This window comes from Lactuca saligna, chromosome 9, assembly GCF_052625555.1.
Source record: "Lactuca saligna cultivar CGN05327 chromosome 9, ASM5262555v1, whole genome shotgun sequence".
NCBI classification, from domain to species: domain Eukaryota; kingdom Viridiplantae; phylum Streptophyta; class Magnoliopsida; order Asterales; family Asteraceae; genus Lactuca; species Lactuca saligna.
Genome location: NC_136425.1, coordinates 192646732 through 192718820, shown reverse-complemented (window position 1 = coordinate 192718820; position 72089 = coordinate 192646732). Strand labels below are relative to the sequence as shown.

Below are 72089 nucleotides of genomic sequence, written 5' to 3'. Positions count from 1 at the left end.
AGGACGAGATGAGGGAGCACTACCCCGAGCTTTTTTCGGATTCAGCAGCAGACTTCGAGGACGAAGTCTAAAATAAGTGGGGGAGATTTGTAACACCCGGTTCCTGGGACGTATTTAAATTCAAGTACTGTTATAATTTACTTTGAGACTCGGCGAGTTGGAGGCCCAAATCGTCGAGTAGACTCGACATTATGCGGGGGTTTTAGTGATGAACTCGACAAATCGGGAGACCGACTCGGTGAGTAGGAGCTATCTGGATAAAACCCTAATGTTTAGGGTTTGCACCCTATTTAAACACTTTATCTGGTCCCATACTAGCCTCCATCACCATTCCAACTCAGAGAAGCCCTAGATTGAAACCCTAAACCCTTATTGAGTGTTCTTGAGCCTTTTGATGCCTTTTTGTGTGTGTTTGAAGTTGGAGAAGAAGAAGGAATCTTGGAAGTTCAAGTAGAAGCAATGAGATCCAGAAGTTTTACTCCATTCTCAGCTTGACCTGTCTCTCAGGAGGTATTCCCGGTAAATCCTCCGGGAATACATCCGGAAATTCTCGCACTACCGGAACATCGTCAACTGTCGTCTTGCCCTTCTCCCGGACATCCAAGACATAAGCTACATAACCGACGTAACCCTGCTAAAAATAGTGCCTCGCCCTCGCGGCCTAACAAAAAACTGGTCCACGATGTGCCCTCTCGCCCTGAATCACTAACTCTTCCCCACTGGGAGTGCAAACCCTCACTAGCTGTAACTCACAATCAATCACTGCCCCGTTGGGACTCAACCAATCCATGCCTACTATAACCTTATTCCCTCGTAGGGGAATAGGGACCAAATCCACCGAAAACTGCTCGTCGAACAACTGAAGAGAACATCTTCTATGCACCCTAGCGACCCTCACGGTCCTGTCATCTGCTATCTCGACCTCTAGTGGACAATCCAGCTCCCCTGGAGCTCTACTAAATGTCTTGCAAAACGCTAGCGATACAAACGATCGGGTAGCCCCCGAATCAAATAATATTGTAGCAGAAATGCCGTTCACAGAGAACGACCCTATACAAAACATATAACCATAAGCAATAATCAATAATAATACAGAGATGAAGGGAAGATACATACCCATCACCACATCAGGAGTCGCTCGCGCCTCCTCTGCTGTCATCTGAAAAGCTCTACTCTTTGTCACTGGTGCCTCTGCTCGGCCCTGCCGGCCATCTGTAATCCTCAAAGTAGCAGGGGCAGGTGCAACCACCTTCCCTGCTGCAGCTAAACTCGGACACTGGGACTTTTTATGTCCCCTCTGATTGCACTGAAAGCAAATCAGATATGATGCTGCAATAGCGGTAGCAGGAGCCATACAATCCCTGCTCAAATCCCCAGTCCGACCGCACTTGTAGCAGCCGGAACTCCCTGCCTTGCACACCCCATCGTGAAATCTCCCACACTTGCCACATCGACTGTGGCCCTGCTGACTCCTGGATCTGTGATCTGAAACCTTGGGCTTTTTGCCCGAACTGCCTGTACCCAAAACCGCCTCCGGCTTCATCTTCTTCTCCATCTCAAGGTCAATCTCCCTCTCCCGAGCCCTAGCAATCATGTCATCCAGCGTTTTACAGCTGGACCGGCTCACAAACTAGCAGATATCGCTCCGCAACATCTCATGATAACGGGCCTTCTTCATTTCCTCATCGGCTGCATACTGAGGGACGAGAAGAGCCCTCTCCCTGGATTTGGCGATGATCTCCGCCACGGTCTCTGTAGTCTGGGTGAGGTCCTGAAACTCCCTGGCTAACTGCAGCACCTCGATAACCGGTGCAAACTCCGCCCTGAACCTGGTGGAGAAATCAGCCCAGGTCATGGCATCTAACGCTGCATCATCTCCAATGGTATGTCCGACCTCCTCCCACCACTCCTGTACCCTGTCCTTCAGAAGACAGGACGCCAATCTAACCTTGTCCCCCTCGGGACACCTGCTCGTGCGGAAAGCGTTGGCCACATCCGCCAACCATCTAGTACTCGTTATGGGGTCCCGCGCCCCATGGTAATCTGGAGCTCCACATGCCCTGAACTCCCTGAACGTAAGTGTGCGCGACCCCATCATGGCCGCCACCTCGGCATGGAATGTGCCCAATCTCTCATCCACCAGCTCCAGAATACCCTCCTTGATCGAATCGAATATCACAGGAGTCTGCTCCAATATGATACAAGTAACCTCAGAAGAAAGAAACTCTCTGGTCTGCTCATCCAACTGCCCGGCCTCCGGGCCTGATCCTGATCCCCTTCCGGCACCTGAACTGCCGACTGCTGGCCTCGAACGCAAAACTACCATTCTCAAACAAATCATAGCAACATCAGAAAAATTGGAATATCTCAAGGGATCATTGATACCAATACTAGTTTCCTGGTCTTGTCTCAGCCTTCCTTGATTCGAGTACGGATCCTCTGATTTCAGTAGTACGGGCCCATACTACCTTCCACATCTATCCGTACTTTCCTCAAGAACTGCCTTGACTCCACCAAGTCACTTCTACTACTACTGATCTCTGCTACTCTCATCCTAGGCTTGCCCTAGGGGAAATCTCTAACTCCATTCAAAACAGTCCTCAGCTGCTGAAGGCCTCCTTGTAATGCTAATTAGTCATTACCTGAATACCATCACATGTAATGAGGCTCAGATAATCCTTCGAGTAAAAGACTCGTCCCTACAATGGTTAAACTCAAACAAGAGTTGCGCAATAGGGCTAAATCCAACACTTTGAGATTATTCAACCCTGATCACATGTGATGTGACGTATTCACCTAATGGCTAACTCCCATCACTCAGAGTCCCACAAAGCACAAAGCAAGCAGCATTCGGATACAGGAAACTATTAAAGCAAATCTATTCTCATAATGAGATATTGTACTAGCATACAATGCTAAGCTCATATTATCAGGCATAACCCTAACAAGCTATCCTACTATTGTCTACTCAATACTAGCATGCAAATTTCGAAAAGCTGAAACACATATAGCAGGCACATACGGCATCCTCCTAGATCCTTAGTCCTATTCTAGCATGATGTTCTAATGAAATTAAAACTGGCAATCATAACATAACTTGTACGGGTAATTTGGGAGTACTTACTTGAGCTCGGTTGATCGCATACGCCACACCATTTTCCTTTTATAAAAACTCTTCTTCTTTCTAAGTTCTTTTTCCAAAATCATTTTCAAAACGTTTTTCTTTTGAAAATCTTTATCGTTTCCTTAGTTTGAGTTTAGACACACCCGAAAGTGTATCCGAATCCCTCAAACCAAGGCTCTGATACCAACTTGAAACATCCAAAAATAAGACCCAAAAATTTTTGTTTAACAATTACTAAAAAATACTAAGATAATATCATAAAATAAAACTCATACGTCAATATCTCAAACCAATAGCAAAGTGTTATGTAGACTGTGTCAAAACTGTATCAAATCATATTTATGAGAAACTAAAACATCTCCCAGGACAACTAAAATTGTAGTGTATGCGATGCCATCAACCCGAGCTCTTCCCTTTGTTTGCGGAAGTAACTGAAACTATAAGCATGAAGCTTAGTGAGCTCCCCCAAACTACCACATGCCATACAATACATATAAACACATACTGGGCCTTGCCCACTGCATCGGACCGAAGTCCGGAAACTGCATCGGACCGAAGTCCGCCAGTGCCTTGCCCTCTGCATTGGACCGAAGTTCGGAACTACTGAGGCCCTGCCTCCTGCATCGGACCGAAATCCGGAACTAACTGCATCGGACCAAAGTCCGGAACTAACTGCATCGGACCGAAGTCCGGAACTGAATGCATCGGACAGAAGTCTTGAACTACTGAACATAGCATAGCATAATCATATCAACTGGCATGAACACATAAACAGCATACTGCATCGGGCTGTAACCCAAAACACAAAGCACATAAATCCTATCTAAGCCATGAAGGCATCAAACATACTAAAATCTGCATCGGACCGAAGTCCGGAAACTACTACTAGCTATACGGGCCGGCATTGTGGCCTTAGACCCGTTCCTACTGAAAGGAAACTCACCTCGTGATCTAGCTGCTGAGTGTATGGATCTGGAAGCTATCTGCTGCTGCTCCGGTATCTCCCCGGCTACAATTCCACAATACACTCAATAAAATACTAATAACTGCATTGGGGTAAAATGACTCTTTTACCCCTGGCTAAAGTCAACTCTCCTGGTCAAAGTCAACTCTTATGGTCAAAGTCAACTTACAGTTGACCTGACTCGTCGAGTTGGGCCGCCAACTCACCGAGTCCCTACTATCATTTCTCAACCCTGCTCGCTGCCACTCATCGAGTATGGCATAAACTCGACGAGTTCCCATTCGATTCTAAAACTCAGGCTATCTGCATCCGACTCATCGAGTTGTATGAACAACTCGACGAGTTGTTCTTGAATCTAAGAAGATTGACTTAGACTCGCCGAGTTGTATAAACAACTCGTCGAGTCCCTCCATTACTGAGTCTAACCTCCGACTCACTGAGTCCATGCTACTACTCACTGGTCCCCACTCGGAATCACTCAAAGGGGAAAGATCGGGGACTCGCCGAGTCCGAAGAACGACTCGCCGAGTCACAGGCATGCAGTTACTAAAAACTCGATTCTGCTCAAAACCACTGCATACAATTTATAGATATGAGTTCCTAAGGCTGGTTTACCACGTAAAGTTTCCAACTTTACGTGTACAAATGCATGAAAAAGGATATAAAGGCTAAAAAGGCACTTGGAAGAATAGATCTAGGGCTATCATGCAAAATGCCTCCATAAAGGTGATAAATCTACGTTTTTGGAACTGAAACATGGCTAGATCTGATGGCTAAGCAATCTAATATGATTTATCTACTATGAACAAGCTAAGGAATGGATAAAATGGGCTAAATATGCTTGTAAAGGAGAATCAATCATAGAAACAGAAGGAATCCGATTATTACCTCAATAAACTCTGAAATGGGTGCAAGACCTTGGATCTTCTTCTTCTCCTTTGGATCTAGCCTCCTTCTTCTCTTCAAAACTTCAAGATTTACACAAGAAATGCTCAAATACTCAATGGAATGGTTAGGGTTTGCTAAATGATGCTTTGAGGGTGAAGGAGACGAGTTTGAGGGCTCATAATTAAGATGGTTTAAATAGGGTGCAAACCCGGGGATTTAGGGTTTCTACCTGGCAGGCCGACTCACCGAGTCCCGAATATGGACTCGTCGAGTCGCCGATCTATATGCTACTCAAGATCACGACTCTACTCCACGAGTCGGGCCATAGACTCGCCGAGTCCCTCTGCAAACTTCTAAAATAAATAATATAAAAACAACATACCATAGACGGGTCGTTACAGTTTTGAGAAGATTTGGGATTGGATCAATTTTTTTATGAAACATGAATGCAATGCAAAATGCAAAAAATATATTAAAAAATAGAATAAAAAGAAAATCTTTTTGGTTTTTTGAAAAAATTCCTATGCAAAAAAATGAAAAAAATAATAATGCAATATGTACAAAACTAAATACAACCTACATGCAATGATATCTATGCATGGATGGATGCCCCTCCCCAAGCTTAAAATAAGCATCGCCCTCGATGCTTGAAGAGAGATAAACCATCTAATTATTAGGGGTTGGTGGAGGATGGTATTCGGGTTGGGAATGGGTTCAAAACAGTCACAAATGCACATTAGTTGAATTTTTAAGCAAAATATGAACGATTAAAGATATGAAAAGAATTTACCAAATCCTTCTTAGAGCCTTACAATTGTGGTGTGAACCTCCTCTTTATCCTCCCCAAGCTATCCGTGAAGTATTTTTGGAGCTGGAGATTCATTTTCTATGAATAAAAAATAAGTTAAAACCATTTGGCACATAAAAAAACTAAAATTTACCAAAGACTAAAAAGTTTTAACAGAAATGACAAAAATACCCTTGGGTTGCCTCCCGGTTAGCCGCCCTTGTTTTAAGTCGTTGGGTTGACTTGGCCCTTGAATGTGCTTTGTTCTAAGTAGGTGGCCATTTCCAACACATCAACCTTCTCGCTACCTCCTTCAATGGAACACTTATCTTGTACTTGATTTTCTTTGTGTGTGGGAACCATGCTGGACTTAGACCCTTAATGATAATAATCATCCAACCGACCCCTTTCTTGTACTTGTCCAATAAGGTGATCAAACCTTCCTTCTTTGACAGGGTGGTCGAGTTGATGATCGGTTGGGTGCCTTCCTACTCGACATACATATCCTTTGAAGGGTTTGGTAGATTTTTCATTTCCAGCTCTTGTGGTTGCTCTACCAGTGAAATGAGTTTATTATTGGTAGTGGGTGGCTCAACCTTATTTTTGTCAACCTCCAACACCTCTTGTATATCTTCTTTGACATCCTTCTCCACTTCTACTTCTTCCTCTTCTTCCTCGTCTTCAAATTGCAATCTTGGATCATCAAAAAATTTCCTATCGTTCAAGGTAACGATAGAAACGATATGCCTTGGGTCCTCTTCAATTTGCAATGGTAATTTGCCTTGAGCTTCCATTATACTCATAGATTGAGTAAGTTGTGCAATTTGTTTCTCTAAGCTTTTGAGGCTAGCTTTGGTTGTTTCCTGCAAGATTTGGGTAGTAGTGGCAATGCTTTTGACAATGTTTTCCAAGGACATGCTAGAAGTTTCAGTTTGTTGGGGAGGTGGAGGATATATTTGTTGGAACTGTGGAGTTGGTTGGTGTTGGTTATTTCCCCAAGCTTGGTATGGGTTTTGACATTGGCTGTTTTCCCACCATTGATCATGTTGAGGTTGATCATAACTCCATTGGTTTGGCCAGTAGTAGCTTCCGTTTTCCTGCACTTCCTCCCATTCCCCTTGTGAATATGGACATATGTGGGTATGATATCCATTTTGAGCAACATGACTCATGGTGATGCTAGACTGATGATGGAGCAACATGTTTGTCTTTTCTCATCTTATATTTAGAGCAACATGACTCATGGTGAAGCTAGACTAATGATGAAGCTAGACTAAAGATGCGCCATGCTAAAAACACATGGTCAAGACAAATGGTCAGGCCAAAAACACATGAGCAAAAGGCATGGCCATGCTAAAAACACATAGCCCTCTGGAAAGCATGTGGACATTAATAAAACAAGTAAGATGTCGCCATTTCATAGAGAACGATTTTTGGAGCAGTTTAGGATGATCTTGGGCGATTCTAGGAAAATTTTTGGAGCTTTTGAGAAGACTTAATCATTGCAAACACTTTTGATTTCATTTTTGTAAGGATTAAACATTCCAATTCCATCTTTATACTTGTTTGATTTGTTCTTAGCCATGTGTGGCTAGGAAACCCTAGTTTCTAGTTCTTGGTTGAATGCTTGACTTGAAACATGTGATTTGATGTTTCATTTGTGATTTTATTCTAGTGATTATGTTTTTATTTAAACCTGAATCCTTAAATTTGATTTGTGTTTGATTGGCCACTTTCATGAATTGAATTTTTGTGTAGTTAATTAACTTTTAGGGCACACAACATATAGAACTTCCTAGTATAACTCCGGAACTATATCGCACACAACATATATATAGAATCCTAAGTATAACTCAAGATCTACGTTAGTATACCACTATAACAATAACATGCTACCAACTTTACGATAGTTGTATACTTTTAGATACGAGATAACTATATCCCGTTTATTATAACTATCTACGTTGATACTAATATACTATCATATAGACATAATAATAACGTATATAGAATATTTAGCATGCGTTTTCCCCATAAATATTAGAAAGTGGGGCCATGAAACTCACCTTAGTAGCGTGATTTTATGTAATCTAAGAAGAAATGGTCAACGGTACGAGGTCGTTGGGGCTCGGGAAGCGAAACGGCTTCAGCAAGCGAGAGAGAGAGAGAGAATAAATGGTGTAAGGAGAGAGGAGCCTGAACTTTCTATTTATAGGCTGATTTTTGGCCTCTCACAACGTGAGAATGATATATTCACGTCGTGAGCTATGGCAAGAGTCATCCCGTAGCTTTAACGCGTGCTTTCTAGCCTCGAATAGTGTCCTGCAACATCCTCACGTCGTGAGAAAACCTTGCTCACGTCGTGAGCTTTTGGGTTATCATTCTGTAGACTTCTAGCTTCGAAATTTGGTGTTTTGACTCCTCACGTCGTGAATTTTGGTGCTCACGTCGTGAGTCCAGTCAGATCAGGGTTTCTGACACGTGTCGTGCTCTCAGACAGCTGTAACTTCGGAAGGTCGTAACTTTTGCATACGAACTCCGTTTTTGACGTTCTTTATATCCACGCATAGGTATTTACGAGTACCACAACTATCTTTTAGACTCCAATATCTAACTCTAAGTCTATTTTAAATTCCTCTTGTTATAGATATTTATAGTGTTCGGTTTATCATAACTTCTTCATGCAAAGTCAAATTTAGACGTTCTCTATATTTTAGGAATCGTATGGACGTATACTTTGAGTTGTATCATAAAATATGTATGAAAATTCATATTTTAACATGAATTACATAGTAAGTTCATAACATTACTATTTTAACAAAAATCACATTACATGATTGGCATAATCACATGTGATTGTTATTAACTTATTTTGACTGGTGTTACAGCATGGGTGGAAGTGCAGGAAAGGGGAAGCTACTACTGGCCAAACCAATGGAGTCATGATCAACCTCAACATGATCAATGGTAGGAAAACAACCAAGCTTGGAGCAACAACCAATGCCAAAACCCATACCAAGCTTGGGGACTATTGGATTAGTGTCTAAGTCCATAACTATTTTGGTATGTACTTGACTCGATTGTTAGCATGGTCCTTTTGGGTTGCCTTCACACTGGTGACTAGATAGGATGATTGTTGAGGAGAGAGGCTGGTTTATTATTAAGAATAATAAATTAGGGTATAAATATGATTTGTTAATATATTATATGAATAATATATTAATTTGGAATCATATTATTAATTAGTATTTAATAAAAAATTAATTATGAATTAATTCCGGGATTAAATGAATTAATTAAAAGTATAGGGGCTATTTTGTAATTATTTGATAGTTGAGACTTTGGGCTATTGGATCACCTTTATTAAGGCTTGAACAAAAATCCTAGAAGGATCTAGGAGTTTTCATCCAAGGGCTTAAGGAAAGGAGTCCATGGACTTGCTTAGGCCCTAAGCTAAGGGATTAGGGTTTCCACCTTGAAACCCTAGCTAGCCTCAAGTATAAATAGCACCCTAAGGCACTAGAATTTGACCACTCCTTGGAGAAACCCTACTAGGGTCGAATTTTAGAGCCTCTTGCCTCCCTTCCTCTCTCTCATATTCATCCTTTCACCCAAAGTGTGTTTGTGAGCCATTAGAGGTACTACACTTGTGGTACTTGCTTTCAAGAGCTAAGGAAATTCTAGGAACTAGTTGTTATTGCTATATAACAAAAAAGGTATGTATTATATTTTCCTTTATGAATTTCGAAAAACATAGGAGTATCACAGGTTTCTTTTTGTGTTCATAAAGTTGTATGTCTAATAGTGAAAACATAGATCCAATTAGGATTGCATGCACACATAGGATTGTATGTATAAAACCTATCAAAATGACCAATACCAACCAATTCCACAGTTCCTACAACCATATTCTGCACCTCCCCAACAAGCTGAAACTTCGAGCATGTCCTTAGAAGACATTGTGAAAAGCATTGCCACTACTACCGAAATCTTTCAGGAAACAACCAAAGCTAGCCTCAAAAGATTAGAGCAACAAATTGCACAACTTACTCAATTTGTGAGTGTATTGGAAACTCAAGGCAAATTACCGTCATAGACAGAAGAGGATCCAAGGCATACCGTTTCTACAATCACCTTGAACGATGATAAATTTTTTGATGATCCAAGATTGCAGTTTGAAGATAGGGAAGAGGAGGAGGAAGTAGAAGTGGAAAAGGTTATCGAGGAAGAAGTGGAAATTGAGAAGGATGACATGGAAGTTGAAGACGATGTGTTGGAGATTAACAAAAGAGAGTCTGAGCCACCCACTACCAATGAGAAAATCCTTTAATTGGTAGACCAAACACTAGAGTCGAAAACGATAAATTTATCGAACCCTTCAAAGGATATATATCCCAAGTAGGAAGACACCCATTCAGCCATCAACTCAACCACCCTATCAAAGAAAGAAGAGTTGATTACCTTATTAGACAAGTACATGAAAAGGGTCAGTTGGATGATTGTTATCATCAAGGGTCTAAGTCCAGTCTGGTTCCCAAGCAAAAAGAAAGTTAGGTACAAGATAAGTGTCCAATTTGAGGAAGTAATAAGAAGTTCACTGAGTTGGAAAGCCCCAATATTCAAATAATAACATATTTTAAGGGCCAAGTCGAGCCAAAGACTTGAAACAAGGGCGGATAACCGAGTGGCAACTCGGGGAGTATTTTTCTTCCAATTATTCTTTTATTTACTTTATTGTGTTGCAATGTTTTTGAGTCTATTTTGAGTTTCATGTAAAAATATATATCTAAAAGATTGAGAGAGAGTCATGTTAAAAAAATGTTTTTGTGAGATTAAAAGTAATAAATTTAAAAAAAAAACATGATTTTTATGGCTAACAGAAAAGAAAATCATGGGCATGTGAAATTAGCATGGGCAAGACTAAAAACGCATGGCCTGATTTTAGACCATGCATGGCTATCGCAAGTTTCAAAGGAAAAAATAAACTAGCACGGGCTATCTCTTAAAAAGCATGGCCTAACATTATACCATGCTAAAAATGCACGGGGCAAGGACAAAAGCTCATGGGCTGAAATCACCCATGCTTTTTGATCGCAACTTTTCAAACCAAAAAAAAAACAGAGCACGGCCTTAAAAAAAAATTGCATGGGCACATCTCAAAACTCACGTCCCATGCTAAAAAAAGAATGGGCTATCATAAAAAAGCACGACCTGGCTTGGACCATGTGTTTTGTGTCATTCTTCCTCCTCACAACTCATAACCGTGCACTCTCTCCTCCTAAACACTTATAAACTTTTGACTTTCATCAATCAATCCAACATTAAAGCTCAAAGGTTTGTTGTTTTAAGTTCCTAACTCCATCTTCTTCTTCATCAATGTAGAATTCCCTCCATGAAAGTGTACAAAATCGAATCTTGCATAAAACCCTAGTTTTTTTTTCTTTGTAAATTTTGACTTGATTCTTGCATTAGGTTTCAAAATTCTTTTGTAGGGTTTTAAGAGCAAGCTTGGGGGTGTTTTGTAAAGAAGAGGGGAAGCTTTTACATCCGTTTGTGTATTCCACCATTGAAGAGCTCAACTTTTCTTGAGGTTGAAGATGACGTGAAATAGTCAAGTACACATCACAAATTCAAGCATTTGAATGGTACATTCCTTCCATATCTCAAGTTTAATGCATGAATCCTAAGATTGTTTGACTAGAACTGTTGAGAATCCATTTATATGATCTAAATAGTTATACATTCGTGGTCAGTAGGTTGCCCTACCCTCTCCGAGCATCGAGGACGATGCTAAATCTTAAGCTTGGGGAGGGGTCTTTGTAAATTAGGTTCTAGTTTCCACATGCATTTTATCAAAAAAATATTGAATAAGTTGAAGTGGTAAATTAGTCGTGGATTGAGATGAGAACTTGTTCATTTTTCATTAAAAATCTTGAAGCAATAAAATCACACGAACATGTCTCCCGAAGCTACTTGTGCAAAACAAAAAAATGATAAGGTCATCAACACCGAAGCATAACAACAAATATAGTTTAGCCCGTGGAACACACGACCGGTCTTATGAGTAGTTAGTGCTCATTCATATCCGAACTCCAAATTCAAAAGAGCCATAAAACGAATATTAAATTTCAGTGACTCGAATTCTCCAGCGCTCTAAAAAGCCTTTTCTACCTATTCCCTTCTAAATACCCTACTTGGAGACATTGTTTCCAACTATACTTACGGGTCTTTACGTGTTTACATTAGTCCCCCGAAAATGTCTTAGAAGTCTTTCACGGTAATAGACTGTGAGATGTCCCAACAATAGAAAGAGTCAAGGACGAAGATATACACCCTGTTCCCGAGTTTCATTTAAAGGAAAGAAAAGAAGAGAAGATAAATGTGGAGAGAAAAGAAAAGAATGGAAATGAAAGGAAAGTGTATTTTGTTGTTCCCGAGTTCGAGAGAAAGGAAAGGAAAATTATTGTTTTTTGTGTTCCCGAGTTGGAAGGAAAAGAAATCAAAACTAAAAATGGACAATTATACCCTTATCACATTTTTTCCATAATTTCAAATATATACCATACGATTCTCTTGAAAACAAAATTATGCCCAAACTATTTTTTTTTTGCCAACTTTTGCCTACATCACGACTTCTTTAATTATTTTTTTCACATGATTATTTATACAAAAATCATTAATGCATAATTCATTATTAATCACAATTCTAGTATGTTCTTCATTTGCATAACGTTTTCAAACAAAACCAATATGAAGGGAAAATATACCCAAACCAAAAATAACATAAATGTATGAATAATCAAAAAAAAATTATAAGAAACCAATTTAAAGTCAATACAAGAATAATCAAACAAATTTCAATGTATGAACTCAAACCAAAAACCAAAAAGCATGAACTCAAACTGATAAAAAAAATCAAAAAACTATCATCCTAAGTAAGTCATTTACTTGCCCCCATCATTTTTTTCAACAAACTTTTTCGTATTTTAAATGGAACTCTAAATAATGTCCCCGCATCAGATTGATTTCTCGACAAAAACGTGAGATCTTCTGATAATTCATCGGGTTCCAAATCCATTGGATCTAACTCTTTATAAATTTCATCACCAGTATAAACCCGATGATGAGAGTTTTCGAATATTTTGTTACCCTCCCTCATAGCAGAAGCCACATCTTTAACTGCACTCATAATAACCTTTTCAAACGATTCAGGTTCAGCTTCAAGTTCATCTTCATCTTCAATTTCATGTTTCCTTTTTTTACTTTTGTACTTCTTAGAACTTGAATTTTGCACCGGTGAAAAGCATGTAGGAGATAACACTTGAATATCATCAAGACCTTCATCATCATCATCTTCATTATTTTTTTGTTGTTTCTCAAGTGTTATGTCATTTCTTGCTAGTAACTTATCCACTTCTTCGAGTGTTTCTACTTTTATATCCCTAGTTCTGTTCAATCGGGCATTTTTCTCTTTCGGGGTTTCAGCATGCACCCCCGAAGCCCTATCCTTTGCAACCAAAGCTATCATTTCATTGTAGTTTGGTATTTTTTTGGACTTCAATGAAATTGCATCTGGCTTTGACTGTAACACACAATCCCAAATACAATTATTGTTAAGAAAAATAACATAAATGTATAAAAACTAAGTAACATGCAATAAAAGAAACTTACATTAATTAGGTTGGCCCACACTTCCTCGTCCGCTTCAATTAGTTGTGTTTCAGAATTCCTACCGAACCCACTCAATGAAGTTCCGCGAAACATGTCATACCATTGCGAGAAACCTAATTTTAAAGTTTTCAAACGATTCTTTAAATGATTTTTTGTTAAACTCTTCCCAAACTCTTGATTAAGCTCCTCCACCATGTTGTTGTACGCTTGTGGGATGAAGCTCCCACTAATCCTTAATCATTTCTCATCTTGTGTCATCATAGATTGAATAAAACAATAATCCATCGAATCTGTCCACTTTATTTGTTCTTTCTTAGTAACTTGTTCTTCCTTCATCATTTTGACCTACATAACATCATAAATAATCAAACCATGCATTGATAACATAAAAAATACATACTTAGAGGATGTACAAATAATGAGTAAATAACATCTCCAAAAGATAAATAACACAAATAAAGTCAAAACACTAACGATTCATACAAAATCAAGTCAAACACAAAAGATCCATACAAAATCAAATTGAAATGCTATAATAAAAACTAGTTGCTACATTGACATATCTATCTCATTGTTTCGATTTGGCAAGTAATTAGTCCACATTTGATTTGCAATTAAGTTCCTTATTCGCTCTGCCACAACATTACTCTCACTTGTCTCTTTTATATTATGGCGCATTTCCTCTCTTGGTTCATTTAACATCTCATGTAGGACCTCATCTTCAAGATTTTTGTCTCGATCTTCTTCTAACAAAAATTTATGTAAAATATAACATGCCAAGAAAATGTCTAACTCTGTTTCACAAGAATAAAAAGGTTCTTGTGTACTTCTAATGATAGGAAACCTTCTCTTTAGAACACCAAATGTCCGCTCTATAGCGTTGCGTAATGAAGCATGCCGGAGATTAAACAACTCTTTTGCATTCTCAGGGGCCCGAGCAGAATACTCCTTCAAATGATATCTGACACCACGATATGGTGCCATTAGTGTAGTTGTATGAGGCAAACCAGCATCTACCAAATAGTATCGGCCTACAAATAAGTTATAATTAGTTATGTATTAAAATAAGATTACACATAAGACTAATTTTGGTATTAAAAAATTACCATTTGGAATTACTAGTTTATCTTCTCTAGTGAGTGCATTCTTTAGTATCCTTAAGTCTGATGTTGTACCCTCCCAGCCACTTAAAATGTACATAAACTTTAAATCAAACGTACAAGCAGCTAAGACATTTATCGTAGGGTATCCCTTGCGACCACGATATCTAGGGGCATCTTTGGTAGGTACTTTGACACGAACATGTGTCCCGTCAATTGCACCTATACAATTCTTGAAGTAAGGATAAAATCATTTTTTTTCCTGAATTTCTTTTTGTACAACGTCACCTTTTGGTTGTTGAGTACAATGACTTTCCAGTGATATAATTGCTCGGAGAACTCTATGGAAGCACCTACTTGTAGTGGATTTAGAGCAACGGTATAGCCAAGACACAAATCGATTTCTAAAATCATTGTCGACAATGTGCAAAAATCTTGCAACATGCTCTTCAATGGACATGCGTTGAGTAGCTCGAAGACCACCAACTTGTTGTAAGACAGTGCACAATTTCTGAAAAGCCTGCTCACTCATACGGATAAGTTCACGGCATTGTCCCCCATTTGAAAGGTCGTGTAGCAACTGTTCACGTATACGTCGTCGCTTTAAAATAAGCTTTCTAGAAGGTAATTTGGGACAGTTTGTGTTGGCAAGGGCACGATGTGTCAAAATGGCCATCAACAAGCAAATCAGATGAATTACTTGTCTTTGCCTGACTCTGAGAAATTGAGCAGGTGTTTGTAGCTCACTATACATCGAAAAATGTTACCTATTGTATGTAAGTGTTATATAAATTAATCTAATTGTCTTATTTTATTATATATTAATCTAAATTGTTTTATTTTATTATATACTATTATAATAATAAATTACCTTTATAGTTGTTGAATGATTTTGAATCAATACATATTAAAATCAATTTAATATGTTTTACTTTTATATAATGTAGGTAAACCAGCATTAATAAAAACACAAATCATGCAAATTGTTCATTTACAACCAAGGGTAAAATAGACCAAGAAAAAAAGATACAACCAAGGGCAAAAAAATCCAACAACTTATGCAAATTGTTGTAATTACATAAAAAAGGAGGTCAAATAAGCAAAATTATACTAAACAATTTCATCCAAAACAAATCAACACTCACTATCAAAAAAACATGAATTTATGAATTCGGCCTTTTTCTATAACAGGTTGATTGTTCAAATTTATGATTGGTGTTAGTGTTGCTTTGGAACAAAAGACAACATAGCTTTAGTTGTTTATCTATTCCAAACAAAACATGCAGTTTCATGAAGTTTAATATTAAGATATGTATTTTAAATCTTCAAGATAACTTTGAACAGGTTCATCAAAGAAGGCAGGGAATGATTTCTGGAGGACTAACCATTAAAGAGTTAAATGAGTTGCTTGATCAGTTAGAATCAAGTGAAAATAGGTATGCCCATGTCATCTATTTACCAAAATACCCCGATCTAATAATTATTTATCTGTTAACACAGAATAGAGAAGATTTCCATTCTCTTTGATCTGAACGTATGTAATTGTTTCCCATATCTTGAAGCAGTAAAAAAATGAAGCAGGAAAATTGTTTAAAGCAGAAAAAAAAAAAAAAAAAAAACAGGAACACAGTGTACAATGGAAGCAATGAAGTAGAAAAAATGGAGAAAATTGGAGTGAAGAAGATGAAACATTATAGCAGCAGATTGCAAGAGTCGCTCGTGGTATGCAGATGTGGGAAGAGACGTCTCTTGTGTGTTGTATGTGTGAAGAAGTCGCTATATAGGGGGTATATTGGGAATACGTTGAAATGTATCTCCCCACGGATTCTCTTCTCTCCGAATCACTCCAATTTGGGAGGAACATTAGGAGAGAAGTTAATCCTCCCAAATCCTTTCCTTTCTTTCTGAATCATTCCAACCAATTAACTCGGGAACATGATCGACACATACTTTCTCTCTAATTCCCTCCCTTTCTCTCCAAATCGCTCCTTAAATTCCTCTCGGGAACAGGGTCATAAGGAAATAAGCCTAGCAAATAAAAAAATAATAAATAATAAATAATAAATAATAAAATAAATAAAAATAAAAATATTATTAAGTTAATCTGTGACCTTTGGGACTCGAATCAGTAAACCCCAAGGGGTGTTCTACACCTAATTGCCTAAAGTTGTATTGTTTAGGACTGATTGGGTTGAAAGTTCGCTACACGGGTTCCATAAAAAGTCACAAACTTAACAATAACATATATATATATATATATATATATATATATATATATATATATATATATATATATATATATATATATATGTTTAGATATTCAAATAAAGCTAATCTGTGGCCTTTGAGGTTCGGGCAAGTAAACCCTAGGGATCTCTTTAAATTTAGCACACCAAGGTCATTTGTTCTGGATGTGTTGGTTGGAAGCCCGCTACATGGATTTCAAAGAAAGTCATGAGCTTTATTTGTAGAAAAATATAATTAGATAGTTTGTATATATTTATGTTTATAGTTTAATTGAATAATATGTTTAGGAAAAATGCTTGACTTCCAAAAGATTCCTTTGGACTTGGACTTGAACTTATAACATTGGGACTGACTATAAACTACTTTGATTGGTGTAAATGGTTTGAAACATGTAACCAATTTGGGTAAATATTACGGAATTTTTAGAAAATATTTTTTTAGAAAAAGAGTGTTGTTAGTCAACAAATAACTGGAGTCGGTCATTGTCATGTTTTGTAAAATGAAAATGATTGACCATATTTTGCATCACATGTTTTCACGAGAGAGGACCATAATTTGTTTCATGTACTAACCCTATACCTATAAAAGTGAACAAGTGTTGTAACTTTTGATTTTGTTGAGTTGTGTTAGGGAGTGGCTAAAAATCTTGTTTTAAATGTTATATATCTTTGTGGGGTTAATGCCAAGTTATCTCAAGGCACGACAGGTACATCTTCGACTGTATGACATAATGAAGTTAACTAGATTGAATCTGTTCGTTTGGTTTTGTTTATTGCATTAATGTTTGAAAAAAAAATCTTTTTATACATATTTTATTTTCATTAGTGTTTCTTTTATTTCATGCATTCATTCTTAATTCCATTTAGACCTTTTCATTCCTTCCATTCTTTTCATCTTAGTTTCTTTTTAGTCGCCTATCGTCTTCTCTAAGGTGATTCTTAATTTTGTTCTTTCTTGAGGACAAGAAAGGTCTAAGCTTGGGGAGGTTTGATAGGTGAATTTTATGCACCTATTTTGCATGTTTATTTCCGTCCTTTCATAGCATTCTACTTCATAATTCTTGAATTTAGTTAATTATTAGGGCAATTGCATATTTCTTTAAGAATGTATGGTACTTCACTATTTTTGATTTATTTTGCAGGCATTATGGAGCATGGAGCTTGGATGCATGGAGCATGGAGCTTTGGAGCATGAAGAGAAGATGAACCGGTCATGCAATGGAAGATAACAAGAAGACGGAACCTGAGTCATTGTGCATTATCATTATAACAAAGGACTACATTTGAAGCATGGTTCATCTCACACCGACACAGGCCGTGTTTATCTTTTCTCATCTTATATTTAGAGCAACATGACTCATGGTGAAGCTAGACTGAAGATGGAGCCAATAGTGGAGACTTATTGGACTTTTAGTAAAAAGCATGGGTCATGCTAAAAACACATGGTCAAGACAAATGACCATGCCAAAAACACATGGGAAAAAGGCATGGTCATGCTAAAAACGCATGGCCTTATGGAAAGCACGTGGACATTAATAAAACAAGTAAGATGTCGCCATTTCATAGAGAACGGTTTTTGGAGCAGTTTAGGGAAATCTTGGGCGATTCTAGGAAATTTTTTGGAGCTTTTGAGAAGACTTAATCATTACAAACACTTTTGATTTCATTTTTGTAAGGATTAAACATTCCAATCCATCTTTATACTTGTTTGAATTGTTCTTAGCCATGTATGGCTAAGAAACCCTAGTTTCTAGTTCTTTTTCAAAACATGTTGATTGCTTGACTTGAAACATGTGATTGATGTTTGATTTGTGATTTTATTCTAGTGATTATGTTTTTGTTTAAACTAGAATCCTTAAATTTGATTTGTGTTTGATTGGCCACTTTCATGAATTGAATTTTTGTGTAGTTAATTAACTTTTAGGGCACCTAATCATTTTACAAAGTTAATGACTGGTAACAAGCAATAGGTTTTCTTATTGTAGAACATTTATCATATGTTTTCACACTTCCGAGCATATGAGAAGAAATGGACATTGTTGGGAAGCTTGTACAAAACTTAATGTAGTTTTTCAATACAATCTAAGAGCGTGTTTAGGTTGAATTAGTAAAGCTAGGTCTAGTCAAAGAGCGTGTTTTGGATAGATAATTTGGCAAGCGAGATGTATTAGAGCATGTTAATATCTTTCAGTACCAACTTAGAATAACAATCACAAATTACATCAAGTCATAATCAGGTTAAATGACAACATTGAGAACTTGAACTGGAAGCACTTTTACAACTTGTTTACAAATCTATTTCATTTTCTGCATGTTTCAAAGTTTATTTTTATTTTCATTATTTGACTTTTGCAAACAAATCACCCTTTGTGACCAAAGTACCTTGCGCAAAAAGGTATAGACTTTTATCCTGTGTCTCTGTGGTTCGACCCTGCTTGCCTTGTACTACTTTTTAGTGCATTAAAGCAGTGTATTTGGAGTCAGTCGTACCCCTATCATTTGTTGGATTTGACACTCCTAACAATCGTGTCCCCGACAATGGCGCCAATTTGTTAGGCGTATAAAACCCAACAAATAAAGGGGTACAAAATGACTACAAAACACTTTACTTTGCACTAAAAATGTAATACAAGGTAAGAAGGGTCGATCCACAGAGACACGGGACAAGTGCTTATACCTTTTTGCGTAAGGTACAAAATGGGGGAAATTTATAAGCAATGATTTAAACAATAGAATAAAGCAATACATAAATGATTGATTAAATGAAGTAGATGCACGGTTTGTAAGGACTCCAACTCCATGCAAGACAAATTAGCAATGTGATTCCAAGGATGAAATGATATTTGTTCAATTCTATCTAAATTGGTACTTGGAAATGCTAACAAGCTATAACACCTCTCATTCACCACATTGATTAACCAAAATAAGCTCTTTTATTATTCCTAACCTTACCAATCTAGTCTAAACAAGCTCTTAGAATTAGGTTGAAAGATTGCATTAAAATTTATGTGAATGCTCCCAACAACACTCAATACTCCTCATAAGCTTGGGAGCATAAGAATGTGTGAATAAGATTTACACTAAATTCATTCAATAGAAATCAGTTTAGTGCTTGTTACATAGTCGAATTTACAAAACAATTACGAATTTTGCAATTAGATAACTTGAATGATCTAACCCTAATTCAAATGGCCAATAAGAATCACAATTAGAATCAAACATTAGATTGAAACAAAATCAAATTCACAAAATAGAAAACTGAAAGAAAACATCAAGTCATATGATTGAAATCACAACTAGAAGTCAAGACATAAAGTTGGAGAATCTAGAGTTCTAGCCACTCATAACTAGAACAAGATCACAAATCTAGAAAATGAAATTAAAGTTATTACAAAATGAAATCAAATGTTCCCAAGTGTTAATCAACTCCAAAATCCTCCAGAAAATCGTCTTCTCTCCTTCCAAAATCGACTCCATCTTAAAAAAAATCGGTCCCCCCCCCCCCTTTAAGAATGGTGAAAAACTACTTTAAAAGCCGAATTTACATTTACACGACCCACGTAAATTAACATTGTCGTTTATACGCCCGCATAAACGCAAAAATACATTGCGCAGAAATCTACGTTTACACGGGCGTGTAAACGCAAGACTTCCATTTACACGGCCGTGTAAATCTATGTAAAGTTAAAATCTTATTTTCTTTGATATCTTGCTCCTTGGTGCTCCGCAAGTCCCGAAATTTTGTCCGCAACTCTTATTTACCTCCTCCAACAATATCTAACCTCCAAAAGTCCTTGAAATATCACAAAAATGTGTGAACGAAATTGCCTCATGAAAAATCCCGAAAAAACATGCAAAATGCATGAGTTTAAGCCTATATGCAATGCACTTTTATGGAGTAAAACTACAAAATGGATGCACGAAATACATCTAACAACGGGCCCATACTATCTTCCACACCTACCTATATTTGTCTCAAGTATCACCACAACACCCTAACAATATACATATACATGGTGGTCGCTCAATCCTCACCCCTAGAGGAAGGCTAACTATCTTATAACTGACCTACCAACCTCACACAACCCACCCATCCATGAAACTTACACCAACCCTGCAACACTAGTGTATACTAGTCATATATAATGTTGGACCCTGTAGACTTCGAATACATGATCTTACCCTAAGCCCTTCATCAGTTAAGAACTGGAAATAAGGTCAAACCAAACATTCTCATGCTATAAGGTCTTAATTATGTATGGTCGTGATGCATACACTAAGAAACTACAATAATGATGTCAATTTCATATAAGGAAAATCCTAGGCTATAATCTAACAATTCTATCATGCAATTCCTGAAGATCCGTAGCCTAGTACTAGCATGTTGTTCTAACATATCACATAATCAAATAGCTGCATGGTATTTTGGGGTCTACTTACTAGCTCCGGCTAATCGTATACTCTGCATCCTCATTTACTTATTTTGAAAACCATTTAAAATCATTTTGAAAATCTTTCCTTGATTTGAGGCTGGATTCACACAGTGTTCCTCCAATTTACTCAAACCAAGACTCTGATACCAACTTGTAACACCCTCAAAATCATGCCAAATTTAAACTTTTTCAAAACATTTCAAAACCATTAATTATTACAAAACTTGTTTTCAAAATAGTATAATATAAGAGTATCCCAGAAACAAAGTAGTAAATGTGAGGAGTTGTACGATCACGCCTTTTCCTTCCCACGATCATATGAAGTACCTGAAACCAAATCTAAAACTGTAAGCCCGAAGCTTGAGACAAATATAGGTAGGTGTTTCTGGGATGCCAACATACTATGGGTCCAATAATCCTCGGGATGGAATACCCCAGACCCACAACCAACAGGTTGGAATGCCCACATACTACAAGTCCAATCATCCTTGGGATGGAATACTCATGACCCACAACAATCGGGTTGGAATGCCCAAGTCTATTGGCTTTCACACAAAGCAGATAAGCCTCAACCACTAATCAAACATGTGCACATATATCAACTAATCACATAACAATCTATGGACAGACAAACTGATCTAACATATCATAACAACATAGTAACATCCTATCTACCAGGATACTAATCTAACGGATCATAGCAACATATAACATCTTATCTACCAGGATACTGATATAATGGATCATAACAACATATACCATCCTATCTACCAGGATACCGATCTAACAAATCATACAATACTCAAGCATATAACATATCAGGATAACAATCCAAAAGGGTCGGCCTTGGTGCCTTAGACCCTTGGTATAGTGAGGAAAACTCACCTCACAACTGTCGAACTGAAGCGATAAGCTCAAACTCTTAAATCACTTCCACATACTCTACTACCTTCAAACTGATGCCAATAAGCAGAAGGGTCAGATCCACTAGCTTCTCTTGCACCACTCCTCTTATACTTCAAGTCTTCTTCTTGAAAATCACCTTCCAAGCTGGGAGTCGGGGTGTTACATCGTATAATCTTCATCACCCTCAGGAAGGGTCAAAACCGATGCCTCACATAACTTTTGCCTCATATCCTCAAATGCCAACTGGTGCTTAGGCCCCCAATGAAAAGCAAATGCCTTATTCATCAATTGAGTCAAAGGTACCACTATCTTTGAGAAATCCTGGATAAACCTCTGATAATACCCAAACAACACAAAGAAACGTTGAATCTTAGATGGAGACCTTGGAACCTCCCATCGCATCACAACCTCAGTTTTATCTGTATCAACTAAGATATCATCCTGATTGACGAGGTACCCTAAAAATTGAACCTCGTGCAACCTAAAGTCGCACTTAGAGAATTTGACATAAAGCCTCTCCTTATTAAAGTCTCAAGAACCTCCTTCAAGTGCACCCCATGCTGCTTCTCGATCTTAGAATAGACCAAAATATCATCAATAAACACAATCAGTGACTGATCCAACATCGACATGCACACATGGTTCGTGAGGTCCATGAACGCTGCCAGTGCATTGGTGAGCCCAAATGCATCACCATGAATTCATAATGGACATAACGAGCCCTAAAGGTCATCTTCTGGATATCCTTATCCCTGTCTCTCATCTGGTGGTGACCCGACTTGAAAGTTTGGGACGTTATAATGAAACGAGACCCTAATAATAAGGTTTGCTTAAATAAGGCTCAATGCCAGAGGTATAGGGTTTTGATCCCAGCCGCCACCACACCACAACCAACACCTGATTGCATCGCGACTTAAATGATGTGGTCGTACCGTGTCGGGTCTCTACCACTACACCACAATCAGTCATAAATCCCCAAACATCAAACTTGAAATAATTAAATGCTAAAATATTGATACCTGAAAACGGATGTCACAAGTTTAACCACGAATCGAAAGCAACAACATGAAGCATGTACTCTCTTTATTAATTTGAAAATCCATTTCGATCATCTACACTTTGAATTGAAACGAAACGAATGTCTTGAAGCATCTCAAGATCAAAGCACCATCTCAATCGAAATCTCTCCATCATTTAACCCATTAAAATTAAATCACATAATTGTACCACCGAAATTTGATTCGAGATCGAAACCATCAAGAACTTCTTTCGATAATACTTCACATCGAAATTTGTGTGCACATCGAAATCTCAAGGCATCTTCTTCAACGAAACAACATCGGACCATCATTTTCTATAATTCGCTAACCTATAAAACTCAGAATAAGATCGAAATTAGAACTAGATGAAATTAACAATTTATCAAAAATCAGTGTTGATCAAAACAAAACAATATCATTGTCTTACAACCAATCCATAAAAAAAAAACGGGTTCTACATACCTTTTGATAATCATATCTCAAGCATCAACACATTACTTTTAGATCAAACATTATGTTTATACCTTTCTCGATTAAAAAGATGCAGAAAAGAGTTGAATCGATTTTGAGAAAAAAAGGGCACACATACGCAAAAGAAAGTGAGGGAGAGGGGGGAGGGAAGGACACAACTATTGGGTTGGGTGAACCTATTTTTTAATTAAAAAAATATTAAAATAAAAATAAAAAAATACAAAAAATAAATTAAAATAATAAAACGGTTCTTACAACTTTTTAGGGAACAAAACCATTAAAGTTTTTTGATTTCGTACAAATTGAAATATTTTTAGATATAAAGTATAAATAAATCCCATTATCTATTTTTTTTCAACGGTGTAAGCCCTAATAAGAGCCGATAGCCCAATACCTACAGTTTGATGGGCTTAAATAAATATTATAATCCAACCTAGTTTCCACATAAATTATAATCTAAATAATAGGCTATCAATCAATAGAAACGTTAACACAAAGCAAAAAAGTATTATATTTTTGTTAAGTTTTAACATAAGGTGTCATGAATTATTTAAGAATGGAGTATTCTTTTGTCCTTGGATCCTTGAGGACAAAATGGGACCCACATGGATATATAGGTTAAGAAAATGACAGAAAATATGCCATGTGTCGTCAGAGATTCCCTCTTCCCTTCCTGCCTTCTGCCTTCTGCCTTCATCTTCACGAGTCAAAACTCAAAACCATTCGAGCTTCCTTCCATCCCTCAGACACTGCTACGTATCAATCGATCCCTCGCATTCCAACGCTCTTTCACATAGATCCGAAAATTTCTCTCTCCATTCCTTCTCACACCTCACTCGTCGTCATTCTCAAGCACCCCATTTCATTCGTCTCATCATAAAACTATAAAATAATCGAGTTGTTAAGTTTTGACCCATTCAATTGACTTAAGCAAGATAATAACTTTTCACATTCATCTGAATTTCAACAATTCTTCAACACTCCGATCTGGGTCTCTCTCTTTATTGAGTTTCTGTTTTTCATTCACCGGGGTAGGTTTGTATATTCTAATTAGGGATCTTGAATCGTTTTGGATCCATAATTATTAGTGCGATTTGGCGAATTTAGGGTTTTGATTACATGGGTAAAAATTCCAGTTTATTTTATATCGAAGTTTTATAATGCAATTAGGAAGTTGGGGTTTCAAGCTATCAATAACGTTTATATTGAGGATCAAATTGATTGGATCGCTGGATTAGATGATATATATTGGATTGTAAAGCTTCATATCTGGAAACAGTTATGGGGTGTATGTGCTCGAAAGGAATATCAGCAAATGAGTATTCAGAGAAGGAATCAAAGAGATCATCAAAACGTTTCCTCGGTTCTTCAAGAAGGGATGAAGTTGTAGTGGAGGTTGATAATGGCAGCAATGAAGCTACTGCTAGGCTAATTTCAGAGGGTAACAGAGAAAACACAGCAAGTTCAGGGCAAACACCATGGGATGAAGGGGAGAGAAAGAGTGTGGTTTATGAGCAGCAACCTGTGGTGCAAGTGCAACCGCTTGTGCAACTATCTCAAAAACCTGCAAAAACTGAAACCAAGGGAAACGGAGAGATACACCACCAGCCTGAAATCTGTAGAACATTTAGCGTTGCCAATGGATTTGATGGTGCTCAAGAAGCTGCTGGTTGGCCTTCTTGGCTCACTGCTGTTGCAGGGGAAGCCATTAAAGGATGGTTGCCTAGAAGAGCAGACTCATTTGAGAAATTAGACAAGGTCTGCCCTTCTTTTTGCTTATATTTTAAACTGAAGCTGTTAGATTTTATATAAATTGTGTACATTTGGATGCAGATTGGACAGGGGACTTACAGCAGTGTGTACAGAGCTCGAGACCTTGAAACCGGAAAGATTGTTGCTTTAAAGAAGGTAAGGTTCACTAAGATGGATCCAGAAAGTGTTAGGTTTATGGCAAGAGAGATTATTGTTCTTCGTAGGTTAGACCATCCAAATGTGATGAAGCTTGAAGGTTTACTGACATCTAGGGTTTCGGGGAATTTGTATCTTGTATTTGATTACATGGAGCATGATCTTGCTGGACTTGCAGCATCTCCTATGATTAAATTTACCGAATCACAGGTATATCTCTTTCTTTTAGGCAATCATCTTGTTTATTGAATAGAAGAATTTGTTTCTAATAACACATAACTTCTATCTTCTAATATGGATTTATTGTATTTAACTTGCAGATAAAATGTTATATGAAGCAATTACTCTGTGGGCTAGAACATTGCCACAATCGTGGAATCCTACATCGTGACATCAAGGGCTCAAATCTTTTGATTGACAACAATGGGAATTTAAAAATTGGGGATTTTGGTCTAGCAACTATTTTTAGCAGCAATCAAAGGCAACCTTTAACAAGTAGAGTTGTTACTTTGTGGTATCGGCCTCCTGAGCTTTTATTAGGTGCTACTGATTATGGAGTAGCTGTTGATTTGTGGAGTGCTGGTTGTATCCTTGCTGAACTTTTTGCTGGCAAGCCTATAATGCCTGGAAGAACAGAGGTATTTTATAGAAACTATTAAGTCATTTATCGATAAAGTGGCTGAATTGGTTATGGTATAATGTTGTATACATAAAGACTGTTTTTTTTTTTTTTTTTTTCTAGACTGAATAGACTGTCTGAATCTGAATACATGATCGTTTTACCCTTCTATTGGGAAATGACAATTTGTCAAACAAATCAAACCCATTTCATAGTTTATATCTTATTACACAAACCAATTTCATAGTTTATACTATATACTCTATACCAATTATCAAACTAATCCGAATCTCATCAAATCAAATATGTAAACCTAAAGCTAAAATATGTAACAGAAAACCTTAACCAATTTCACAAATCTGTACCTAATCAACTTGAAAATGTAAATGTACACCTAAAGCCCTAAACAAAAATGTAATAAAAATCTGAACCAATTTCACAAATTTGAACCTAATCAAAACTGTAAATCTCATACGTAGTATTCTTACATGTGAAAGTAAAGATTTAAAATTAGTTTTTTATTTTATGAGTATTCTTTTTTAAATAAATCAAAGCTCCAAATGTCTAACCATATGCTTCAAGTCTGAATCCATAAGGAATGGTTAGTGGATAGAAAGGCAAAATGTAACAAATAATGTTTGTATATATTAAGCTGGGTTTTTTTTTTTGGCTTAAACATATACTTCAAGTGAAATCCCTGCTGTATGATTTTTCTTCACCTTTTTAGTCACTGAAACCGTCACCGTGATTAAATGCATGTAGAATGACTATTTTGCCCTGTGTTTCATATTTTTATTATTACTCATCTGTATTAATAATTATTCACAGGTGGAGCAACTACACAAAATTTTTAAACTTTGTGGTTCGCCATCTGAAGAGTACTGGAGAAAATCAAAGTTGCCTCATGCCACTATTTTCAAACCACAACAGCCTTACAAACGTTGTGTGGGTGAGACATTCAAGGATTTCCCTCCATCTGCTTTAATGCTTTTGGATTCTCTCCTTGCAGTTGAACCTCATAACCGAGGATCTTCTTCTTCTGCACTTCATAGTGAGGTACACTTAAGCTCTATTCTGTATGAATGGGTAATGATGTCTTTCTTAAAGTGTTGTATACATAAAATTGACATGAGAGTATTGTATAGTTCTGTCTAGATTAAGTGATCAACCCATTAAGCTCATTAAGTCAAAAAAAAAAAAAACCACCATGGTGTATGTACTTACTTACCATTTGAGTATTTAATACAGTTTTTCACAACAAAGCCTTTACCTTGTCACCCTTCAAGTTTGCCCAAGTACCCACCAAGTAAGGAGTTTGATGCCAAAATGCGGGATGATGAAATGAGAAGGTAAATTTTCTTGCTTTTGTTTGCAGGATATATGATATGAGGAGGAGGGCATTTACGTCTTTTGCACACACATGATGTGTTATACTCATTTTTCTTTATTGTGATGGCAGGAGTAAAGCAAGTGGTGGAAAAACGCGTGGAGTGGAACCGTTAAGAAATGGTACAAGAGAATCAAGAGCTCAGCCAGCACCCGATGCTAATGCAGAATTGCATGCATCCATAAGGGTATTCTGTTTTCTCTCTTAAAATTTCAAAAAAATATATACATGGCTAATTTTTTTATTAGGATAATATACTTCTTAAAGTCTACCCAATTATAGTAATGAAAATTTCTTTGTATTTTGAGGACATTGTTATTTGGGTAAAAAATTTAAAATTACAATCCTGTAGTAAGAAATGAAAGTAGAATGCTATTATAATCAAATAAATGAAAGTAAGTAGCTATTTCTTGCATTTAACCCAAAAATAAAATGAGCTAATCACTAAAATGACCAAAAAGGGAAAAGGTCATATCACAAAACGACCAACTTTTAAAAATTGTATCACAAATTAATCACCTATTTTGCAAAATGGCTTTTGTGAAATAACTTTATTGTGTAAAATTGCTTTATCAGTGGTCCCCACAACAAAAAACTTCAAAAAGATCCGCAAATCTTTTTTTATTTTGTGAAAATGACATCATTTTCGTGAAAAATGTAGTGGGGACCACTGAAAAAACGATTTGGCAAAAACAGGTATTTAAGGAAATCCATTTGTGAAATAAGTGGTCATTTTGTGATGAGTTTGAAAAGTTGGTCATATGGTGATAAGCCCACCCCATTTTTGGTGGTGATTAGCAAAAATAAAAAGTAAAAATTGTGCTAAACCCTAATAGTAGAGTGATGATGATGATTATTATGTTTGATGCTTTTCAGAAGCGACTAGAACAACAAAACCCTAAAAGTAGCAGTGAGAAATTCAACCATGAAGAAGATAACGAGTCTGCAGGCTCATTACAATATGGCATCTACAACAATCGATCAAATTCAAAGCAACCCGAAGGCCTAGAAAAGCCCGACGAACCTCTTCAAGTTGGGCTTGATTCAGCCCAACACTACAAACGTGGGGCCCAATTGTCCAAGTTTTCAAATTCGTTAGCTTGGCATGGTAGTTCACGGTTGGACCATAGTAAAGGTAATAGTTCACATTGGCCCGAAGATCGTCCAAATGGAAAGTATCACCAATTAAATGATGCTGACGTGGAATCATCTCACCAAATGGATGCCCCTAATTGTTCTTACAAGAAGCATGAACATCCACCCGGAAAGGTATGTAAAACCTTTTTTCAATATAGATTGTGACTCTCTCAGAGTCAGATTCAAATTGTTTGATATCACAGTTAGAAGCCTCTAGCATGCCTCATGCCTCTTACTGGTTTGGTAAGAGGTGGGGTCATCAACTATGAAACAATCCCTAAAGCATTTTGATATTCTTCCATGTAATGTAAAATCATAAACAGAAAAGAAAAGTTATAAGCTTGTTATAGATTATCAAGTGGGCTTCATACTAATAAATTGATATATTATCATTGACAGGGTTATGCCCCAAAGAAAAACCGGATCCATTATTCTGGCCCATTAGTTCCTCCTAGTGGAAATATGGATGAAATGCTTAAAGAACACGAAAGACAAATTCAACATGCTGTTCGGAAAGCGCGCTTTGACAAAACTAAGACCAAAAAGGGCCACACTGATAATGGTCAAAGGGAGTCGTTATTGCAGTATGGAGGAAATTTTAGATGAAATTTATTTAAATAGAAAAAGAAATAGATAAAACAAACGAAATCATTACGTTTCATCAAGAAATGGTACTTCCGGATGGGGTTTTTGTCATGTATAGCTTTAGCCTGGTTTTAAAGATTTAATGTAAAAGGTCGAAAAAAGTATTTAGAAAAAACTTTAAAACAAAGACACATGTAATCTTTTTATTGGATAGTTGGCGAAACGCCCAAATGAGAACAAGTACAGGCAAGTGGTTATCTTTCTTGATGTGGTTACTCAAATGGTTGCAAATCCAAGAAACTTGATACATTTTTGACCAAATTTCTTGCAGAAAAGCTTTCTACTTTCAAGTACTTATAGAGCCATTTAATTTAATCAACTTTTCTCTAGTGATAATGTCTACAGATGGCAAGCAACATTAATTGGATGTACTCATAGCAGGACTTGTAAGTTGGCCCAATCTTTGCTTTCCCATACATCTTCAAGATACAACTAAAAAGGTATACACCAACCTTGGGCGTTTCAACCCGCTCCCCACTATAAAAGTACATCTTTACAAAATTTCTCATATTAAACCATATGTACTTCCATGATGAGGATCTGTTATCTGGCTTCCTATGCCACCCCCCCCCCCCCCCCCCATAGTCTTCGCCATGCTAGTTTAAGCTTAGGTATAAATTTGACACTTGATTCCAACATCTAACACACCCATTTGGCAAAAATTTCTTTAAAATATCATATTTTACACTAGTTGCACTTCCATATTGATCGAAGGACACAAGTTTATGTCATTACATTCCTTGATACAAAGACAAAAATCTACTAGGCACGAGTTGAGTGTTCTAGCACCCAAAATATAACAAAAGATCTACATAAGATGTCATCTCCTTCCAAGCTAACCATCTAAGCTTCAATGAGTCTATCTAGACTTTAAATGTAACCTACATGCTAACCGTAAACCAAAACATAACACACTTCATGGCTCATGCATATACAATTCGACATAAATAACACCAACAAGAAATATGCTCCCATCAGCTACAACATAATAAGATGCACAATCTAAAATAAAACAAGTAATAGGTATTGGTATTGTTGCCCATTCAAATGTCCCTTTAAACAATCCTATGGACAATCCAATTATAGGTTATCATTATCCATTCACAAGTCATATTTAACACCTAAATACTCATGCCACATATAAATGAAAGATCTAAGTGGATATATTACTCTAAAATCCCATACCGATATCTTACTGAAATACCTAGAACATCAGCTCATAATCACCTCTAAAATCTCATACCAATATCAACTCATAATCACTTGTTATGCGTGTGTGACACATCCCTAAATGTATATGCATAAAAACTTCTTAGAGCTCACCCATCCTAAAATTGCTTTTGGTTTAGCCTCCTTAATTGTTAAGTTCTTATACAATATGTTGTCCTTACAATATTAGAACACATTCTGATAGAGAAGTATCAACACCCTTAAAAGAAATGCTTATCTCTCTCTTTCCCAACCAATGTGGGATCAGGTTCAAGTAACCACCTACGTTCACCCCTTTATAGTGTTCGACTTCCTGATCAAACACATCGACCCATGTTCTAGCATTTATAACATCTCCCAAAGACACAAACCATAATATTATCCTATTTAGGCATCTCGGTACGAAAACTTCCCATGATATTACCCATCTAAAATTACTCTTGTCGGGCCTCATTACCTGTAGAGTTCTTATGGGATATATTGCCCTTATGACTTTAAATCACATCATGATAGAGAAGGTATCAACACCCTTTATAAGAAAATGTTTAGTTCCCCTTCCTAGTCGATCGATGATCTTGTGTAAGTAGACTCATACCTTCACCTCGTACCCTTTGAACACATCAACCAATACCCTAGCTTTTATACCATTTGTAATCTCCCTAGAAGGCACGTGCCACAATATTGTTCACTTTGGGCAATTTAGTGTGAAAACTTCCTAGGGCGTTACATGTCTTGAAATTGCTCTCGTTTGAGTCTCCATAACTACAAAATTCTTATAGGATTTGTTGCCCTCATGACTTTAAAACACGTTGTAAGAGACACCCTTATAAACTTACAACTTAAATAAAAAATAAACCACATATATTATCACATAAACATGATTAGATAATTGGTAAGTGCTTTGTACACGATACAAAACCATAAATGCCTACATTTTTCATCAATGTATTATACTTACAACTTAGATAAAATAAACCACATTTCTCTGAATGTCAACTACTTATCCAAAGGCATTAAGATTTATAAGATGATAAATTCGTAAAAGTTTTGGTGTGTATATTAGGTCTTCCCATGAACATGTTCCACAATTAACAAAATGTCCCAAAGTGCACATGTGAACTTGTTTATACATTCTTACGTCTCTATCGAAATTAGAGCGTCTCTATTGAAATTAGAGCATTTTAATGGTTGCTTGTTAAAAAATTTATTTCAAAAAAATAACTATAACTTTTCTACTAACATTTATTTAATATGAATATATTACCACAAACATTTTCTAATAGTTTAACATTTTAAAAAGTTATTATAAAAATAATTAAATAATTTATCCTCGTCCATCTTAAATGTTTAAAAATTTCAATTCATTGAATTTATTGTTTGTATTTTTAAGTTCATTTGATATTTAAATTAACTAATTCATCATCGTAATCACTTGGGTTGAGGTGATTTGGTAAGATATGTGAAAGATGAGCATACAATCTTTATTTTTTTAAGTTTAATAAAATAAATTAACTAGTCAAAGAATAATTGATTCTTAATATGTAGATATGATTGGTGTAAAATAAAATATTATTACATGTAATGAACAAAATGTAAAATGGTAAAAACCTAATAGAAACATGATAGATTTGTTAAAAATGGTTAGGTTGCACTCTTTTCTCTCTCGCACACAAATATATATATATATATATATATATATATATATATATATATATATATATATATATATATATATATATAAATATAAAAGATCCATGTATTACAAAAGTTCATTTAAAAAAACATATATATAAATTATAAACATTTGAAAAGTTGAATTTATAAGAAAAATAGAAAAATATTTAATTATTAAAATTAAAATGTTTTTTCTCTTTTAAATTTAAATACATAATCTATATATAATATTCTAATATAGTTATATGGAAACTAAAAAGTATCAAAATGTCCTTACAGCTCAAATCGTTTGTGGTCACTAAGTACTGAAACATATGAGAAAGGGAAGATGTCATTTGTTGATTTGTAGTTTGTAATTAATTATATTTATTATTTGGACTTATTAAGACAAAAATTGTAGTGGACTACTTTAAAAAATAAAAATTTAATATTGAAATATCACACAATCATTTTTTTCTTTGTTAAAGTAGTATAATATGTACGAAATTCTAAAAGCAGGTGTAGCATCGCTATAGCGCTGATGAGTTTCGCGGTAAATAGCGGTCAATAGCGCCGCGAACTGCGCTATCGCTATTTGAAAATGCTATTTCAAAATAATGGTTCAGTAACACCGCAAAACATTATAGCGTCGTTATAGCACCGCTATAGCGCACTATTGATAGCATAGTGTGTGTATATATATATATATATATATATATATATATATATATATATATATATATATATATATATATATATATATATGGGTAAAGTGAATATACCTAACAACCTTATATAAGCTTAGGTACCTAACCACATTATACTATATTGTTTTGCATTATATTTCCATTGCAATCGTCTAAGGTTGTTAAACTTCAACCTTTAACTTGATTTACTTCCAAGATTTTCAGACATTCACCATTGTATTCCTCCTACACCATTTGATTTGTAACGGTAGTATATGAAGCCCACCAGGGGGCCTCCGATAGAACGACATCATTTGAAGGAAGATAATGGTGAAAGTCCAAAGATTTTGGAAGCAATCAAATTATGAGGTTGAGTTTTAAGAACTTTGGGTGATTGCAATGCAAATATGATACAAAATTACGTAGTATGATGTGGTTAGGTACGTAAGCTTATATAAGGTTGTTAGGTATATTCACTTTACCCTATATATATATATATATATATATATATATATATATATATATATATATATATATATATATATGTATAAAAGGTGAAAAAGAGTGCCAAAATGTCATTTTTAGCAAATTTAATCGGTTTCGGACATGGTGCAACTGCCTTCACCAAACCCAAAATGGCTAATTACTAATTTAGCCAAATTAAGAAAGTAATTAACCATTTTTAGCGAAAAATTAGGAATTGTCCGAAATAGCCCACAAAACCGTAGATTTTAGAATCGTCTACTGTTTCGCTAATCCGTCTACTGTTTCATTTTTAGTATAAAAAAAATCATGTTGAAGATAGAAAACTGTAGGATTTTTTAAAACATACGGTTTTCTCTATAAAATACGGTTTCCTAAATTGTAGCTTACGGTTTTGGGTTAAATCTACGGTTTTCTTTTTTCTTCTTTTAATGAAATCTACGGTTTTGGGTTGAAATTTACGGTCTTTGGTTAAAAAGCTACGGTTTTGTGCATTGTGGACTTGTACACCGTATGTTTCGTAAGAAACCTACGGTATTAATTTTTTTTCGGTTTAAAAAAAAAAATTATCCCAATATACAAAAACTACTCCTAATCAACAATACAGTAAAATTTTGATTAAAAATTGACGTATCTCGTTGTTCGGGTGTTCTATTGAGAGAAAATAATAGACAATGATAGAAAAAAATGAGGAAAAAGTAACTTAAACTAAAAAGTAAGACGTTCTATACTATGGGCCAATGCCCACAAAACAGTAGACAGACCATAAAAGAGTAGTCAATTGCGACGAGAGAGCAGTTTTCGAAGGTTGACCGCAGTCAACCCTCGCTGACTGTAATCAACCCTAACACATCTACTATTTCGTGGGCTAGTTTTGAGTAATGTATTTCTTTTGGCTAATTTTAGATAGATAATTAATATATTTTGCTAGATTAGTATTTTCTCCGACTCAAAATGATTAGCAACTTAAGATGCCTTTAACTTTGCAACTCAAAGACCAAATATTCCACCAAACTTAACAACTACCCGTTTGCTTCATTCAGAATCTTTCTAGGTTGCATGTCTTACATCATAGAATTCTTTAATATAATCACTTAAACTCTAAGCATCACCATACCGTCTCTCTCTATAGATATATACATACTTGAATACAACCCCATAGCTTCATAACAATCCCAGAAAACTTAGTTTTATCTGTTGATAAAAAAATGAGGTCGAGAACACAATACCCAATGAACACCAAGCTTCTTGTCATTGCCATCATTGTCGTCTTCTTTCTTCTCTTTGTATTTCGATCAACCTTTTCATCTTCCAATGATCAAGTTTCATCTCAAATTGCGCAAAAAGTCATTCCAAAAGCAGTTTCAGGTTCTTTAAGAAACATTCAAAAGTCGCCAAAATGCTCAGAAACCTGCAACAAAATCCCACCTTCATTAGCTCAAGCCTTGGTACACTACTCAACCTCCACCATCACCCCACAACAAACCAGCAAAGAAATATCGGTAACCAAAAAGATCTTAGACATGAAATCACCTTGTAACTTTCTAGTCTTTGGGCTAGGGCACGATAGCTTAATGTGGAGCTCTTTGAACTTCAATGGCCGAACAGTCTTTCTTGAAGAAGACAAAGCATGGATCGAGCAAATCAAGAAAAGATTTCCCATGTTGGAATCTTATCATGTAACGTATGACAGTAAGGTGAACCAAGCAGATGGCCTTATGGAAGCCGGAAAAGGGCCGGAGTGCACGGCGGTGGGTGAAACCAGGCACTCGGTTTGTCAATTAGCGCTGAAGGGTTTGCCGGAGGATGTTTATGAGACGACGTGGGATTTGATAATGGTGGATGCGCCGACGGGGTACTATGATGAGGCACCAGGGCGGATGAGTGCGATTTATACGGCGGGGATGATGGCGAGGAACAGGGCGGAGGGAGAGACCGATGTTTTTGTGCATGATGTGAATAGGGTTGTTGAGGATAAGTTTTCTAATGCGTTTTTGTGTGAAGGGTATATGAAGAAACAAGAGGGGAGATTAAGGCACTTCAGGATTCCAAGTCATAGAGATGAACCTAACAAGCCTTTTTGTCCTTGAGATCTGATTTTGAAATATTGATTATTGATTTCTTTTCAATTGGCTCTTGATTCTTGTTATAAGAATCTTGGATTTTTCTTTTTGAGCATGTAAAATAAATGACAAAAATAACGAGTATTAGATTAAATTTTTACATGAGGAATTTTTGTTCTAAAGTACATGTTGATTCAATAAAGTTTTTCATTAATTGTTTTCGAGCAAAAGTATAACTCATTTATCAATTTTGCTATGTTTTGATCATAATTTAACCAATGTAAAATTATTTAAATGAACTTTGGTCATTTATTTTTGAAAAAATTAATACAATAAGAATAAGAAAGAAATTAAAAAAAAAAAAATTTTATAATAATTCAATAAAATAATTTTTTTTTTAAGAAATAGTCCTTATAATTTGGTAAAAAAATAAAATTGTTGAAATGGTTCTTAGAGATAAAACTATAATTTTCAAAAAGTTAACAAGCCAAACTTTTAAACTTATTGAAAGAGGGACCAAAACCACACCATTTTTTGGTAATAATCTTATTTTAGTACATTGCCTTGACAAATCGACAAACCACAGGTACCATTTCTGTAATTTTGTCAAATCTATAAAAGATTGTTTTAACTTTTAAGTAATTTTTATTAAAAGAAACTACTATTCATTAATCCAGTTGGGCTGGCCCGTTATCATTTCCAACGAAAACCCAAAACTTTATTGCATAAAGAAGTGCCCACTAGGCCACTACCCCCTTCAACAGTAGGAAACCCTAGTCATATATCTCTCTTTCATTGTGGACTCTTCACTGTGCTCTCGGAAGAAACGCTCGTGTAATTATCAGGTATCATCTTCATTCCACCGTTTAATCTTTCTTGTTCAACAATTTCTTACCATTTCTATTTTGCGTGCTCATTCGAAGTCTGTATTTGTTTCTGTTATTCAGATCTGACGTAAAAACGAACGTTTGTTCCTTTCAGCAATGGCTCTGGTGAGTTTTCAATTCTGATTTTGTTACTTTCTCGTCGATATTTTCGCTGAATTTTGTTAGTTGCGCAAGTGTGCATGCATAATAACATTTCAAAGTAGGCAGATTTGTAGTTCTACGTTTATATATGCATGAACTGTTGCTGTTCTGTCTGGTTATTTCACATTTCGCTTTATCGAATTTATTTGAAATATTCGCGAAATTCTGTTTATGTTTGGAGGCCAACTCGTGATTCGTTGTGCTTGTGTTAATTGCGTTTAGATCCAGTTGTGGTGCTATTTGATCACTTAATTTACAATGTTGATCGACAACTTACTGTGTTTTACTTGTTGTTTTGGTTTTAATTTGTAATCTAAGTGATCAAATGCACAACCATCTGATTTATCGCTCATTTATTTATAATGAATTAATATCAACTTATTGATGGCATTTTCAAACTCAAATGTTCTAACTTATGTTACTGGGAGAATATTTTGGGATATATACCTTGTGTTTTAACATGTAGCTTCACAATTGAGAAAAAATTCATTGAACAATGGCCTAAGCTACCATGATAATAAGTTCATTAGATACTGGATTTATGTTGATAGTGAAGTATTAACCATTAGAAACTTGTATCATGTTGCTTGTTGAATCATAAATTGACAAATGAGCCTTCAAACAAAGTGCCAACTTTTGTGTTACTATGGTGATGTAGTTATGGTTAGTTGCATTCATTTAAGTTTAAGATAATTTGTTTTAACAGATAATTTTCTTGTAGGTCATGCATGCTGCGAAAACCAACAAGAATGCTTTCAAGACATTAATTACTGCAGAATATGTTGGTGTTGAAGTTAAGTGGGCTGAAAAATTCGAAATGGGCGTTTCAAATAAAACTCCTGAGTTTCTTAAGATGAACCCTATTGGAAAGGTACATTTTTTTTTTCAAAAAAATATGATTTCACTCTCTGCAATGGTGGGTGCTTTATTCAGTTTCTTTACACAATGTGCTATAATTGTTGAAGGTTCCTGTTCTTGAGACTCCTGATGGCCCTGTATTTGAGAGTAATGCCATTGCTCGCTATGGTAAGTGACATGACTCATGACCATTGAAATCTCATAATTTTTTTTATCGTTGTAGTGCTTATTCTGTTATATTTTGTCATCATAGTTGCTCGCATGAAGACTGACACTTCTCTTTTGGGATCTTCACCAATTGAATATGTAAGTTTCATCATTTTTCGATAAAGTTTTTTTTTTTAATTAAACTCATTTACTTAAAGCTTTACTTATTCATTGAATGTTTTTCCAGGGACACATTGAGCAATGGATTGATTTCTCTTCACTTGAAATCGACACAAATGTGTTGAAATGGTTGATGCCAAGATTTGGTTATGCTAACTATGTTGCTCCGGTTTGTTTACACTTTACTAATTACCAATTTACCCTTTTCGATTATAGTGTCCATGTCCTATCAATAACACTTCTTTTCAACACGAATTAAAGGTAGAGGAGGCTGCAATTGCTGGATTAAAGAGAGCTCTTGGTGCCCTAAACACACATCTTGCCTCGCACACATTCTTGGTTGGACATAGCGTGACACTTGCTGACATCATCACAACATGCAATCTTTACCTTGGATTCAAAGTCATGATGACCAAAACCTTCACATCTGAGTTTCCTCATGTTGAGAGGTATTTCTGGACCATGGTTAATCAACCTAACTTCAGTAAGGTTATTGGTGAGTTGAAACAAACAGAAGCTGTTCCACCTCTTCCTTCTTCAAAAAAAGCAGCTCAACCTAAAGAGACTAAACCAAAGGCTGAGCCTAAAAAAGAAGAAAAGAAAGAAGCTCCAAAAGCTGAAACTAATGGCGATGAAGAAGAGGCACCAAAGCCTAAACCAAAGAACCCTCTTGATTTGTTGCCACCAAGTAAGATGGTTTTGGATGACTGGAAAAGGCTTTATTCCAACACCAAGACCAACTTCCGTGAGGTTGCAATTAAAGGTATATCATCATTCTTTATTTTTTTTATTTGGGAAAAGAAGTAGCAACATACTTTCATTAAGTTGCTTATTATAGCATACTACTTTTGTTTTCTCTTATTTCAACAATATACTTTAAAAAGTCTACAGATTTATAAAAATGTCATTTAAATACAAGTGCTAGCATAAAAGATCCAATATTTTCACGTTTTTTCCGAATTAAACCTAAAAATTATTTTTTCTAAAAAAAACCTTTCATTTTTCTGTTTGTTCCGATTTGACCCTTTTAGCAGGTTTACTGGTATATTTTGGATTTAGAGTTGTTCCAGAAAACTTCTTGAAGGTTTTTTTTTCCCTGAAAAAAGTCAACTTTTTATTTTCTAAAGAATGTCAAATGCGAGGGTTTTCTTGGAAAAAAAGTAAAAAACTGAGGTATTTTTGGAAACAGTCCTCTAAAACTGGAAGATTACTGTAAGTATGCTAAAAGGGCCAAACTGAAAAAAAGGGAAAAAAAAGGTCTTTTTTAGGAAAAATAAAAAGTTGTGGTTAATTCTGAAAAACCCAAAATATAGGGTCTTTTATGATAACTCTAAATACAAAGCAATTTTCAATTTTCATTGCTATGAATGGATGGAAATCTTTTAAAATACAATGTTGCAATAGAAACAAATAGAAGTAGGATGCTATATATTGGTATTTTTTGGCAAGTTACTTGTAAGCTACATTCCCAACTATTTTTGTTTCTATTTTGTGCTATATATTACTTTAAAAAAAAATCCACCAATGTATATCAATGTTTTAACTACAAAGCACTTTCACTCTTGTAATTGGATAAAATTTATAAAGTGTAATGTTCAAACAAGAAAAATCAGAAAGTATGATGCTGTAATTTCTTGATATGGAAAAATAGAAGTAGGGAGTTTTAAAGTGAATTTAACTTTTGTATATGTTATTTTTGAAGGCTTCTGGGAGATGTTTGATCCAGAGGGCTACTCTCTATGGTTCTGTGATTACAAATACAATGATGAAAACATGGTGTCATTTGTGACAATGAACAAAGTTGGAGGATTCCTTCAAAGAATGGATTTAGCAAGAAAGTATGCTTTTGGGAAGATGCTGATTATTGGAAACGAGCCTCCATTCAAGGTGAAGGGTTTATGGCTTTTCCGTGGGCCCGAGATCCCAAAGTTTGTAATGGACGAGTGTTATGACATGGAGCTTTATGAGTGGACAAAGGTGGATTTGTCTGATGAAGCACAAAAGGAGCGTGTGAATCAGATGATCGAAGATTTTGAGCCTTTTGAAGGGGAAACTCTTTTGGATGCTAAGTGCTTTAAGTGAGAAAAGAAGAGATGTTTTTTCTGTGGGTAGTTTGTTTGTTTCAAAGTGTTTGTTTTTTGTGGGTTAAAATGGTGTTAATTTTAAGTCAGTTTTGATCTCAATGTAATACCCAAGACCAAGACCGGATGGTTGTTAATCATGAGTTTGTTTATGGAGTGTGTTGATTGTTTTTTCTTTAAATTAATCATGTTAAGAATTTACTTTGGTAAGATGATGCATTCTACTGCAATTTACTATACTTGTTACAGCTACAAGTGTTGAGGCCTTGAGGGGACTGAAGGCGTTTCAACTCAACTCATTTTAGAACCTCCAAAATACCCGTAGTTATCTGCATCCAAGTCTTACTTTGATTCTATCGTAAACCCACTTGTTCATCCCAACCTGACCATTCTTGGGTTGTAATGAAAGAGACTAAGAGAGTATCAATCTCCGCTATTATCTATATTAAATTCATGACATTTAACTTGATTGCGACCAATATATTCCATCTTGCTGATATCTCTCGTACTAAGTTCAGATTTTTGATAGATCTTGTGAGTTCATGGAATTTAATCTTGGGACAATCCATCAAAGTCACTTTTAATTAAGACAAAAAAAAAAAAGTCACGTTATTGGAGAGTATATAGAGAACCCCAATTTGTAAGAAATATAAGCATATGTATTTATACATCTGCAGAAGTAGACAAAGTTGACGAAAAAAATATGGAATCTTCAATAGCAAAACAGTATGTTAAGATAACTGCCATGCAACTCGAGCTGTCTGGACAAGCTAATTAGATAGGCGGAGGCAACATGGGTTGTAATGTAGCATAAGTTTTCCCCAAACAGACCCAAAACTGCCTTATTTCTTTTTATATTCTTTCGTTCTAATCATGTTTTCCATTACATTGCATCATCCCATGTCCAAAGTTATATAAGTGATTTGGGGTGCTGCTGTAAACCCCGCCCATTGGTAACAATGCTATGTCTATTGACCCCAATATTTTGTTACGTACAAGATCAAACTCGCATTAATTTATAAATATATACATTTCACAACACCTATGACCTAACTTATTAGATCATAGTTTAAATCTTCATTTATACTCATATTATTTTCAATTACATTATATAGTCTGTGAAATTAAAATGACCAACATTTTCTAGTCAAGTGTAAATGTATCTTTATTCTCTAACTCCCATAACCATCTATCTTACATGTTTCGAAATTTTATATCTCCACACTAAACATCATTTGAAAAGCATGCAATGTGACTATTATACGTCTTTTTGCAAATCAATGAATCCAAACCAATACTTTTTTACTGAAGTAGACTAGAAACCAAATGTTGTTACTCGAAGCGCCTTTAAACTTTATATGATTCACATCATTCTAAACCACCATTTAAACCATGAATCAATTTTATGATAAACATGGGGGGCATTGAGGGGAACAAAGTGGGCAGCTGCATAGGATTTAATTTTTTTCATTATATATTTTTATTTAAAAATAAAAAATTATAATAAAGATAAGGATCATTTTTTCTTGTTACTCCTAGACCTTTGAAAATATTGAATTCGGGACCGGCCCTGATGATAAACATTCACAAAGAGTATGGTTTCGACATGAATCTCCACCTCCCTTTGTAGCATAAAACCCAACTTAAAGCAAACAAGCTTCCAATTCCTAAACCATCCTTTTTTTTCACCCTTAACAAGACAAAATCGTGTCCTATTTATCAGGCAAAATCACAAACCATGAGCCATGAGGACGCACCTCCAATTTCAATGGCTATTTGAGTTTTCTCTTTATCTCCTCGATGATAGTTCAGTGGTAGAGAAGTGAAATTTCACAAATGGTTTAAACCATGAATCCAAATATTATTAGTGTTTTGCGATTGATATCATACATGTGAGTCTGGAGTCTTGAAATGGGTTGGCATAGATGGTATGGTTGATCATTTTTTTTTTCACTTTTTTATTATTTCTTTACAAATGATAAATTAAACTAAATTATTATAACTATGGGTAAATGGTACAAAAAAACATTCTTTTTACATAGAAATTCAATTTTGACACCGTGTTTTTTTTAGTGTCAATTTTGACACTGTGTTTTCCAATTTGTTACAATTCTGACCACTTGACCGGTTAACCAGGTTACATGCTGATGTGGCATGATGACGTCTCAATTTTGATGACATGATATGCTGATGTGTCAAAATTGATTTTTTTTTCCACAAAAAACACTAAGTTTTCAATTTTTTCGATTTTGACACTAAGTTTAATTTTTTATTTCAATTTGACATTATGTTTTTTTTGTTCCAACCCAACATCATTTATCAAATTTTGTTCAATTTTGTCTATTTTCCATTTGAAACCGTATAAATATATTTTTTTTATTACATTTTAAACCGTATAAACATATTTTTTTCATTTAAAAACCACATTTTTATTTAAATACAAGGTGTTTTTTTTCTTACATTCAAAGCATTAGTTATATCATGAGAATCAAACTAATCATAAGCTTCTAATAAGATGTAAAAATTTGATGGGTTGTAAACTTGATATCCGAGTTTGAATGACTACACGCCTACAAACCTCCAAATACATTTTAAAGTTGCATATTTAATATAAAATATAATTTTTATATAACTAATACATATTTATACATAAAAATATGGTTTAAGTGTAAAAAAATATATTTATACAAAACTATGGTTTTTAAATGAAAAAAAAAAAAAAACATATTTATACGACTTAAATAGAAACAATGATGTTCGATTTGGAAACAATGATGTTCCAAACTGGTTAACCGGTCAAGTAGTCAGAATTGTAACAAACTGGAAAACACAGTGTCAGAATTGACAAAAAAAAACACGGTGTCAAAATCGAATTTCTGTGTAAAAAAAATGTTTTTTTGTACCCTGTAATTATAGGGATGAGCAAAAGGACCGAACCGGCCCGAACCGGCCCGAACCGGACCGGAACCGGGAACCGGCTTCGGCCAAAATCAAGAACCGAACCGGCCCGGCGGTTCTACCGGTTCCCGGTTCCTACCGGTTCTTGTCGTGTCTTCAAATGTTGGAACCGATCCTTCAAAAATAGCATCATACGGTTCCGGTTATTGCCGGTTCTACCGGTTCCGGTTATATCGGTTCCGGTTCCTACCGGTTCCCGATTCCAAAAATCCACAAAAATAACGTCCCGGTCCCGATCCGACCGGTTCCATCGGGTTCCGGTTCCGGTGCCGGTTCCGGTACCGGTTCCGACCGGTTCCTCGGTCCATATGCTGATACCTATGTAATTATATATCCAATTCAGGATTTTGTGGGGGACATTGGACAAATTTAACGTCGGTTTTAGCCGTCGCTATTTCTTATTTTGCGAGTCGGTTCAATGCGGGTGCAAAGCCCTCGATACTCGATAGACCTGCATGATTCGATTGGGTCTTGTTTGAAATGAAGAACGCCACATCCACATAAACGAAAAAGAAAGAACGCGTAGGTAGGGTTGACGAGTGGTTTCATAATCTTGGAAAACACCCAGAAAAGCCAGAGATGACTGAGATCTCACGCCGGATTTTCTTGCGCTTCCTGTTGATATTCTTTTCAATTTTCCTTCAATTCCTCCCTGGTGCGTTTGTCTCATCTTTTTTTTTGGTTAATTGTTTGTTTTACGTAAAGATTACGTATCCGAATGTTGGTGAATTGGCGAATTTTGTGTCTTTTGATTATAACTATGGAGGTTTTTATGGCCCCGAAGATATATTTGGATGATTATTTAGCGCTAATGTATGTTTTTTCTTCACAAAATGTGTTCTAGGGTTATTACATATTAACTTAAATTGTGTTTGATATGATGATGGTTTATCGGTTCTACCCCCACCCTATTATCTCTCATGGATCATTTACCTGCTTTGAAGGAAAGGGAAAACAACGAACAAGCTAATTAAAGCTACATTACATTTAGTTTAAACCAATTCAAACAATTGCACCGATAACCCTGTTCTGTGATTGTGCTGAATATGAGCTAAAAGTAGAATTAAACATAGAGTTGTAATTTCTATGGAATGGGGTTTAAGTTGACTCATCTGTCAAAACTAATTAAGGAACATGTTTCTTGTTCCCTTTGTGATGTAGTCCTGTTTGTTAGAATTGAAGCAAGGATTTAATAAGTGATTTAGTTATTGATTCATGGAGGTGTTAGCCATGGCATAAAGAGAAAAGAGGTGCCATGGCTATAACAGATGTAACGTCTTACGATGCGTTGTTTCCTAATTTTGTAAAATTATTTTTTTCTCATCCCGATAATATTAATAACTTTGTTATACGTTTGATGATTCCAGGCTTCTCAGATGATTCAGATTCCCAAAAAGATACAAAAGATAATGATGCTGATGCATCTTCACGTAAAAAGAATGGATCTACAATATTCATAATATGCATGGTTCTTGCAGCAGTTGTTACTTTATCATTTTTCCTTTTCAAGCTATGGCAAAAGAAGAAACGTGAAGAACAATATGCTCGTCTCTTAAGGCTCTTTGAAGAAGATGATGAACTTGAGCTCGAACTTGGTCTTCGTGACTGATGGAGGTATGTATGCCTCTTTCTTGTTGTTTTTTCCAAATTTACCCTTTTTTTTTCATTGGTAGTGTAAGGGTAATTACGGGTATTTCATAACCACAGCTTATCTCACACAGATGTAAATGGAGGAGGGGACTTTTCAAGTACCCATAACAGGAAATGGAGCAATTTTACACATTATTATGAGAAAGCATTAAATCTTCTCATTAGGTTTTGTATCATGTATATTCATATGACCACGATATACTAGTTTTCCCCTTTTTTTTCTCTTTCTTGTTTGTATATTGATTACTGAAAGAACATTGTTCTTTTGTATGAAATGTTGCAACTTAACTTGATTTCTACCAATGGAATAGGAAAAAGGAATTGGACATTTGATTGGAAAAAGACACACCAAGGGTAAAATGGTCATTTTACTATGATTTTACGCTACATTCCAAAAAATATGTTCTTAATCAAATAGATAAAACTTGGCAATTGTTAAATGTCAAACTCCAAAAAATATGCAATCTAATGTTGTTATTAAATTAATAGTTGATGCAAGCATACAAAATATTATACAAAGTTTTTCTCCTCTCAATAGATCCCTTGGTTATATAATCAAAACCTAGACTATAGCAATACACTTGATGCTTATTTCATAAATCAAACATGGGAATAATAAAATTACAAAAATAAAAAATTAACTAAAAAAACATCAAAACCCAACCACACACACACACACACAGAGTCTTTTTAAACCCTAAGTTAGAAAAGCAAATTGGTGACATTTGCCCAAACCAATCACCACCCACCTTCTTCTCTTGATCATTCAAAGATTTTTGGTTATGTCTTGTTTGTGAAACCCATTTGCGGTTCACATAGTTGATGCAGGTTACACGTCAGCATCTCAAAATAGAATTTGAACCACTGAGATTATGCCACCTGTCATCTTCCTGTTTTGGCGCGTTTCATGCCATTGCTATTAAAGGGAGACATGCTTGGGCTCATGCTAGGACTCATACTAGGGCTTTCCTCTCTTAAAGTACCATTTAGCATAGCCAATTCTCTTAGTTGATGCTTCTTGTAAGTGTCCATAGACTCATCCTAGTGATTTATAAAAATAAATTAAAAAGTTAGATGTTGTACATATAAGAACAACTTAATAGAGAAAATAAAAGGGTTTTTCTTGATCTTACCACTGGCTTTAGGAGGTTTTCTAGTAGTGTAACTGCATGATCCAAACGTGAGTCAATTATATCTTCAGGAAATTCAGCTTCAAGCAACAAGTGAAGAGGATCATTCAGGTGTTCATACCCTGGTTTATCTTTTAACTTCTCTTCCTGATTTCATTAAAAAAAGAAAGTTGCTTTAAAAAATCGTATATGCAAATATGTAACAATAACTTGAGAGATATGTCACAAGTAGAAATAAATAATACCTTAACAGAATCCTTAACGGAGCCTCGCCCTCTAATATATATTCTACACTCTGTCATGGCTTCTATCCTTTTCAAAGAATTTCCACGTGGGCCCAGAATTCGGCCCACAAAGTTATACTGCCATGTCATGATTCCATCACATGTTAAGAATAAATTTGTAAATAAAAGAAGTGAATTATGATATTTTTTTTTTTTTACTTACATTTGGGAATTTTTCAACGGGAACATCGAGTCTGATAACTTTTTTTATAACTGTGGAGGTTGCCATTCCTGGTGATGCGGGCCACCCCATTGCAGAAGCTTGAAATGATGCCATTCTTTGGAGGAGACGATTATCCTGAAAAACAATAAATAGCAACGTACTTTTATTTTAATATTTTAATAAATAACTTTCTTTATAGGACATTGTACTTTGAAAAATCTACTCAATTATAGCAGTGAAAATTGATTTGTATTTGTATCAACTGCTTTTGAAAGGTTCAGGGATTATTTGTAAAACCTTCAAAAACTCAAAAAAAGAAAGAAAAGAAAAAGAATGTGATGATACCTCTGGTTGCATTGTGGGCCATGCCTCTACATCCATTGGACCCCTTTGAGGTTTTTGATTAAATGACCGATATGACCTGTCACGCAACATTCTCTCATGATCCACAAAATTATGATTCGAAACCATTCCCGATGTTTTCATGATCTCTGCATAAACAAAACAAACAAAAAAATAGCAAATGAATATGGAAGAAACACACATTACAACAACATAACATAATTAGAGCTAGATCATGTTTCTTTTTGACTTAATGGACTTAATGGAAAAAGAAGTTAGGGATTGTTTCCTTTTTACTTAATGAGCTTAATGGGTTAAGCACTTAATTTGGACAGATAATCGTATGACTTTCTTTTTTACTTCACCTACACAGAATAACTTAATTGGTTAAACCCAAAAAAAAAAAACTTGGCTTAATGTATTTAGACACCAACATTTTTCCTATTTACCCTTCTTTTTTCTACCAACTCTTCTCACATTAAAATTGATGAATATCATGATTTTTTTTTTGGAATGTAAGGGGGTAAAATGGTGATTTAAATAATCTCATTCATATGGTTTATTCGGTCTATAAAAAGAAACAGACTTTATGCATAATTTTACCTATACAGGACTTAATGGGATTATGGGAAATAAAAATCCTTTAATCCAGTAAGCTATATGCCTATATAAGTATCTCCTTTTGACTTGATACAAAGAGGACACTTTATTGAGAATGCTTTATCAGGACAGTTTAAATGGAAAAGAAAAAAAAAACTATCAAATGACTAAAGTTTTCACCATTAACCATTAGCAAATTCAAAATTTAGATTAAAAGAGTGAAAATGAATAAAAGAACCTTGATTTAAAAGCCTGCTGCATATAGGCATGACTTGCATAAATGGTGCCAACTTCTGCCTTTCTGCAAGTAATTCTGCCAAATATCTGTGTTGACCAACTCCCAAATAGTCAAATGCAAATAAAAATCAAAATGGAGACCATAAAATAAATATAGATGAGGTTTTATGCAGTTACTTCATCTTCTATTCCAACTGAATAATAAAGAAAATTATACAACAACAAGAAGTCAAGAACTGGTGAGGGTGAAAGCCATGATATAAAAAGGCAAAAAGTGGAGCTCATAAATCATAATACATGATTAAAAAAAATGGAAGTTGATGTTGACACTTGACAAATGTCACTCAATCTACAAACACTGGCATCACAAGACTTCAACATCAGAATGATCATGTTCATGATCTGCCAATTCTGTTCTTAATTTCAAGATTCTGAAAGCCAAGGATCCAAGCCCAATAAAATTGACAAAAAAAAAAAGCCACTTCTCCAAACAACAAATCCATACTTGTAATAAAACTCAAATGAACACCAAAATATGTAAACAAGCTCAACCCATATGCGAATTAACAGGTCAAATACCGATAAGTGTAGCATATGATTACAAAATTAACCCAAAAAGGAAAAAATAGATCCCCAAATAGTAGAATATCGGATACTAATACTAAGAACAGCAACAATCCCACAAAACAACAGAAACCCAAGATCCAAAAGTTATCAACATAGATAATCACATACAGAGAGTTGAAGAGAGCTCAAAAGTTTCTAACCTTTCACGATCTGAGGGAGACGAAGACCTCTGAAGTGAAGTATGAACTCCAGTAGGAGAGTACTGGAAGTAACTTCCTGGTGGTATTCTATTCTCCATTAATGGTTAATCTTCTGTACTATGAAGCTTTCGGCAGTCAGCTCTGTTACGCAAAAAAGAAACCCAGAAGCATGAGAGGTGTCTCTGCACACAACACATGTATAAACAGATACAACACAGATAGAAAAACTTACTGGGCAAACTTGATTTGAGGTGCGCGACGTTTAGGGTTTGTGAATTAGGTAAATGGGAATCGAAATGGTAATGGTAATGGAAAGACAGATTTCTTCAACTCTTTTCCCCCTAATTGGACCCCTCTTGAGAGGGAGAGGAGGAAAATGACAAGAGGGGTTGGAGGGTAAGAGAGAAAACTCACTGTACAGAATTGAAAGAGGTCCCTTATGGCGGATTCGATTCTTTGATTTGTTGTATTGTATTGTATTATACCAATACGTATATGTATTTGTGTGTATTTTTCTATGTTTTCTACTGTAAACAGTGACGATGAGGGAGAGAAGATCATCGCATAGGATACGAATCATTAGATTTGGTACTTTCATTTTGTGTTTTTTTAATCAGATTCTATGGGCTAAATGAGGTTAAATGAACCTGTAATTGTCTGATTATAATCCTTTATTTTAATTATTATTTTATAGTTTTTGTAATAGAATATATATTGTGTCCAAATGTGTACACAATAATAATAACTACTATTTATATCCATTTTAACCGGAACTTATAGATATTTTATTAGGTCCGATTGCCGTGAAAAATCGATTAATCTTCGATTAGCTCTAAGTAATATACAAGAGAGAATTACTAATATAGCAATTTTTCTTAATTATCTATCTAAAAATAGCCAAAAATAAGTAATTATACAAAAATAGTCCACGAAATCGAAGGTAATTAGAGTGAGCTATTGTTTCGTCAAATCATCTACTGTTTCGAATTAACTATAAAAAATTTTCGTTTTGAAAATCTAAAATCGTATGTTACTTTATAACCTACGGTTTGCCCTCGACGAACTACGGGTTCCGAAATCGTAGTCTACCGTTCTGGGTAAAAGTCTACGGTTTTATTTTATTTTTAAATAAATAGAGAGTAGTTTTACAAAAAAATATTTTTTAACAAAATAATTGTCAAAAAAACTATTCTACATTTTACAAACAATATTTCTTATCAAAATAATTCTCAAAAAACAACTCTCCATTTATTAAAAAAAAAAAAAAAAAATTGTAGACTTTTTTCTCAAAATTATAGACTACAGTTTGGGAAACCATAGTTCGTTGAGAGAAAACCGTAGGTTATAAAATAATCTACGGTTTTAGATTTTCAAAATGAAAAAAAAAAAAAAAAAAAAAAAAAAGAAGTTATAGTTAACCCGAAACAGTAGCTCATTACCCTAAAACCTTAGATTTCCCCCTTTGATCGTCGTCACCGTAGTCAACTCTGGTCGAACTACTCTTTCGTGGGCTATTTTTGGCTTTTTTGCTATTTTTGGATAGGTAATTAGGGAAAATTGTTAGTTTAGTCATTTCCTCCATATACAATTGATTAGGTAGTGTCTAGCAATTAATCATAGCTTAGACACTTAGTGAAGTTATCGAGCCCAATAAATTTTCAAACACCTTGAATAATCTCTATTTTAATAAAAATTATTTGAGTAATATTACTAATATGGTAGTTATATTAACTTATTTTGTTATATTATTACTCTTGTCACTTACTTTGTTGAGATTTAATCATCTAAAAGAAATTAACCAATTACAATTTAAGGTCCCAATTAATTCGTGATATCTAGTCGTCAGTTAACCAATGACGTTGTAACACCCCGTTTATAAAATAAATAAATAAATGCATAGAAGCCCTAAAATCAATAATAATTGAGTAAGGCGTTAGTTTCGAGGGTTGATTGTTACAATTTTAGAAGTTGGGGGTTAAAATGGTAAGTTCCGGAATGGTTTGTAAATATTTATGAAGGCAGGGACTACTTGGTAATTTATTGGGACGTAAATTGAAGAGATTGTGGAGGCTAAAGGGTTGTTTGGAAAGTTTTGGACCTAAAGTGAAATGAAATTGTAGAATTAAGGGCTAAAGGGTAAATAGTGGATTAAAGTTGAAGAGGATTTGGTGAGGAGGGGCTGGTATTGTAAAAACGTCCAAATGTTGAAGAATTGCATGGGTTATACCCGGTGTTCTCCTCCAATCGTCTAACCCTAAACATACGACACCATTTCACAACCGTCACCTTCCTTTGGCAACCTTCTCAGCGCCGCCGCAAGAAAAGCTCGATCGCCGCCGCTGCAACATTGTTGAAGGTCGCCTCTGCGACGGCTGTTGTCGGGAACATCGTGGGAAGCCAGAGAAACGCCTCATGATGGTCACAAAATGGATGCAACGGCAGCACTCATGATGGTGCTACGATCCCAACTCGACGAAAGTTTCCCCTATCCGGTGCCCAATCGCCTAACATGATGGTTCTTTCCCAGCAACGTGCGATTGTCGGCGAGAGGAAGAGAGGGAAAAGGATGGAGAGGGTTCGGTGGTCCTTGGCAGCGGCTGAAGGGGTTCCACGACCCTCCAGTTGGCATTCTCGGCTTTACCGGTGGCAGCGGCGATATCTCGGTGACCCTCCGACTTCACATGTGAGGAACAATGATCGGTGATAGAGGAGTTGTGAGGTGTGGCTGCAACCGGAAGAGAGAGGGTGGGTTGACGGCTGAACACGGGAGGTATAAGGGGTGTCGAATGGAGGGTTTTTCTCTTAGGGTTAGGGTTACTAAACCCTTAAATACCTGATACATTAAACAAGTTTCCATAATACCCTAATCGGCCCCTCCCTCCCTTTTTTTCTTACAAAATAAATGCATAAGTTACCCTTTAACCCCCAACCATTTGAAATCCCTTCACAAGAAGTCCATAATTTACTCCTTAGCCCCCGCTTCCATAAATTCATCTCATTTTAAGTCTAAAACCTACCAAATAGCCCCTGACTTCAAAATATTTACAAACCAAATCCAGAACTTACAAATTTAAACCTCCAACTTCTAAATTCTCCACAATTAGTCTGGGACTTACATTTGTTAATTTATTTAAATAAATGGGGCGTTACACAATATCTTGTTGTTCTTAGAGTTTGAGCGGACTCCATAACCTTTATTTGCCTTATTTGACTTATGGACCATGGTGGTGGTTAGAAAATGGGACTTTCATGACTTAGTATAGTATCCATGAAATTGGTGCAATCATTAAGAGCTTTGGTGTAACACCCCGAGTTCAGAAGTACAAGTTCATGGTTCTAAGTGAAAGTACGGAAGGTCGACTCGGCGATTCGGGTCGCGATTCTGGATGCATGTTAATTGACCAACTCGGCGAGTCGGCAACTGGACTCAACAAGTTGGTGCTGAAGGGAGAAAAACCCTAATTCGGGGTTTGTGTTATATATAAAGCACATTATAGCCACCCTTAGCCTCTTTACTGCCCATTTGAGTTCCAGAAACCCTAGTTAGTGTGTGTGAGCCTCTATTGTTGAAGTTTGAGTTTGGAAGAAGAATTTAAGAGGAGAAAGTTAGAAGATCAAGAGGCTAGCATCGGGAGGCCATTGTAGATCCGAAATCTAGTCCTTCTTAGGCACATTTCTAAGGTAACAAGTCGTTACCTTGAGTTTCTCCTTCTAAATCCATTCTTGGTTGTTGTTTTGGGAATTTTAGCTTGATTGGAACCCACTTCGGGTTTAGAGATTAGATCTGAAGTTGCAACTTCAGATCTAGGTTAATAGTGAATTATGAAAGCTTAAAGCATCAACCATGGGGTTTAATTTAGAGTATCTTTGTCCCAAAAACCTCCTTATAGCTTGATTGGAGCTTGGTGAGCCTTGCATGCACGTAAAGTTGGAAACTTTACGTGTGAATTTGTCCCTAGGAGTCCAAATATATGTATTGGAAGCAATGAAATGGCCTGAAATCGTCTGAATGAAGATGTACGTGTGGACTTGGCAAGTCTAGAAGATGACTCGGCGAGTTGGGCTTGATATCGGAGTTGAGTCGCATAGTAACTCGGCGAGTCACATGGGTAGACTCGGCGAGTTGTATGAAGATGGGCAGGAACTCGATGATTTGGAAGAACAACTCGGTGAGTCTGATGAAGATTGTCTTGGACTCGGCAAGTCTATTCTTGGACTTGGCGAGTCGGGTCGCAGAACCCCGATCCCTTTCAGTTAAAGCATTGGATTAGTGTTTTGGTTGGGGACTCAATGAGTTGGTCAGAATGGAACTCAGAGATCATTGGACTCGACGAGTCTTGGGGCGACTCGGCGAGTTAAGTGTGTTATGAGAGTTTTATGGATAAGGGAACTCGGCGAGTTGACGGGGTGACTCGGCGAGTAGAGTCAACCACTTTGACCAAGGGTTGACCAGTTTGATTCCCAAATATATTTTGGTAATTATTGGTGTTTATTGGTTTGTTTATTTGGTGATGATCAGTGGTGGAGTTCGTGTTGGCGGTCGGAGCAGCGTGGTCTTATTTCTTCAAGTCGGCAGTTGCAGGTGAGTTATCCTCACTATACTAAGGGGTCTAAGGCACCAAGGTCGGCCCATTGGATTTCATATCCTAGTAGTTATGGATATGTTGAGTTGAGTTAGTAATGTGTGCCAGTTGATATGCTAACCGGGTAGATTTGTAAGATTGCCTGTGATACTGATTGATTACCTGTATGTGCATTTATTTGTTACATGTCGACATGTTATGTGGGGTGGGTTGAGGTTGTATTGCTCCGTGCGGTAGCCAACAAACCCGAGAGTATTCCAGATATGAGTTGAGGGCCCGATAGGCATTCCAGACTCATACTGAGGACTCGAGAGCATTCCAGATACAAACTGAGGGCGTGGTAGGCATTCCAGACTCGTACTGAGGGCTCGATGGCATTCCAGATACGAGTTGAGGGCCCGGTAGGCATTATAGACTCGTACTGAGGGCCCAGGGGTAGTCTAGCTTGTAAAGTTGTGGACCCAGTGCATGCTGTTCTGTGTTATTGATATGATATGCTAATGTTGATATTGCTATGTGGACTGTATGTGTATCGGTATTTTGGGGGGTAACTCACTAAGCTTTCAGGCTTACAGTTTCAGTTTATTGTTTCAGGTACATCAGAGGATCACGGCAAGGCGAAGGCGTGATCCTACAACTCCTCCTATTATATTCATGTTCCTGTGAAAAACTCTGATAACTAATATTTTGAAAACAAAGTTGTAATGTTTTCAATGAACTTGATATGTATAAAAAGTTTAAATTGGTTTGAAATTTTTGGGTGTTACATTTGGATTTCAGATCTTGGCTTATTGGGATGTCTTAATGGAAAAAGTTGGAAACACTATCCATCAAGACCTTGGGAAGGTTCAGATTTGAGATTTGTAGCTTATGAGGTTAAGGGTTAAGAGCTTAATCCATTAAGTTGTGAGAGATGACCTATGGTTGGCCACAACAAGGAAGGTCAGCTGGTGCTGACTTTGAATGTTGACTTTTTTTTAACCAAGTTGACTTTAGGTCAACTTGAGGGTTTTAAATTCGACTATGAGGGTACTTTTATATTGATGATTAGTTGATTCTTAGTACTGATCTTCACTGTCAGAGAGCTGTTTTGTTATTCTGCTATTTGCGAGGCAAGTCTTCTTTATATTGCCTATGTCATAGTAGGGTGCATGTTAGACTAACTAAGTCTTATTTGTTGATTGTTGTTATCTGTATTTATTAAATTACTGATAACTCTAGGATAAGGTGGACATGTGGAGTTGTGGACCGAACCGGATTGGAATGTTTTTTTGGACACTCAGGCCAGTTCTCGGTTCTAGGATTTGAGCAAAAATGGTCCAGATTTTTTACCCGTCTAGTATGGATTTTTTACCGGTACGGTCCAGTCGGTTACTGGTAAAAACCGGTTTTGGACCTGCTTATTTTAAACAAATTTATATTATGTGAAATTCTTTAAATAAGCATATCTCATTCGTTTTAAGTCGGATTGACATACGGTTTTTTCCAACGTGTAATTTAGAGTCTGTAGATAATTTTAGACTATAATTTTGTTGTTTTTGGTGTTATGTTCAGATAGTTACAATCCTTCAAATATGAGATATCAAAACTAAAATATTTAAGTTTTTCAGCAAGAAATTAAAATTTTTGTATTCATTGAAATTATTTAAACAAGCATATCTCATTCGTTTTAAGTTGGATTGACATGCGATTTTTTCTCACGTGTAATTTAGAGTTTGTAGATGATTTTAGACTATAATTGTGTTGTTTTTGGTACTATATTTGATGAGTTACAATCATTCAAAGATGAGATATCAAAACTGAAATATTCAACAAGAAATTTAAACTTTTGTATTCTGTGAAAATTTTTAAACATACATATCTCATTCGTTTTAAGTCGGGTTTACATGCGTTTTTTTTCCAACTTGTGATTTATAGTTTGTAGATGATTTTAAACTATAATTTTGTTGTTTTTGGTGTTATACTGTTATATTCGATGAGCTACAATCTTTCAAAGATAAGATATCAAAGCTGAAATATTTTAAACTTTTGTATTATGTGAAATTATTTAAATAAAAATATCTTATTCGTTTTAAGTCAAATTGACATGCGGTTTTTTCCAATGTGTAATTTTGAATTTGTAGATGTTTTAGATTATAATTTTGTTGTTTTTTGTGTTATATTCGATGAGTTACAATCCTTCAAAGATAAGATATCAAAGATGAAATATTTAAGCTTTTCAACAAGAAATTTAAAATTTTGTATTCTTTGAAATTTTTAAACAAGCATATCTCATTCGTTTTAAGTCGGATTGACATACGATTTTTTCAATGTGTAATTTAGAGTTTGTAGATGATTTTAGACAATACTTTGTGTTGTTTTTGGTGTTATATTCAGTTATTTACACCCCCTTAAACAAATGGTATAAAGTATAAACAATCAAAGTAGGTCCAAAAGGCCCAAGAAACGAAAATATATTTATTTTTACGAGTTGTACCATATTAAAATAAAAAAAATATTCATTTTAATGAGTTGTAACACATCAAATCCAACAACATATTCGTTTTAACGAGTTGTATCAAACCCAAAAACGCGTTTTAACAAGTTGTACCATATGCATGTAAAATTGTCCCGATCCAAACGGGTCTAAGAACCAGAAAACCCGGACATAAACCTGGACCCGGTATGTCTCATCCGGTTCAGTCCACGGTTCACAACATTTTCTGGAATCGGTCCGGTCCGGTCCAAATGTTCACCCTTACTACAAAACTGCTGATAGTCCACATGGTTGTTGATAGGGCTGAACAAAATCAAACTCGAAGAAGCTGTGTGAATTAGATGAAATGGTGAAGACAATTTGAAATAAAAAATATGTATAAATACGTAAAATAATATGTTTATACATTTAAAATATATAAAAATACATAAACATCTATATAAAAAACTTACAAAAAATATATAAATACGTAAAAATACATATAAATACGTAATACATAAAAAAACTCATAAAAGACATCAAAATATGTAAAATACTCAAAAATACATGTAAATACGTAAAAAATACGTTTACACATTTAAAATATATAAAAATATATAAACATCTAGATAAAAAATTTTAAAAATACATAAATACGTAAAAATAAATATAAATATGTAATACATAAGAAATAACACATAAAATACATAAAATTATGTAAAATACTTTATATATATACATACATAAAAATACGTTTATATATTTAAAATACATAAAATACGTATACATATACATATAAAAACTTTTAAAAATATATATAAATACGTAAAAAAATAGATATAAATACGTAAAAAATACATTTATACATTATATATAAATTTTGACGGAATATACAGAAAAGTCCCTTTATTGTAGAAAAATCAACGATTTGGTTCCATGGCATATTGAACAAGTCAAAAATGCTAAAGTGAATAAATTAGTCGTTTTTTTTTTTTTTTTTTTTTTTTTTTTTTTTTTTTTAATTCAAAAAGCGAAATAATCGTAATTTTTCTGTTAAAAAAATTTAGGATTTTGTTAAAAATTACTAAAATATATTTAAAAATTTCTAGAAATTTTCTTAAAAACAATAATAATAATAAAAGAATTATAAGAATACGACATTACAATGTATTATTATTATTATTATTATTATTATTATTATTGATAGGTTTATCTAAAACCATAAATATATAATTTTAGGTATGGAGTAGGAAGAACGATTTGTAGTTTTGTACGCAGAAACAAAATCCTCTTTCGTCACTCTTTGTAATTCCATATATCGCCCTCCCCAATCCCTGGCGTATGACTTTCTATTTCAATGCAGTTTGGGATTAAAATTAAAAAATTAGGGCACGAAATCGACTACTTACCATCGGTTGTAACGCAACGAATGAGATGTAATTGCCCTATTCTGCACGAATAACGTTTTCGAAGGATTAAAGTTCGTTTTTTCATAGTTAAAAAGATTATAGGGTTTGGTTTTGCTGTTCGCGGAAAAACGCATGAAGGGTCCGTTAGATCGGACGAAAGTTGTGCTTCGGCACTTGCCGCATACGATATCCCAGTCGGCGCTCATGGAGCAAATTGACGCCCGTTTTTCCGGTCGCTATAATTGGTTCAGTTTCCGTTCCGGAAAGCAAAGGTTAGGGTTTTGTGTTCAGTCCGTTTAAGCTTCGGTTTACTGCTAGCATGTTGAAATTTGTTTATAAAACTGGCTATGGAATGTTGCTGATTAGCTTACGTTACAAGTTACAACAATTGGAAGACTTGCTTTCTATCAACCAAAGTGATTTAGGCGTTTGGTTATCCCTAGTTTCTGGATGTTAGGAGACTAAGAAATTAAATCTTTAAGCCCTTAAAAGCTGATTTCATTGTGTTGTGGGATGAGCGTTAGACCATGGAGTTCAGTTGAAGGGGTTGTTCGCCCTGTTTTGTGGTGATTTTAGCTTAACCGGGAGTAGAACTTGAACAGAGGGAAGTTTGGTAAAGATTTTCGCCTGGACAATAAGATTAATTGCTGTAGGAAGAGAAAGAAAAGCTTCATTTACATACCTCTTTTCTTTTTTCCTTCTTTTCATTTGAAAGTAGCATTGCCATCTTGACAGTCTCATTCTTGCAACTTTCTCCCCCAGTCCCCACATGTAATTATGTTCATCCTTTACACAAGTGGTGACCATGAATCAGCATGTATCTATATGCTCAATGTATGTGTTGGGACCATCTTTTTTTTTTCCCAGAATAAGTTAATAGCACTTTTTCTTCCATTGAACTCTGTTTGCAGCCTGAAGTGTCAATCATATTCCAGAGCCTATATTGACTTTAAGAGGCCAGAGGATGTCATTGAGTTTGCAGAGTTCTATGATGGGCATGTTTTTGTTAACGAGAAGGGTAATTTTTTCATTAAACCAACATCTCTTATTATGAATTAAAATTTACTTTTTTTCATTTTCTCAGGTACCCAATTTAAAACAATAGTTGAGTATGCACCTTCACAGCGTGTTCCAAAGCAATGGTCTAAAAAGGATGGGCGTGAAGGGACCATAATGAAAGGTATTATGAGGCTTATTATTGACATCTAACACAGTAACACATTATCTTACTTATCACTCACAACCAACTTTTTCATGAACATATTATAGATCCTGAATATCTTGAATTCCTTGAATCTGTTTCAAAGCCTGTTGAGAATCTTCCAAGTGCAGAGATACAATTGGAGAGAAAGGAAGCTGAACGAGCTGGTCAGTCTAAAGTTCTTTTAACTTTTGATCTTGCAAAAAAACTTAAATTTGAGTTGGCATATAAAGGGTTAGTAAACTCTGAGTTTTCTACTATGTTCTTGTAGCTGTAGGTGCTGCTAAAGAGGCTCCTATAGTCACACCATTAATGGATTTTGTTCGCCAGAAAAGAGCTGCCAAGGGTGGACCCCGGGTAGGAATTCTACTTTTGAGAATGTAGTTTATTTTGTATTAAGTTACATGAACTTACAGCTATGAGAAAGTGAAATAATAGAGGTGCTTTTAGTTGTGAATTAGGACATGGTTTAATTACATAAGTTGCAAAAGGCATATCCACACATTGGTTCTTTGTTCAAGCTTTTACCTTACCACAACAGATCCTTTGTGAAGTGATATCATCTTTAATGTAATAAAGCTATCTAATTTCTATTCATCCCCACTGCTTTCCATTGTTTGCTGCAGAGGTCTTTGCCTAATGGGAAGTTAATGAGAAGGAATGGTGCATCATCTTCAAGTTCAAATTCTACTGTAGTGAAACGTGGTTCTGAAAAGAGAAATTCTACCATGGTATCACTATCTTAATCTTCATCATCAAATGAATTATGTGTAAACACTTTGTGAAATTTGTTTACATATCTCATATGTTATTGTGATTTGTTTAACAGTATGTCCAAAGGGAAGGTGGAAAGAGCACAAATGGGAAAGAAAAGTCAACTTATGTCAAACGAGCTGAACGTCAGGCTTCTGAAAAGTCTCCTAGTTCATCCACTCAATCTGGAAGTGTAGTATTGGATGAAGAGAAGGGTATGTAAATATGTAAAATGTTCCTTTTACTTAAATTTCTTGTAATTTTTAATTTCACTTTAGGTCAATCTGCCCTTTAAGTTGCTTATATTTCTGCAGGTTCTTTTGGAGCCTCTGATACTGGGAAGAAGAAAATTTTGCTGTTAAAAGGAAAAGAAAAGGAAATTCCCAATGTAAAGTTCTAAATTCTAATCCTACAATGCTGCACTTTTTTCAATTTTTTTTTTTAAATAAAATATGATACACAATGTCACTTTTTAAAAATTCCAGGTCACCACTGGCATGACACCTCAGCAGAAACTTTTATATGGTTCTGGTGGTGGCAGACAGAATCAACGACAGGAGGCGAGTGGAAGGATCATAAGAAGCATACTTCTGAAAGATTCAAGACAAAATCAATCTGAACAGAATCAGGATAAGGATAGAAGACCACCTAGGCCACAAAATGTGGGCCCACTTTCAAACGGTTTACAAGATGATAAACCTCAAGATGGATTTTATGGTGAAAAAATGGATAAAAGGTCTAGGAATAAAGAGAAACCAGATCGTGGTGTTTGGACTCCATTAAGGTCGCATGCGAGTGATGAGTCTTTGTCATCTTCCGCTTCTCAATCCACACAACTGCTACCGGATAGCGCAGAAGGTTTGTCAAATGACCAAAATACCCTCGTTGTATAATCAGCTGTATGCTTATTTTTTATGCATGCATTGCAGGCTCCTCCTATAAACACAGTGGTAATCGCCGGGCATCTTCACATAATGCTAATAAGGAGTCGGATGTCTTTTCAAATTCAAACGAGGGAAAACCTCCAAAAAGAGGAGTTTCTGCTGGCTATGAGGTGGGTGTGGGTCCCACATCGAGGTCAACTTTTTGTTGACCATTTTCTTTTTCTTTCCCATTTAGTCTTCTAATTGATAATGGTATTTTCAGAAGCGAGTGTGGGTTCAAAAGCCAAGTTCTGGCTCTTAGGTGTGTCACTAAAGGTAATCCTTCATCTTATAGCAAAATACTTTCTTTTCTTTCTGTTACAACATTATACTTTGAAATTATTTTCTTCTTCTATGACCTTTTTGATTCCTGTATATTTTGTTCTTCAAAGTACATTTTTTTTTTTTTTTTTTAAATTTTTTTTGCAGTAATGGATTTAAAACCTGCTTGCACCCGGGAAAGTATTCTTTCAATCAACCAGTGATCAAAACAATATAATCATGAATTGAAGAAAAAAGGAAATATTCCCGAAACCCTAGAGGGACTCCACTACCCTTATTTTACAAATGGAGCAAGAACAGGAAAGAGAATCAAAAAGGTGTTTTTTTTTCTTAAAACAAAAGAAGTAACCCGTAGAAAAAGACGAAACTATCCCTTTGAAGCGGGAACATGGTTGCCCAATGGAGCTGTCGATATCATCATCATCATCATGTATGTGAATATGACTTGGCTCGTCGGATTTTACCGTTTTACCCTTTTAAAGGTGATTGTATATACTATACTATACTATACTATACTTCCTAATTTGGAATGGGAATGGTGTGTGTTGCCTCTTGATACCATAATGTGTGCACATAAAAACATAGATAAAGGGAGACGTGGGCTTCAATTTCTGTAATTTCAAGAAAGCCATAGTAAGAACTAAGAACCGGCTTTTTCATTGTGGGATTTGTTTTGATAATACTTTTTTTTTTAATTTATTTTTTTTATTATTATTAATTACAATGGTGAGACCATTTTTGTCACTTTATGCAAGTAAAAAAAATTCGAATATATTCCCCAAGCGGCCAAGTGTGGATTCCCGACTTTTATAGAACTCTTATTATTTATAGAAATCTTCGTTTTTACAAAATAAGACATGTCTTACAACTTTTATATAAAATTTCTTTGAGAAAATTACACGGATCGTCCTTGTGGTTATTGATTATTTGCACGCTTGGTCCCTAGAAGGATTTTTTAACTCAGACCACCCCTAAAATTTTAATTTGTTACCCTTTTAGTCACTCTCAAAACTTGTATGTTTCTTTAGCTGTTAGCAACCCCACACTAGGGGCATGTTTGTCCTTTCTCCTTTGCAACGCCTTTAAAACCCACCCCTTCCACTTCATCGCTTTGGAATATCAATCTTCCAAATCATAATTTACTCCTTTATTTGCTTAATCGATACAACTCAGATTGTAAAGCCATTCACATGAACTCAAGTGATTACAAACGCATATTTGGTCACTTTGATAGATATGGAAATAATATGATCTCTCTTTCAAAAAAAAAAAAAAAAAAATAATATGATCTCTCCATCATAGCTGCAACATTGTGTTAGATTGATCTTGGACAAAGACATTTTAATTGAAGATGTTGAATTTCTTGTCAAATTGTCAAATGGAAGCCATGGAAAGTGCAAAGGAAGATGAGAAACTTGAGGACTTGAGGAATCAGGAAAGTCTTCCGTATGTATGAAATGGATGGAACAGATTGCATCACTCCCAAGAGCTTAAGCCTGATGCTGAATCGATTCGGTTAGTCGAGAAGTGTGGATGAATGTGTTCGTATGATTAATCAATTTGATCTCAATGGTGATGGAGTTCGTTGGTCAAAAAAAATGTGCGATAATGTGCTCAACCAGTTTTGCATTTAGCAGTTATGGGATGTTAATGTTTTTGAAGGAAGTTACGTTTAATCCCCTCCAAAGTTGAAAGGACAAAAATGCCCCCAATCTGGGGTTCTTAACAGCTGAACAGACGGATAAGTTAACAGTCCACTTCCAGTGTAACAAATTAAAGTTTCAGGGATAGTCTAAGTTAAAAAATCTTTCTAGGGACCAAGTGTGCAAATAACCCATAAACACAGGGAACATCCCTGTAATTTTCTCAATTTGTTTTTCTGAATTCATAAATTTTTTTGCAATGAAGAAGTCTCTCGATTGAAAATTTTACTATTACGAAATGTTACGTTTTTATGATAATATCTCATTTTCTCACCTCATAATATTGTTTCACTTGAAAATTTTAGACACAACGAAAAACGAGAAGATTTTCAATTTTACTTTTATGAAATTTTAAGATTTTATGACAATATCACATTTCCCCACCTCATAATATTGTTTCACTTATTTTAGACACAACGAAAAGATTGGTAAAAAGTAGGAGTAAATTACACGAATGGTCACTATGGTTTGGGGTAATTTTCATGTTTGGTCTTTAACTTACTTTTTTAACTTGGAAGGTCCCTACTGTTTGTTTTTATTATGCGTTTGGTTCCTTCTATTTGTTTTTGTTACACGTTTGGTCCTTGTCTTACCTAAAAAGACTATTATTTGAATATGGAAAAATGATGTGATAGGTAGGGTAAGGTGAGGGGAGTGGGGCTGAGAGTGTATTTATTTAAATAAATTAAAAAATCAAGGGCAAAATAGTTTTTTTAGGTAAGACAGGGACCAAACATGTAACAAAAACAAACAATAGGGACCTTTCGAGTTAAAAAAATAAGTTAGAGACCAAACGTGCAAATTACCCTAAACCATAGGGACCATTCGTGTAATTTACTCAAAAAGTAGTCGCGTTAAAGAGAAGATAATCATAATAGTTTTTTAGAGGGTTTTATTTAATTTATTTATTTATTTATTTATTTTTTCATAAAATAGTGAAAATAAAAAGAAAAATAATTTGTAGTCATAAATATTTTGAATCAGTTGATGGTTTGATCACAAATTATCATTATTTTTTCTATAAAAAAATACAAAATGTCGGTGAAAACCTCAGAATAACCGGTTTTCTAGATAATTGATAAAATATTTTAGGTTTTCTAGATAATCGATAAAATATTTTAGGTCATTTCGGTTTAATCTAAAATTAAATTTTGTTTACAAAAAAGGACGAAATACCGGTTTAATCCAAAATTAAATTTTGTTTACAAAAAAAGAACAAAATACCGGTTTAATCCAAAATTAAATTTTGTTAAAACTTCAGAATAATCTTTTTTTTTTTTTTTTTTTTTTTTTTTTTTTTGCGGGTTTTACAAGTTTGGTCAGTATCATGTTTTTTTGTTAATTTGATCAAGATTTTTATGAAGATTACGTTATTTTTAACCAATAACTAAAATATTAAGATTTTTTTAAAGATTACATTTGACCAAATGTATATTATAATTTATTATTAACAAATTATTTATAAAGATAACACATCTTTTTTATTATATAAAAAACTACAACTATTGTTGATTTATACGAATAAAAATGTGGACTAAGTACCTCTCATACTGTATTGTTTGTTGACAACTTCAAACTCTCTATGTTCCTCTTATGTATCGTTGTGGGTGTCATGATGAGATACTCGACGTGTGTGTTCCTATGATGTTGATGTTACTCGTATGTTCTTTAACCTAACTGTCACGTAACCTTCATACTTTAACTGTCATTCAAGGTTAACATGTAACACCTCGATCCATGTATTTTTCGTTTATACCCTTAGTGTGAAATTTATTGACAAATTGGTCCCTTGGCTCTTCAAGTAAAAAATGTGTGTGTGCCTAATACGTTGGGCGTAAGTACCTGAGGGTCAAACCCTAATTTTTAGGGTTTAAGCTCTATTTAAACATCATTATCTCTTCAAGAACTCTTCCCTTATCAACCTCCATCTCCCAAATGGTCTCTTGCTAACCCTAATCCATTGTGTGAGCATTTTGAGCTTGAAAGTGTGCTTTTGGTGATCTTGAAGGAAGAAGAAAGAAGTGGAATCAACTTGGAAGATCAAGGCATCTTGGATCCAGAAGTATCTTACCCTCAAGCATCATTTGGAGGTATAAAGCTTGGATCTTGATGTGTTATTTGCTGAAATCTTGTTAGTCTAGAGTCTGGATGCATTTTTGGTCCTATAGTTTGTCAAATGGAGTATGAGCTACTCAAGGTCCTTGAAATGTAGTTTCCTGTAGTTTAGAGCTCCTAGATTCATAAAAACGAGAGCCTGGACGCTCTCATTGAGCCATGCAAGAATTTTGGGACTTTGGATGTCTTTTGGACCAAGGGTTTGAGTTTTTACCCTCTTGTATGCATGTAAATGGATAAAGTCAGAGACTTTATCCATTAAGACGTTCCTTTTACCAGGATCTGAAGTTTGGAGCTTTGGCTTAACGTAATAAGAATTTAATGGAAAATTTGGGATATAGCTCTGGTTTGTTGGGCGTACCTGGAGGTACGTTGCATGTACTAGGGTTCGAACCCGTGGTTTGGAAGGGAACCCTCTACGTTGGGCGTAGAGGGGAGTACGTAGGTAGTACTCAGCCTAGATGGAAATCTTGACTTTTGACCATGACTTTGACCGAGATTTTGACAAAGTTTGACCTGGGGGTATTTTGGGTATTTTAAGTAGTAGTTTGAGACTAGGTCATTGTTTGTTGTATAAGTGACCTGTAGAGTTGGCATTTGGAGCAACATTATTTTCTGTTATCTTCTCAGACTGTGAGGTGATTTTTCCTCATTGTACTTGTTGGTAGAAAGCACCAATGCCAGCCCACCGAATTTTGTATACTGGTATATTGGATTGATGTTATGTTGAGTGTTTGTTAGATTGGTAGATCTATATGATTATATGTGTTCACTACGTATGCCTTAGATTGGTAGATATGTATGATTACATGTGTTGCTAGATATTAATTGTTATTGTATATGTCGACATGTTATGGTTGTTGGGTTGAGGCGGTCCTGCTTTGTGTTGAAGGATAAGATACCTGGGGCGTTCTGGATAGACTAAAGTCTGAAGGCCTACGAGGCAGTCTGGTTAGGATGAAGGTCTGAAGAGCAGTCTAGATAAATTGTAGGCCCTGTGAGGCAGTCTAGTCAGGCTGAAAGCTCATATATGCATGTTGTTATTTGTATTGGTTGTGCGTGTTACTTTAGGGGAACTCACTAAGCTTTGACTTAAAATTTAAGCTTTATGTTTCAGGTACTTCAGATGATAGGAGGAAAGCAAAGGCGTGATCGTACACATCCTTTGGTTATATGTTTTGGAGATGTTATGGTACATTAATTTTTGGAACATTTATACTTGATCATGGGTTCTTATGACTTGGGTTTGATTGAAAACAATGATTTCTCTTTAGTTAAGTATAAAATTTTTATTGTGATTTTGGGATACTATAAGTTGGTATCAGAGCCCTGGTTTGAGAGAATTGGATGATCATTCGTGTGAATCCAAACTCAAACTAAGGATCTGTCAGAATTTTCAAAATGATTTTTCCAAAAATGGCATTCAAAATTGTATAAAAAAATTGTTTTCAAAAGTAACCAAGGAAGGATGAGATGTGTACGTTCAGCTGAAGCAAGAAAGTATATCCCGAGTTACCACACTGTTATTTGTTTATGATGATTATGATATAACTACATGCTAGTGATATGCTAGGGACCTTTAAGAATTGCATGATAGAATTATCTGATATATGATGCTTGATAGCCTACGAGAACATATTATATGTTAGGTGAAATTGACATTATTATTGTTGTTGCTTAGTGCGTGCATCATAGTTATACATAACTAAGATTCTATAGCTAGAGAATGTTTGGTTTAGCCTTATTTCCCATTCCTTGTTTGGTTGTCGGCTTAGGGTAGAATCAAGTATTTGACTGTCTATAGGATCCAACGTTATGTATGATTAGCATGTACTAGCGGCTACAAGATTGGTGGAAGTTTCATGAGTGAGTATGTGTATTGTAGGCCAGTTAAGGAATGGTTAGCTACTCTCTCGAGAGTGAATGAATTTGTATCCTAGTTGTGGGTTGTTTTAGGGTAGTTTGTGATTATCCATTGAGACAAATACGAGTAGGTGTGGAAGGTAATATGAGTCCGTACTACTAGAAGCATAGGACCCATACGCGTAGCAAGGAAGTCACAAACCCCAAGAGTTTAGCCTCTTTATGATGGTTGTAATAATACAATTGTGACATTTCTGATATATTTTTGGTTTATTTTCAGTACGGTGTTTACGAGAGGATCTGGTGGCCAAGATAGGCAACGATTGAAAGATGATGACATCCATGAGTTGATTGCTACTGAGGTAGATATTGTTGTCCGAGGTGCTATCCACAAGGTTTTTTGGCTTATCAAGCTCGCTATGATTGAGCTGTTTGATGAGTAGTACACTGTTGTATCTGAGGTGGCTGCTGCTGTAACTACCACAACTATTGTTGCTGCAGGGATTTAGGGGGGGGGGGATTATTCCATTATTAAGACTTCAGTAACACGATGACCCCGAAGTTTGATGGGGTAAAGGACTTGATTATGGTGATGAGGTGGTTGTCTGATGTGGAGAGATGCTTTTTCACATGTTCATGTCCGGATGACCAGAAGGTCAAGTGTGATCTGAACCTTCTTGCACAATCGGCACCCTGCTCAACTCTGTCATGGTCTCCACCCTCGAATTCGAAACATATGCCAGAAACCTAGAACAATCCCGCTGAAGAAGTCTCCTAGCCCTCGCAGCCCTATAGAGAGCTGGCCCATATGAGGCTCTATCACCATGAATGACCATTTATCCCCTACTTGGGGTTCGAACCCTTACCAACTGGCGCTCACAATCAATCACGGCTCCATTGGGTCCCAACCAATCCATCCTGATGATTACTTTCAATCCCATCATAGGAATCGGTACTAATCGATAGGAAACCTCTCGCCAAATATGTTTAGGGTACTCCTCCGAAATACCCTCACAGCGCTCACAGTATGGTCATCTGCAATCGCCACCTCAAGAGGGGAATCCAAAGTCCCCAAGGTATCTCGAAACTTCTTGTTGAGCGCAAGATATACAAATGATCGGGTAGCCCCCGGATCAAAAAGAACATGAGCAGACAATCCATTGACCAAGATGGTCCCTATACAAAATTATAATAACATACGCATAACAAGAAAGCATTAAAAGAAAAAGATAAATCACATACCCATAACGACATCCGGTGTTGCATGAGCCTCATCAATAGTCTACTGGAACACTTTACTCTTCACCGCAAGAGTCTATGCCTTGCCTTGGCAGCCATCAATAACACTCAAGATAATATCGGACGATCATCCTTTTTATGGCCGATCTGCTTGCAGTGGAAACAAATCAAGCCCTTCTTCGGGCACTCCATGCTCATGTGGTCCGACTGGCCACAACCATAACATATCGAGCCTGCTACCTGATGGGCTCTTCTGGGAGGATTGGAGGTCTTAGGTTTTTTAGCTTGACCCACAGCTGTCTGAACCAACTCCGGCTTCCACTTTGTCCGAAGCTCCAACTCAATTTCCTGCTCACGGGATTCCTCCCCACCGGACCCCTTAGAGATTCTAGGCTTGTCCTTGTTTCGAGTACATGTTCTGTGCTTTCAGTAGTACGGGCCCAATACTACCTTCCACACCTACCTGTAACTTCCCCAAGGCCATACCTGATACCTCTAATTCATCCAACCACATATAAAACATGACCCACACAACATAACATATACACATATCCTAGACTATTCTAGGATTTGTCAATCCTCACAGAACCCGAAACTTAAATCAACACAAAAGGTTGCCTTATGCATGCAAGTTATACATAAATAGAATCACATAGATTGTTAAATAAAACATCTACTCTAAAATCATAAGTAAACAAGGAACAAGAAATAAGGAAAAATATATCATTCTAGGGCTATGAAATCCTAGGCATGTACAACTTTGAAAGCATACACTTAGAAAATAATATAGTCAACATCGATTCCAAGAAATATATATTAATAGCATGGTTAAATTTTACGAAACATTTACTTGGGATCGACCGATTTCACGCATTGCACTCTCCCTTTTTACTTAAGAAAATTGTTTTCAAACAAACTTGACTTTTGTTTCTTTTGAAAAGGTCTACCATTTCCCCAGTTTGAGTTCCGACACATCCGAGAGTGTGCCCGAATCCCTCAAACTAAGGATCTGATACCAACTTGTAACAACCCAAAAACAATATAAAAATTTTCATTTTTGAAAATATACATATAAGCATAATTTTTTCCCAAAATCCATTACACCATATTGTATCAAATATCAGTGTAACAAAATAGATAAATACGGAAAGTGTCGGGGAGTGAATGTTGTGCCATCAATCCGGGGCCTTCCCCTTAGTATCGGAAGTTCCTGAAAACACCAAAAAAACTGTAAGCATGAGCTTATTCAGTTCCCAAAATACCACATAACATACATCCACAGAATACTATGCAAAATACATAAAGCTGCAGTAGGATACCCACATGGTCTTTACCTAGAATGCCATGGGCTACCCCATGGTTTGATATCCAAGTTTCATGGGCTACCCTATGTTCTTTACATGAAATACGATGACCTACCCCTATGGTCTTTACCTGAACTACCATGGGCTACCCCCAAGGTATGACATCCAGGTGCCATGGGCTACCCCTATGGTCTTCATACAGTTAATGGATAATAATTAACAATCCACAAATCAGATAATGTGTCGGAATTAGTGCCTTCAACCCTTTGACATAGTGAAAAGACTCACCTCGGCCTGCTAAAAACAATATCTGCTCGGCTACCAAATCAAAAAAATCTCACACTATATAAATATATAAATTACCCTAATTACGATTATGACACAACCTAGCCAAGGGCCCAAAATCCTAAGTCCAAATTCCTCCAATATGGCCCAAAAGACTTTCTTCCTAAATGGGCCTAACATCCAAGGTACAAAACAATAATGGGCCACAAGGCCCAATAGGCCCAACCACATATGGTCCAAAACAAGTATAAAGGCCCAATAACTCTTAATGGGTCCACGTCCAAGACTGAATAGGGCCCAAGTGGCTCAAAAGCCCAACGAAGCCCAAACTCCACTAGGGAGCATACGCCCAGCGTACCTCATCAGTACGCTTAGCATACTGGATTCTTTGGCTGTACGCGCATCATACAAATCTTACGACCAACGTACAAACAACTTTTTCACAAAAGTCCATTAAGTGTTTAATACTCGAATTCTCAACATCCAAATCTAGATCTGAGTCTATTAAGATGTCTCGGGGCATAAAGTTGGCAAGTTTATTCCCTTGCATGCCACATGGGAACCCAACACCACGTTTTTCCCATTAAGAACCCTTTTAAGACCTTAAACTCATGCATGGTCTCACTACAACCACCAAGTTAGCATTTTTATGCATCTAGCAGGCCCAAAGAGGTTAGATCTAACATTTATAACCTCTGGAGTTGCTTAAACTCACAAGAGAGGGTCCATGGACCAAAAATGGACTCCATAACAAACCCTAACTCAAACTAGTAAAAGAAATACCAACTTCTATACTTTTTACCTCCAGAAGTTCCCCAATATAAACTTGATGCAAGATCTAGAAGCTCAATAACATCCAAGACTTGATCACCGCCTTCTATTTCTTGCAAACCCACTACAATGGCCACCAAAAACACTTTTAAGCTTAAGGATCACACTCTTTGCAAAACTAGAGTTTTAGGATGATAAGAGGCGATATAGGATGTTTAAGGTAAGGTCCAAATAGCATAAAAGTGATTAAATAGGGTCCTTTCCCTAAAATTAGGGTTTTTGGTCTTAATCCACAAACCCCCCGCGTACGTGGTGCATGCCCGCGAACAATCCTCCCTAGTACGCTAAGTGTACACATGTGTACGCCCAACTTACGTAGGGACCCTCAATGCAAAAGAAATTTATTCCAATGGTAGAAAAGGAAAATACCTACATTCTGACTTTTACATTGAGACTTAGAATATGGAGCAGAGGTAGGCTCCCATTCAGCTCCAACCTGTACTGAAGCTGTTTAAGCCTGTTGATTCATGATCAGGAAGTTAGAGGAGTCATACTTGCAGTAAGTGCGGAAAGGTTCATGAGGGTGTATGTTGATATTCTTTTGGATGCTACAAGTATGGCTGGGAGGGATACTATAAGAAGGATTATCGCCAGCAAGCCCCGATACTGAGCACCAATATTTGTCACCATTATGATCAAATGGGCCATGTGACGGCGTGATGTACCTTTCTTGTTTCCAAGCCGGTACACGATCCAACCCCAGTTACTTAGAGGATCACGAATGGATGTTAGCTCTGGGTGGATCCCCAAGGGCTTGAGGTCGTGCTTTTCTGCTCACAGTAGAGGAGTGTAATGCCCGGATCCTGGTATGTATTTTAAATTAAATTTGTCATTTTTTTAAAGGGACTCGACGAGTTGGAGGCCCCAAACTCGTCAAGTAGGAATGGGATTTTTGGACGCGGGACTTGAAATCTACTCGACGAGTTGAAAGCCTCAACTCGACGAGTAGGGTTGCCAAAGTGAAACCTTAATTTTTAGGGTTTGCACCCTATTTAAGCACCTTAACTTCCAAAGGATAGGCTCATTTTCCGCATCCATCACTGCAAACCCTAGCCATGAAACCCTAATCCACCTTTGAGTGCTTTTGAGCCATTGTTATGTGTTCTTGGTGATTTTGAAGCTTGAGAAGGAAGGAAAAGCTTGAGGATTCAAGAGAAAGTCAGTAGATCCGGAAGTTGAGTTGCATTTCTGACTCATTTGAGGTATAAAGTTGATACATTGGCTTTCCATTGCTTAGATCTTCACTTAGGGTTGTATTTTGTTACTTTTTGGTCATATTGACGTCATTTTCAAGATTTGAGTGTATCTTGAAGTTTTGACTTCATATCTAGGCACTCATGAGCTTATAAGGCTTAAAGTTGCCAGCTTTATCAATCCTTGGCCCTTCCCACATGCCCTAGATCTCGTATATCTCTTAGTTTTGGTGTTTCTAGCCTCATAACACCATGCATGAACGTAAACTTAGAATCTTTATGTGGTAACTTGGTCCTAAGGGATCAGATCGATGGTTTGGAAGCATTGAACTATACTGGAAACGAATGACTAGGTTTATACTATGGGGGAGCTCGATGAGTTGTTCATGCAACTCGACAAGTAGGGTCGTGGTCCCTCAACTTTTTTTGTTACTGGGAAAACTCATTGAGTCTATGAGATGACTTAGCGAGTTGGACATGGTTTTTGGGTTTCAAAGATTGAAGAACTCGACAACTTGAAGGAGGAACTCAACGAGTTGTGGGTAAAATGCTCCGACTCCGTTGTAAGGAGGAACTCGATGAGTTCATGAAAGAACTCGATGAATTGGATCGAGATTTTCAGGGTTTATGGATCATGGAACTCGAAGAGTTGAAGGACCAACTCTAAGTGTGGAAAGCCCGGGCACTATGCCAATGAGTGCACATTTAATAAGAAGGTTTGTTATGGGTGAAACGAGGAAGGGCACATCTCTAGGGACTACCCGAAGAAGAAAGAGGTAGCAAGACCCAACGTTCCACCAAAGCCAAAGGCGAGAGCCTTCCAGATGATGCTAGAAGATGCGATGGAGGCAGAAAATGTCACTTTAGGTACCTTTGTTATAAATGGGTTACCTTCCAATATACTATTTGATTTGGAAGCGAACTGCTCCTTTGTATCGCATAATTTTGGTGGGAAACCAGCATTGCCTGTGGAAAAACTTGATAATGCCCTAGTTGTGGAAGTTGCTAGTGACAAGTTCGAACATGTTAGTGATCGTATTAAGAACATCGTCATCGACTTAAACGGAAACGAATTCCACGAAGAGTTGTTACCCATAGAGTTGAACGGTTTCGACATTGTTCTGGGAATGGATTGGCTTAGCGCCAATGATGTTGAGATACTTTGTAGGAAGTAGATAGTAAGAGTAAACTCACCCGAAAAAGAGTCATTTATGGTGTACAGGGACAAACGCAGAATATACTATGAAATCATTTCCCTAATGAAAGCCAGAAAATGTTTGTCAAAAGGATGCACATCATACTTGGAATTCGTGATCGATGCTAAGAAAGAAAAGAAGGAAATGGAAAGTATATTAGTGGTGTGTGATTATCTGGAAGTCTTCCTGGATTACCGCCTGATAGACAAGTAGAGTTGTGAATAGACTTGTTACCAGGAACAACACCAATAGCAAAAGCACCATACCGATTAGCACCGACCGAGGTGAAGGAGCTTATGACTCAACTTCAAGAGTTGTTGGATAACAGTTTCATTAGACCTAGTTCATCACCTTAGGGAGATCCAGTGTTATTCATGAAAAAGAAGGACGAAAGCATGAGAATGTATATAGACTAGCGAGAGATGAATAAGGCAACGGTCAAGAACAAGTATCCATTGCCAAGGATTGGTGACATTTTTGATCAGCTGCAAGGTTCGAGCTATTTCTCAAAGATCGATCTTAGGTCAGGATATCATCAGCTGAAGGTGGGAAAGGAGGATATTGAGAAGAGTGCATTCAAAACAAGATATGGAAACTACGAGTTCTTGGTTATGTCATTTGGACTAAGCAATGCTCCAACAACGTTCATAGATTTGATAAAGAAGGTTTGTAAACCATTACTCAATAAATCCATGATCATGTTCATAGATGACATTCTGATTTATTCAAAATCCAGGAGGAGCATGGAAAGCATCTACAAGAAGTGTTGGAAGTGTTGAAGAGGGAGAAGCTATATGCAAAGTTCTCAAAATGTGATTTTTGGATTCGAGAAGTCCAATTCTTAGGTCATGTGGTTAACCAAGAGGGGGTAATGGTTGACCCAACAAAGATCGAAGCTGTGATGAATTG

General features: G+C 36.0%; 6 protein-coding genes and 1 pseudogene across 7 annotated transcripts; 5 read left to right on the top strand and 2 right to left on the bottom strand.

Moving 5' to 3' along the window:
• Positions 1–12703: 12703 nt before the first annotated feature.
• LOC145017071 (uncharacterized) lies at positions 12704–15210 on the bottom strand (annotated as a pseudogene).
• A 9064-nt stretch (positions 15211–24274) lies between these two features.
• Positions 24275–29528, top strand: LOC145015167 (putative serine/threonine-protein kinase At1g54610). The gene is made up of 8 exons (XM_078973616.1): positions 24275–25388; positions 25464–25748; positions 25859–26176; positions 26986–27213; positions 27406–27506; positions 27617–27731; positions 28421–28813; positions 29081–29528. The coding sequence occupies exons 1-8, from the start codon at positions 24912–24914 to the stop codon at positions 29285–29287; spliced, it is 2124 nt and encodes a 707-aa protein (XP_078829742.1). The 5' UTR covers positions 24275–24911; the 3' UTR covers positions 29288–29528.
• A 4945-nt stretch (positions 29529–34473) lies between these two features.
• GXM3 (glucuronoxylan 4-O-methyltransferase-like protein (DUF579)) lies at positions 34474–35580 on the top strand. Its single transcript, XM_078973623.1, has one exon. It carries the CDS (start codon positions 34566–34568, stop codon positions 35445–35447), a length of 882 nt encoding a protein of 293 aa, XP_078829749.1. The 5' UTR covers positions 34474–34565; the 3' UTR covers positions 35448–35580.
• Positions 35581–36154: 574 nt separating this feature from the next.
• LOC145015170 (elongation factor 1-gamma-like) lies at positions 36155–39895 on the top strand. Its single transcript, XM_078973619.1, has 8 exons — positions 36155–36265; positions 36368–36412; positions 37170–37319; positions 37414–37474; positions 37560–37612; positions 37701–37802; positions 37895–38396; positions 39336–39895. The coding sequence occupies exons 2-8, from the start codon at positions 36404–36406 to the stop codon at positions 39713–39715; spliced, it is 1257 nt and encodes a 418-aa protein (XP_078829745.1). The 5' UTR covers positions 36155–36265; positions 36368–36403; the 3' UTR covers positions 39716–39895.
• Positions 39896–43042: 3147 nt separating this feature from the next.
• LOC145015177 (uncharacterized) lies at positions 43043–44972 on the top strand. Of its 2 annotated transcripts, none has more exons than XM_078973626.1 (3): positions 43043–43327; positions 44040–44286; positions 44394–44972. In XM_078973626.1, exons 1-2 carry the CDS (start codon positions 43252–43254, stop codon positions 44279–44281), a joined length of 318 nt encoding a protein of 105 aa, XP_078829752.1. In that variant the 5' UTR covers positions 43043–43251; the 3' UTR covers positions 44282–44286; positions 44394–44972. The 2 variants fall into 2 exon arrangements, with proteins under 2 accessions (XP_078829752.1, XP_078829753.1); XM_078973627.1 differs by having other exon boundaries at positions 44380–44972.
• On the bottom strand, positions 44780–48284 carry LOC145015174 (RNA-binding KH domain-containing protein). The gene is made up of 8 exons (XM_078973622.1): positions 48078–48284; positions 47846–47986; positions 47080–47165; positions 46245–46390; positions 45900–46034; positions 45698–45814; positions 45456–45599; positions 44780–45363 (listed from the first exon to the last, which is right to left on the bottom strand). Exons 2-8 carry the CDS (start codon positions 47941–47943, stop codon positions 45205–45207), a joined length of 885 nt encoding a protein of 294 aa, XP_078829748.1. The 5' UTR covers positions 47944–47986; positions 48078–48284; the 3' UTR covers positions 44780–45204.
• A 7854-nt stretch (positions 48285–56138) lies between these two features.
• On the top strand, positions 56139–60146 carry LOC145015169 (regulator of nonsense transcripts UPF3-like). The gene is made up of 12 exons (XM_078973618.1): positions 56139–56564; positions 57204–57310; positions 57377–57472; positions 57562–57660; positions 57765–57850; positions 58120–58224; positions 58323–58461; positions 58561–58634; positions 58732–59104; positions 59176–59300; positions 59393–59445; positions 59599–60146. The coding sequence occupies exons 1-11, from the start codon at positions 56425–56427 to the stop codon at positions 59429–59431; spliced, it is 1383 nt and encodes a 460-aa protein (XP_078829744.1). The 5' UTR covers positions 56139–56424; the 3' UTR covers positions 59432–59445; positions 59599–60146.
• Positions 60147–72089: the final 11943 nt, after the last annotated feature.

Bases quoted from the DNA above. Each gene is read 5' to 3' on its own strand.
- LOC145015170 (XM_078973619.1), top strand. The intron at 37,475-37,559 runs GTAAGTGACATG...TTGTCATCATAG, and splicing joins TAATGCCATTGCTCGCTATG to TTGCTCGCATGAAGACTGAC. The intron at 37,803-37,894 runs GTTTGTTTACAC...CACGAATTAAAG, and splicing joins ATGCTAACTATGTTGCTCCG to GTAGAGGAGGCTGCAATTGC.
- LOC145015169 (XM_078973618.1), top strand. From the start codon at position 56,425: ATGAAGGGTCCGTTAGATCGGACGAAAGTTGTGCTTCGGCACTTGCCG. The intron at 57,473-57,561 runs GTATTATGAGGC...AACATATTATAG, and splicing joins TGAAGGGACCATAATGAAAG to ATCCTGAATATCTTGAATTC. The intron at 58,462-58,560 runs GTATGTAAATAT...ATATTTCTGCAG, and splicing joins AGTATTGGATGAAGAGAAGG to GTTCTTTTGGAGCCTCTGAT.
- LOC145015174 (XM_078973622.1), bottom strand. From the start codon at position 47,943: ATGGAGAATAGAATACCACCAGGAAGTTACTTCCAGTACTCTCCTACT. The intron at 46,035-46,244 runs GTATCATCACAT...ATTGTTTTTCAG, and splicing joins GGCCCACAATGCAACCAGAG to GATAATCGTCTCCTCCAAAG. The intron at 45,600-45,697 runs GTATTATTTATT...TAATGAAATCAG, and splicing joins CCGTTAAGGATTCTGTTAAG to GAAGAGAAGTTAAAAGATAA.
- LOC145015167 (XM_078973616.1), top strand. From the start codon at position 24,912: ATGGGGTGTATGTGCTCGAAAGGAATATCAGCAAATGAGTATTCAGAG. The intron at 27,507-27,616 runs GTAAATTTTCTT...TTGTGATGGCAG, and splicing joins CGGGATGATGAAATGAGAAG to GAGTAAAGCAAGTGGTGGAA. The intron at 27,732-28,420 runs GTATTCTGTTTT...GATGCTTTTCAG, and splicing joins AATTGCATGCATCCATAAGG to AAGCGACTAGAACAACAAAA.
- GXM3 (XM_078973623.1), top strand. From the start codon at position 34,566: ATGAGGTCGAGAACACAATACCCAATGAACACCAAGCTTCTTGTCATT.
- LOC145015177 (XM_078973626.1), top strand. From the start codon at position 43,252: ATGACTGAGATCTCACGCCGGATTTTCTTGCGCTTCCTGTTGATATTC. The intron at 43,328-44,039 runs GTGCGTTTGTCT...TGATGATTCCAG, and splicing joins TTTCCTTCAATTCCTCCCTG to GCTTCTCAGATGATTCAGAT.